The following is a 67,813-nucleotide window of genomic DNA, read 5'->3' on the forward strand; positions in this document are numbered from 1 at the left end:
TAATGTGATCTGATGACCTCTTCTGGCCTGCAGGTATACATGGCGGCAGAGCACTGTATACATAATAAATAGATTAATTAATTTTTAAAAAGCTGGGCGTGGTGGCACACGCCTTTAATCCCAGCACTCAGGAGGCAGAGGCAGGTGGATCACTGTGAGTTCAAGGCCAGCCTGATCTACAAAGTGAGTTCAGGACAGCCAAGGCTACACAGAGAAGCCCTGTCTTAAAAAAACAATAAATAAATAAATAAATAAATACATACATACATACTAGATAGGATCGTTTCAGATATGTTATCGATGTGGTAAGGCCTTCGTGTGCTAAGGGTCACAGACCCAGGCACATGCAGAGAAACTGTGGAACTAGGAGTAGGCACCTCCTTAGTGGGAGGTGAGAGGGCGTGAGTGTGATGGGGGCATCTCCAAGTAGACTCAAAGACTCATCAGAGAGAAATGTCGCAAATCAGAGAGGAGAGGTGTTCCCTTTACATGTGACAGGGCTGGCTAGAGTGAGAGGAAGCTTTCTGGAACACCAGTGTGGCTTTTGTAGTGAAAGTAGACAAAGCAGGGAGTGACACCTACCCAGTAGAAAGCGAGAGACAAGTGGACAGAGCGGGTAGAGGAGAGAACAACTGAAGAAATGCACTTGGGAGAGGCTTTTGGAAAAGGGAGGGCTCCCAATGGAGGGAGAGGAGCAGAAGGGCATAGACTGGAGAGGTCCACATGGTAGCCACCCCAAAACAGGTAGCAGGCTCCAGAGAGGGGACAATTACTGAGTTAGTGAGGAGAAATGGATGGTTAGATATGGCTGGAGGGGGAAAGTGGCTGAAGAGGTGGACTCTAGGATCAAATTTTGTGGGTGGCCAAAACCCAGCCGCAGCAAGCGATCCACACACACATACCTTAGGAGAGTCGGACCAGCCGCTTGGTTCTAAGCAGCTGAGCTCTCTTGAAGGAAACTTGCTTATGCTACTCCCATGGTTTTGGCACCAGATGAATGGTAAAAAGAAATAAAAAGGAAAGGGAAAACTGCTCCTAGGTATGGTGGAGGAGAAAGTTTACTATAGATAAAAAGGGAGGATCCAGAGCGAACTTCACAAAGTTTTTTGTCATATGTTGTTAGAAGAGCCCTGACGTTGAGGTCACAGTCCTCCCGGATAGCCAACCTGAGCTCAACGTTAGGTGCAGGACTCCCTCTCCCCAGCAGGGCCTCTGGCTCTCTGCCTGACTCCATCTGGAGAGTGTCTTTAGACATAGATGCCCCTAACCACACTTCATATACAGCCCTTGACACAGCTCCCTGCTAGCTCTCCCTCCCTGCGCCTATAGGATAATTAGGTACCTTGTTCCTGCTCATATGATAGGCGTGTGCTGCCAAATGTAAAACAAGTATTTTTAAAGTGCCTGGTTCCAACAAATTATGGACACCTATCCTGGAAGCCCCCCTTCCCCCGCAAGGGCCATATAGACTTTCTTCTCCCTGAGTAAAGTTGAACTATCTCCTAAAGTGGTTCCTGGAGTGGTTGATCTCCACCTTCCAGGCCCTGCCTCTCGTCTTCTGCCCCTCCTGCCACAGTGGTCATCAGCGCCTCAGGGAAGGGGAGAACCACAGTCTGTAAACGCAAGAGACAAAGGACTTCGCCACGCTCTGTTCAGACTCACTCCTTAGATGCTGACTCTAAGTGGCTTCACAGAGCTTCCAGCTGCTGCCTGTTCCTTACACAGGACTCTGGTGTAAACAAACAGCTAGTTACAGTTACCTTGTCCTTCTACAGCCCAGTCAACTGGGCAGGTGCATTTTACCTTGTGTGTTATATTGACCCCTGTTAACACTGGTGTAAAAGTTTTCCTCCTGTAACTTTGTCTCTTAGTGTTCCCTACAAAGTTGTACAGTTCCCACCTCCTGACTTTGCCAGCTGTTGTGTCAGACCTGTAGCTCCCTGCCACTTTCTCCGAGCTCCTTTTGCTTCTTCAGTCCTGGCAAATGGGACTGGTCACTGGTGCCCTGAGTCAACCCTGGGCCCGCTTTCTCTTACTGGCCCACTCTATCTCTCCCACCTCTGCTCCTCCCTTTCTCCAACCTTCTCAGAAAATCTCTCAGTTCTGTTCAGTAACCAAACTGTCTGCCTACAACCCTCTAATGACTGTTTTCTTCAGGAATGCCAGATGACAATCGAATGAACTACTGCAGTTAGTTACTGTCCCCTGCTCTGTGACCAGACTCCTCCTTAATGGACCCAGAGCTCTCGGACAAAGGACCTCCTCAGCAGAAAGCAGCTATAACGCTCCTGCCCTGCATTTTTTATATCCTCTCAGAGTCAGGAATGGTAGTTTCTGGCTGAAAGATGATGCTTCCCAGCTTCCCCTGTGGATCATGGAATTCCTGTGACAAGGGACCCACATCCCATCTTCTCATGTAGACATTTTGGCCATCTGCACACATGGCTGACGAAGATGCCCGCCCCTCAGTGCGGATAAACATGGTCCCACTTAAGGTTAGACCAAGCCTCTCCTTCTTTTCACCTTCCATTTCTCCGCAGCTACCTTTAGTAATCTAACAGTTTAGAGGCCAGAGCAACCTTAGGTCACCTGGTTCTGGAATTACAGGCCATTGTAGGCAGCCCAGCATGGGTGCTGGGAACCAAGCTCTGGTCCTCAAAAAGAACAGAAATCAATGTTATAATTGCTGAGCCACCTCTCCAGCCCAAGGATTGTGTTGTTGTTTGTTAGTTGATATTGTAAAGTGGTTTTTATGTGACATGCTGCTTAGATTTAGGGACTGGGGGAGCGTTCGCAGTTAAACTGAAGGTCACACACATTCTCACCCTGTGTAGACAGTTTGTAGTCTTTGACATCTTCTTCGAGCTGTCTCTAGAACAGGCACGATCTCTGCAGGCAATTTTGAGTTTACCAGCTGTGCTGAAATTGCTTCTCTCTCACTTCCTGTTAGGCAGTAGGAAATGCAAACTGGATTTCAGGGTAAGGAGCTTCTTTTTCTTTCTGTGTGCCCATGGCTGCCCCAAGCATCCCAAGCAGCTGTTTTTAATATCAAGCATTCTCATACAATGCAATCCATAAATATGTTAATTTAATATTTACATGCTAACAAATGACAGTAAGAAAAATTACAAGTCTTGGTTTTCTGTAAATAAAGCATTGTTTGCATGCCCAGAACTCACAGAAGCTAAGCAGGCACAGCAGCCACTAGGCCAGCACTCAAAAGTCAGAGACCAGACATCCCTGAGGCAAGCTGGTTAGCTACAATACCAGTAGGCCAGCTCTAGGCCAGCTCCACCTTCAACAAGAGCCCCTGCCTCTATGATGTGGAGAGTGATCAAAGATGAAGCCAGACATCTTCAGGCTTATACACACACACACTTGTATGCACTCACAGACACATACAGAAAAATAAAATAATTGGTTTTACAGTATGTAAATGTGACCTCAGTAGAGTTCTGTGAACCCTGCTTTGGTGATTCTAATTCGTCATTTCAACTTACCCTGAGCATCTGCTTGTTCATATGCTTAAAACACCTGGCTGGTTTACATTGGGAGGGCATGAAATCTGCACATCAGCTGGGAGGGGTTGACATGCCAAACCTGTGGTCACAGGCTCGTTCCAATTCTCTCCTTAGCACATAATTAAAACTGCTTTGCTCTAGGGGCTGGAAAGTTCACACAGGAGGATCTAAGCTTGAGGCACAGCACCCACTTGAAAAGTTGGCTTGCAGACACACACCTGTGGTCTCTATGTTGAGCTGCAGTGGCAGGTGGATCCCTGGTGCTGACACGCACACCTGTGGTCTCTATGTTGGGGCTGCAGTGATGGGTAGCTGCCTGATGCTGACTGATCAGCTAATCAAGGAAACACAAGTCCCAGCAAGACACCATGCCCCTTTTGGTTTTTCGAGATGGGGTTTCCCTGTGTAGCCCTGGCTGTCCTTGAGCCCCCCTTGTAGACCAGGCTGCCTTTGCCTCCTGAGTGCTGGAATTACAGGCACGCACCACCACACCTAGCTTAGGAACCCATCTTTTAAGCAGTAGTTTTTCTATGATATTCTGGGCCTTGCCTGGTCTGAGGCCATGAGGTCCTTCTATTTGACAATCACCATCCTCTTCGCCACATGAGGCTCCATGGGGTCACAGCCATCCCTGCTGCATTGGTCCTGGTGCTGGAATGTGCTAAGCTTTATCATTAAATCAACATTTCTTTCTTTTTTTTTTTTAAAGTGGGCAAATCCTGAAGAATGACATCTGAAGTTGACCTTTGACCTACACATACAACTTTTTCTGCTTCTAACTAGATGCTGCTGGTATCTAAAAGCACACTGATGTTGTGTGTTGACTTTATGTCTTGTAGCCCTCACATACTCACCCGAGTGTCTTCTATATAGATTCCCTGAGACCCGCTACGAAGACAATTGACATTGCCTGTTCATAGAGATGATTTTTTTGGTTTCCTTGTTTTATAGTTTGGACTAAGACCTCTTATGAGCATGGACTAACTGTGAGAATGAACAGTCCTGCAAACAGGCCGTCAAAACTTTACCCACACTCCTTACTACACTAAAGACACTCCTTTCTGGTGCTACTCTGTGGAGAATATTTGTCATGGACGGACATTGAGTTTCATCCATCCACGACTCTCCATTATTTTATGTGTTCAAAGTTGCTCAGTGCATTTTTTTTTTTTTACAATTGTATCTTTTAAGTCTTTGTGAGATAATTCCAAAAACCGTGTAATCTCAGAGCTACTCTTTGCTGTTCGTCACTTCCTGTGTGAATTGAAATTTTCCTGGTTCTTTTCATAATTCAGTATTTTTGATGAATCAATATTCCTGGTTTATTGGACATCTTTGGTTGAAATCCAGAGTGCTGGGCTATGTGTGGTGGCGCATGCTTATAACCCCAGCACTCAGGAGGACAAAGCAGGAAGATCAGGAGTTGAAGGTCACCTTTGGCTATAGAGCAAATTGGAGGATAGCCCAGATAGCCTGGGCTATGTGAGACCCTGTCTCAAAAGAAGGTAGAAAGGACAGACGGAATCTAAAGTGCTGGACTGAAGCTTGGGCTAACCCTGTATTTAAGGGACACGGTTTGTAAATCTACAGCCTTTATGACTGGAAATATTTTTTGCATGTATATGTGGTATGTGTGTATGTCTCTGTGTGTGTGTGTGTGCATGCTATGGCTATACCTGCAGAGTCCAGAGATTGATGTAGGGTATCTTCCCTAACCATTTCCACCTTATGTTTTGAAGTATGGTCTCTCACTTAAACCCAGAGTTTACCCAGACAAGATAGTGTAGCTGGCCAGCCTGTCAGCGTGTCCTCGGGATCCTGTGTCCGCCTCCTGTGATTACAGGCAGGCTACCACACCCACCTGTCATTTATGCAGGGCCTGGGGAATCTAAGCTCTCGTTCTCAGGCTTATGTTGCAGCTGCTTTATCTCCTCAGCCCCTAAAAATATTCAATATCCCTCTGTAATGTTTATTTTTATTATACACATTATTGAAAAACAGCGCAAATAGATTAAAGTATCACACACCAAAATTAACCAGACTCAAAGTCTATATAACCCAACAAACGTCTATAAAGTTAGAAAATGTTTTTGGGCCACGTGGTAGTGGCGGTAGCGGTGGCGGTGGTGGTAGCAGCATATTTCTGTGAGTTCAGGGCCAGCCTACTCTTTAGAGCGAGTTCCAGGACATCCAAAGCTACACACAGAGAAACCCTGTCTCAAAAAAAAAAAAAACAAAAACAAAACAAACAAACAAAAAAAAAAACCAAAGAGAAAAGAAAAGGAAAGAAGGAAAGAAGGAAGGAAGGACGTGCATTTAGAAGGGGCGTTGTGGAGCTCCACATTACACTTTATGCTTTCACTTTCCATATTGGATATATTTTATGCATCTACCCACATGGCCCTAGTGGATGACAACTGAGGTTTCACGAAGGGTGAAAAGGAGGCTGGGGCTTTAAGTCTGCATTGTAATGCCTGCCTCCTGCCACTCATAAGCCTGTCCCTTTCTTACAAACAGTTGATGAAAGTGGCTTGTGAAAGGCATTTGCATGCTCAGGCTTGGCTACTGTTGAGTAAGTGGTGGGGGTGGGGGTATGGTACCTATGGTTGCCACTTATATTCTACTCTACTTAAGGCCTATTATATGACAGAGTCTACTTAGCTGCTAGGAATCAAGTGATGGACAGGTGCATTATCCTGTATACTTAACTAGCAAATAAATATAAAAACAAAAAACAGTACCGTTGTATTTGGCTTGTTTTGTTTTTTACGACAAGATCTTACTTACTATGGACCTTGGACTTTCTGATCCTCCTGCCTCAACCTCTTGAGTGCTCTGATTACAAGCACATGCTTGCTCTCTCTCCTCTCCTCTCCTCTCCTCTTCTCTTCTCTTCTCTTCTCTCTCTCTCCCCCCCCCCCCCCCCCGTGTGTGTGTGTGTGTGTGTGTGTGTGTGTGTGTGTGTGTGTGTGTGTGTGTGTGTGTGTGTGTGTGTGTGTGTGTGTGTGTGTGTGTGTGTTGCTGGAGATTGAACCCAGGGCCTTGGGCAAGCACTCCTACACTGAGCTGCTTGCCTACTCAATATCTACCTGTATTGAGCACATATCATGTGCCAGGCACAGATGTTAGCATTCATAGGAAACGTCCTAACCCCGTGAAGAGGATACTTTCACATTTCACAGAAAGGAAGTTGAGGAAACAAAACAAAACAAAACAACAACAAAAAAGCTGGCCACACAGAGTACCACCTTTATTGGAAGGCCTTTTAAAATATTAGTCGTTTTATTTGTTCTACGAGTAGTGACATCATCTAGATGGTGCCAGGTCCTGCCAGACCCATCAGCAGAGGGGTTGGGGCTGGGCCTTTGCAAAGACAGCATTCCCCAAGAGCAGACCAAGGAGTCCTGAGGACCCTGGACTTGTCTCTGTCTTTGGCAGAGCTCCCACTTCTACCCCAGATGCCCATGGCTGGGGAAGAGTATGAGGGGCAAACACAGGCCCCATCTCCATTGCTCAAGAGTAGCCAATCCTATGCAGCCATCTGTGAAAGAGGGACGAGGCTCAGGAGTGTGGCAGGTGGCGGGTGGCATTACAAGGTAGACTCAGAGCCTCAGCCTTTCCTTTCCACTCTGTGAAAAATCCTGGTCATCATCCACTAGGGCTATCTGATATGTGCCCATTAGTGTCATCTGTCCAAAGTCACAACCTAGGCAGTAATCTTGGCCCAACTAGACCCTGTCTGGCATACCAGTGGTGGACTCACATCCACATAGCTTTCTGCCTTTTCTTTCTTTCTTTTCTTAAAGATTTATTTATTTATTATGTATACAGCGTTCTACCCGCATATACTCCTGCACGACAGAAGAGGGCATCAGAGGGTTGTGAGCGACCACGTTGTTGCTGGGGATTGAACTCAGGACCTTTGGAAGAGCAGCCAGTGCTCTTAGCCTCTGGAGCCATCTCCCCAGCCCCTGCCCTGGCTTTCTAGAGCCACCGGCCAAATTTCATATAGTCCCCATTCCCTTATATCCTGACCCAGTGCCCAAACCTTGCAGATCCCATGGCCTCCAAAATCCACCAAGCAGAGAAGGGGCTGCTGTTCTCCAATCTCATCCATCTTACTTGGCAGGCATCCACTCTGCCTGTGGTCACTCACAGAGATGGACTCTGCAAGACAGCTGCTGGCTAGACCAAGCAGCCATGAGAGGCCACACCCTAGCTTTCCAACATGAGCCACAACCCAGGGACATATTAACAGCAGGAGCTAGGCAGTGATGTAGCCAGCCTCACTAGGTGTCACAGCATTATTTGATCCTGTTGCAAACCCCGAGATTGTGAACTGTAAAACCCTGATGTGGTTGAGCCCTAACACACACCTTTAAGCCAAGAACTTTCTGTTTATTGTAAACAGGTGATTAAGGTGTGGTTCAGCCAGCCCTACCACACACCTTCAATCCAAGAGCTTTCTGTACACAGGATTTAATAAAGTTAACCCTAGGTCAAGAGGCGGAGGAAGAAACCAGCTGAAGGGATTAAAGAGTAACTGGGACTTTGAGATGAGGGGTATTTACATTGTGCATAAGAAGAGGCTTTTGAGCTTTGAGTTAGCAAGCTCTTTGGATTTTATTTATTTTATCTATCTATCTATCTATCTATCCATCCATCCATCCATCTAATGGCTTTTCCTCCTGGGCTGTCTAGCTAGGCTAGCAAGCTTTTGGTTTTGGGCTTTTTGGTTTTTCCTCTGGGACCTGAGCTGAGTGAAAAGGCCAGCTGGTGCTTTCTCTACCTCTCTGAGCTAGCAGGTTTTCACCTCAGTATCTGGCTCCTGAGTCTATTTTGGTAAAATTGAATGGTTGGTATTTCCTTTCTTTAAAACAATAACTAGGCACGTTGGAGGAAGTAAGAAAGGGTCAGAGCAAGCTGTCTGCACAGATGCTGGAGACCAGTTGGGGACTAAGTCCATAACCCCTTTCCCCACATTGCCAAGCATGTGTTGAGGTCAGAGGACAATTGTGTGAGGTCAGTTCTCTCCACCCACCTTTATGTGGGATCCACGGGCCTAACTTAGGTTCCCAAGTTTGCAAGACAAGCAGCTTTACCTGTTGAACCATCTGACCAGACTGTAGTTTTTCTACTTTACAGAAAGACTATCCCACACTTGCCTTGGCAACACATATACTGAAATTGGAACAATACTGAGATTAACATGGCCCCTGAACAAGGATGATATACAAATTTGTGAACTATTCCATATTACAAGAAAAGGGCTGGGCAGTGGTGGCCCATGCCTTTAATCCCAGCATTCCAGAGGCAGAGACAGAAGGATCTTTGCAAGTTCGAGGCCAGCCTGGTCTACAAATTACATCCAGAACAGCCAGGGCTGTTACACAGAGAAACTCAGTATTAAAAAATGAAAAGAAGAGGAGGAAGAGAGACGGGAGGGGGGTAAGGGGGGAGGAGGGAAAGAAAAGGAATATCCCAAAGCTAGCATCGTGGCACACCCCTGGGACCCCTGCAGGTGAAAGGCTGAAGCAGGAGGATGACTGCCACTCAAAGGCCAGAAGCCAGGTTGGACAGCAGTGGGATCTCATCTCAGACAGGACAGATGGAGGAAAGAGGAGAGACCGATGGGGAGGCCCCATCCAGACCCTACTACAGATGCCAACAGCTGAGGATGAGAGTGAGGTGGGATGATTAGGTAGGCCCAGATCAGAGCCAAGTGTGGCCTGGGAGAGACGGAAGACTAATGTCCAGCTGGGGATAACCATCAAGTGGTCCCCACTGTGGCCTCCCACTGTGAGCCTCTCCAGGTGGCCTCCCCACTGTAGCCTCCCCATTGTAGCCTCCCTACTGTGGCCTCCCCACTGTTAGCCTCCCGCTGTGGCCTCCCCACTGTTAGTCTCCCTGCTGTGGCCTCCCCACTGTAGCCTCCCCATTGTAGCCTCCCTACTGTGGCCTCTCCATTGTTAGCCTCCCTGCTGTGGCCTCCCCACTGTGAGCCTTCCTACTGTGGCCTCCCCACTGTTAGCCTCCCTGCTGTGGCCTCCCCACTGTGAGCCTCTCCACTGTGGCCTCCCCATTGTAGCCTCCCTACTGTGGCCTCCCCACTGTGGCCTCCCCGCTGTAGCCTCCCCGCTGTGGCCTCCTCACTGTGGCCTCCCACTGTGAGCCTCTCCACTGTGGCCTCCCCACTGTGTAGCCGCCCCACTGTGGCCTCCCCACTGTAGCCTCCCCATTGTAGCCTCCCCCAGCCACATCCATCCAAGTGAAGCCGCTAGCTTGCCCCGAGGTAGAAAGCTCTCATGGTCCCCCTTCTTTCCTTTTCTAGGTGATGACCCACAATCTACACCTTGGGTCACAAACTCTGCTCCTAAGAAGACACTGTAGAGGGAGCTCCTGGCAGGAAGTGGGCATAGCACATCCACTGCCTTAACCTGTCCAAGCCCAGGAGAGGACTGCACCTCTAAACTATCCAGCACTGAGACATTCAGAAATGCCCCAAGTGGCACCTGATCTTGTTCCCACATGGCAGGTTCAGAAAGGCTGTGTAATCCCCAAGTCAGAACAGCAGAGGGTGTGACCAGTCAGTGACCACAAGCCACACACATCCTATTTCCTGTGGGAAGTGGTCAAGGTACCTCATTCTGCACCAAACAGGAGGTGGGACCTGGCTCCAACCCCCTCCATGGACCAGTGAACCATAGTTCCTGCTAGCCTCAGGACCTTTTCATATGCTGGGCAAGTAAGTGCAAGGCTGGCCTTTTCTTTCTTTCTTTCTTTCTTTCTTTTTTTCTTTTATTTCTTGAGACAGGGTTTCCCTATTTAGCCTTGGCTGTCCTGGACTCACTTTTGTAGACCAGGCTGGCTTCAAACTTACAGAGATCCACCTGCCTCTGCCTCCCGAGGATTAAAGGCGTGCACCACCACACCCGGCTGCAAGGCTGGTCTTACTTGGCCTCCAGTTCCTGAGGTGCCGCTGAGGGAGCAGCTTCTTCAGTGGATGCACCTTGTAGTCTGACCCATTTGATGAATAGCAAGAAAATTCGACCCTGGAAACAGGTGACAGGGCTAGAGTCAGTCTCAGCAGAAGCCTTGGCAGCCCTGCCCTCCCCCACTGTAAGCCTCAACCCCCTGACTTCCTCCACCTCAGCCCCACTCTGTACTATGTATACTCCCTGGATCCCTAAAGGTGGCACACACTCATATCTGATTCCTCCATGTCCCTGCTGAGTAAGCACCATGCCCCTAATTCAGGCCAGATTGCTCACACTTCAGATGAACAGTGCCAGTCCCTGACTCTCTCTCAGGTCTGTGCAACCTGCAGGAGGCCTTCCTCCAAAGCTCCTTGCAGTTGGGTTCTAATAGTCCCTCCCCTCAGCCCGGTCTCTCTAGCCTTGGTTTGAACCATGCAGGTGTTGCATGGCTTTTCCTGGGGAATGTGAACAAGCACCACAGATAGGACATCAGTGACAGACCAAAGAGAAAAGTTCATGTTAGGGTGAGTGTTACTGACAAAAGCTTGGGTGTGGTGGTCTTACCTGTTGACTTGATGGGGTTGCAAACCACCATGCAAACAAACCTCTGAGCACATCTGTGAGGAAGTTCCTGGACTGGGGCTGAGGTGGGGAGATATGCCCTAAATGTGGACAGCGCCATGCTATGGGGTAAGTTCCCTGGTCGCAGGCAACTATGCTGAAACACCCCCACACGCACTTCCCACCCTCATCCCCAGCAATCACTTAGTGTTTATATAACCTGGAGAAGAGCAAGCTGAGCGTTGGTAAACCTCCTGGGACTTCCTGAAACTCTCCAGTGTTCACTAGAGGAAACAGCTGATAGCCTTTGGAGAGGCCCACACGCTGGACCAGGATAGGCTGAGGTAAGTCACAGTCTGAAGCACATGAAGCCATGAAGCAAGCCCGGCTTGTACTGAAGTCGCACCCTCCTGGTGTCTCCTGAGCTGGCCAGTCTGCCTTATCAATGCCTTACTTTTGCTGCTGTCCTGTCAACTGTCCCCCAACTCCTACCCCCCAGCCCCCTACCCCCACCCCTGCCTCACTTTCATTATAGTTACCCCTTGCCCTCCCGCCCTCTAAACCAGCACTCCTACTGGGCCGCTTCTTGCCGGTTTCCCATGCCTGGATGTTTGCACAGGGTAGGTCTCAGCAAATTCAAGCAAAGGGTCCCAGTCAAAGCTTCCTGGAGACCGCAGGGACACAAGAGCACTCCTTGGGTCCTACTAGCCTCAGCGTAGTCCAAGTTCTCCCTGAGCCCCCATGAAGGCAAGTCTAACCTAATCTTTGGTTACAGGAGAAGCATGCTACACGAAGCTGGCTCATGGGGGCTTGCCAGAAGACTGACTGACTGCCTGGGAAGGGAGGGCAGCGTATACTGGCCAGCCACGCAGCTCCAAGCTCTGGAGTCGCCCAAACACGGGTCTCTGCCAACAGTGCAGACCTCTGCCTGATGCTAGCTACTTTTTTCTTTCTTTCATTCATTCTTTTTTTTGTTTTGTTTTGGTTTTGGTTTTTCGAGACAAGGTTTCTCTGTGTAACCGCTCTGGCTGTCCTGGAACTTGCTCTGTAGTCCAGGCTGGCCTCGAACTCATGGAGATCCACCTGCCTCTGCCTCCCAAGCACTGTGATTAAAGTCGTGCGCCGCCGCCGCCGCCGCCCTACTTAATACTGCCTGTTCTCAGCTCTCCCCGCCCCCAAGCCTTCCTATGTAATTTATCTTCCATCACTCCTCACCAAGCAACAGAACGCAGTTTGCAGTTTGCGTTTGGTGAACAGTGCCAACCATGATTTGAAATAGACGCAGGCGATTGCTCCGCTTCCCCAGGGCGGGCTAGTCCTTGCAGGACCGCTTGGGGGCTCCAGGCGCTAACCAGTGCGCCCAGAAAACAGAGGGAGATTGCGAAGCAGGGACACGCACGGGGGCAGGTGCCCCCTGTGCTTTCTTATGTTAGGCCCACTCAACAAAGGGTCGGAGTGAGGTGCACGGAAAATGAAAGCCTGCGGGGACCGGCGCAAGTAGCAGACTGCAGCAAGTAAAGGGGACAAGAACACCGAACAGCCTGGCTACAAGAGGCCACTTCCGAGAGAACGGCACAGACTGAGGGCCACACGTCCCACATAAGATTCTTAACGTCCTCTATGCGAGGCCAGGTGCTTCCAGTTCAAACCAGGGGGCGGGGGAGGTGGCGGGGAGGGGTGTAGCGGGGGGAGGGTCAGGACAGCAGAGCTGGACTTCGCCTAGAGCCGGACCACTAATGTTTGATCAAGGACGTGATGGCCAAGGTGGAATCTGCAAAACCCAGTATTGCACAAGGTGGGGCCGATCTTTGCTCAGCTCGGGGCCAAGTCTAATAGGGACCTTTTCGTGCTTTTGAGGATCTAATAGAGACCAGGAGGGCTCAAAGATCTCAAGGGTGGGGCCGCCGCGATGGAGGAGGGACCTGGCCACGCGTGCTCCGCCCCACCGCGAGGCGTCTGTTGCTCACGCAGGAAAGTAAATAAGTACGCGCGTGCGCACGGCGCGCGCGCGCGGGTTGTAGAGTATCTGTGCTCTGTGCGTCCCGGCAAATGGGCTCCCGGGTCTAGCCGCCCCGGGCGCTGTCACCGGTGACTGCGCCGAGGCCCGCGAGGAGGGGTCGCCGCTGAGGTGAGGGCAGCCATAGTAGTGGTGGTGGCAGCAGCGGCCGGCCAAGGGTGGGGGAGGCGCGCGCCCTCTTGGGGCCGGGCGCATACAAAGCTCCTTTGTCTCACCTCGCAGCCGGCCCTGGCTGGTTGGAGCCGCTCGGAAGCCCGGTGTTGCGGGGCGGGGGGCGGGGGGAGCTGGAGGGGCGTAGGGGGGGGGGGTAGGGGACTCGAGGCCCACTCCGGTGTTCGGTGACCAGGCCCATATTCTGCTCAGATCTCCGCCGCGCCCGGGCCCTGAAGCATGGCAGCCATCCCTTCCAGCGGCTCGCTCGTAGCTACCCACGACTACTATCGGCGTAAGTAGCGCCTCACCGACCCCGTCCAGCGCTGGGCCAGGGCTCTCTGGCTGACCCCCCCCTCCCCTCCCCCAGGACGCCTGGGCTCCTCGTCCAGCAACAGCTCCTGCGGGAGTACCGAGTGCCCGGGGGACGCGGTGCCCCACTCCCCGGGTGAGTACAGAACCAGCCAGCAGAAGGCGCGGGGTGGGCGGTAGGGGAGGATCGTGGAGTGGGACCGGATGGGACCCTACCCGGTGGCAACTTTGTAACCTCCTTTTGCTCCTCTCAGGTCTCCCCAAGGCCGACCCCGGCCACTGGTGGGCTAGCTTCTTTTTTGGGAAGACCACACTCCCAATCATGGCCACAGTGTTGGAATCTGCTGAGCACCCGACAAAACCCCTCCAGGCCCCCAGAAGCCCGATCACTCGTGACCTGCCTCCTGAAACTATGCAGCAGCCAGTCAACCATCCTGGCCAGGCTAACACCAGGGCCTCATCCTGATCTGGTAGAATCACCAGCCAGCCCAAACTTAAGTGAAATTAGGCCAGAATCCCACCCACCCACCTCACCCGACTGTACCCTGTAAACTAGGAAGGCTGCAGCAAGAGCTGGAGAGAGCCCCTTCTTGGTTCATAGTGCTGAGCTTTACTAGCCCCACAACTGTGCCTTGCACCAAGCAGAAAATAAACTCCCAGCAGTTATCCTCCCCCTGGTGTACTTGAGACATTATTGAAGCCAGCCTTTCTTCCTGCTTGGTGCTGTTGTGTTCTTGGCCTTCCTGACAGCTCCTTTGAGGTAGACCCTGCCCAGTAATATCCCTGGAGCTGGTGAGACGCCCGCTGGAGTGGGTCTGGCCCAAGAAGCTGGGATGCCTCCACTTCTGGAGAACCCAGGTTACCAGTTGGTCATAAGTAGCTAGTCCAAGGGAGGCTGGGCCTCTGCCTGAGTTTGGAGCTCTCAGCTGAAGGGAACCCAGTGCCTTAGCAGGAACTTAGTGGATTACCTTGGGTCAGGCCCCCACAGCTTACATGGGTTCCCCACGGCTGGGGATACTAACACAGACTGAAAGAGGGTTCCAGACTTAAGATAAGCTAGCCTAGGAGCTGTGGAGAGCCAGCAGGGTAAGGGTGGGGCCTCAGGTGTGGCACAGCGGGCCCTTCTGGTGTAAACAGCTGCACTCCCTTGGGAACTGGGCCTGTGCCTCCCTTGCCTCCCTCCTGTCTGCCCTCAGGGTATCCAGGTGGCTTGTGGATTGCCACACTTACTCCCAAGCAAGTTGTAGGTGGAGGAGGCTCTTTCCACCTTTGATGGACTCAGAAGGGGAAATTTTCCACTCAGGCCAAAATGTCCGGACAAGGCCCACAGAGCTGCTCATAGTTGCTCCCCACGCTAAGCCCACCGGTTTCATGTGTAGAAACACCAAGACACTGGTTCTAAGATGAACACCTGTATCTGGGTATATCTGATGTAAACACCTGGTGTGAGACTGAACTGATGAACACTTTTCTTCTCTGAGAGTCAGGGTAAACATTGGTGAAAGAAAGCCAGTAATTTCTGTGGTGCATGTTTAAGTGTAGAATTACAACTGATGGCCTGTCTGGATACACCAGATCTTCAGGAATTTCCTACAAATCATGGATACCACCTCTAGATACAACCTAAGAAAGGTTTCATATTTTAGTGTTTGACAGGGCTTCTCATACTGCAACGTCCAATAAGCCTAGTTTGATCGCTCTCTTTCATAAAAAAGAGAAATCCTGAGGCCGCAAGGCCTCTCGTGGAAACGTAAAAGTTGGCTTAAAGTTAGAGAATTGAATCTAGAGTTTGGTTTCCAGAATTAGCAGACACTTGACCTTCGTTTGCCTGTTTCAGCAAAGTGGCCAGATAGCTAAAGGAAACCTGGGTTACGTGGCTGTAAGCAGACTTTGTCCTGCAGTGGTCAAAGACGGAGCTTCACATGATAGAAGCACAGCACGAACCCTAGGCCAGTTACCACCCCAGTAGCTTAGACTAAGAGGGCAAGATCTGGGGACTACTGTAAACGAACATCTTTCATAATGTCAGTCTAGTTTTATATCACTACATTATTAATAATGATTCCCTTTTGGGGGGGGTATTTTAAGAGAAGGTCTTGTGTTACCCAAGTTGGCCTTAAACTTGCTGTCTTGAGGATGCCCTTGAACTTTTGATCTTCTTCCTCCTACCTCCCAGACACTAGGATCTCAGGTATGTACCACCACACCTGTGTAGCCAGTGCTGGGGATAGAACCCAAGGCTTCATGTGTGTCATGTATGTGCTCTGCCGGACTGAGCGGCAGCCCCAGCCCCCAGGCTAATTTAAAAGAATGCTAAATAAATCCTTTCAGTCCTCCTGGCTACATGAGATCCCACTCCGTCAGGCATTTGAAAGAGCATCCATCCACAAGCCAGATGTGGTAGTGCACACCTATAGTCCCAGCACTAGGAGACAGAGGCAGGTGGATCTTCACATTTAAGGCCAGCCTGGCCTATAAAGCTAGTTCCAGGACAGCCAAGGCTACACAGAGAAAACCTGTCTTTAAAAAAAAAAAAAAAAAAAAAAAAAAAACACACACACACACACAAGCAACAACAACAAAAGCCCATCAGTTTTTTCTTTTTCATGATCTGGAACAAGTCCTATGTTGTACTCAGTGGTCAATCTTTCCTCTCCAAACGATAATGTATTATAACCTTAGCACAAACGGAGGTCTCCCTGTTGCTTCTAGTCGCTCTGATTGTATATATTGTCATTTTTACGCTCAGCGTCCCTAGGTCCGGTGGAAACTAGGAAGCAAGCTGCCAGCATGCCTCTGAAGAAAACCCCACAGGCTGCAGCAGCATGTCCAGCTTTCTTGTACAAACCCAAGCTCACCTGCCACCTCTATCTTGGGGGAAAGCAGGAGGCCACAATCAGATCAGCCTACGTTGAAGTTTCTTTAGGAATGACCCCAAAGCTGAATTAACTAAATTTCTCAAGCCTGAACAAACTTAGGGTTGTAAATTAGGCTCATGAAGCCTTCACAAGGTATCTGCACCCAATTGGCTCTTGTTGTCAAGTCAGGCAAATGTCATCCCCGCTCTCCTTCATCTGTATTCTTGGTTCAGCATTTTTAAATAACCCAATATAATTAAACTTGTTTAAACACTTGTAAGAAAAAAAAAATTTAGCTCTCTGGCTCTCAACCTGTGCACCGTGACCCCTTTGAGAAACCTCTGTCTCCAAAAATATTTACAATTCATAACAGTAGCAAAATTACAGCTACCAAATAGCAACAAAAGTATTTTTGTGGTTGGGGGTGACCACAGCATGAGGGACTGTGTGAAAGCGTCCTAGCATTAGGAAGGGTCTAGCTATGCTGTATTCAGTGTTGGCAGGTCTGGAATCATACCTGTTTCCGTTGTTCTAGAGCATCTGATCTTTAAGAACATTTGACACGCCGGGCGTGGTGGCGCACGCCTTTAATCCCAGCATTGGGGGGGGGGGGGCGGCAGAGGCAGGTGGATCACTGTGAGTTCGCCCGAGGCCAGCCTGGTCTACAAAGCAAGTCCAGGAGAGCCAAGGCTACACAGAGAGACCCTGTCTTGAAAAAACAAACGAACAAAAAGAACATTTGACCTTGTTTCTGTTTCTGAGAGGTTTTAGGGAGGTTTAATGAACATTCGTCTCTTAGACAGTCTAACCAGAACTTGAAGAGATTTGGCTTGGTTTTTATTTTGGTATTTGCTTGTTTTTGAGACAGAGAATGTAGCTCTGGCTGTCCTGGAACTTACTATGTAGACCAGGCTGGCCTCGAACTCACAGATACAGCTACCTCTGCCTCCTAAGCGCCGAGATTCAAGTTGTGTACTAGTACACCCAGGGCTGTGCCCTCTGCAGCAGGGAAGGACTGCGCTTGCGAGAGTGGCCGAAGGTGCACAGGACCCCTTGCTCTTCATTTTAGAACGTTCAGTCCTGGATCAGTTTGTGTCCACTTGGATTTTTATACAAATTGTGTTCTTTTTTAATTTCGTTTTGGTTTTTCTGGGACAGGGTCTCTCTATGTAGTCCTGGCTGCCCTGGAATTTGTTATGTATACCAGGCTGGCCTCGAACTCACAGATATCTGCCTGCCTCTGTCTCTCAAGTTCTAGGATTAAAGATCTATGCCACCAAGCCCAGCCCAAATTCTGTTCTTGGTGAAAATGAAAGGTTCAGTTGCCTGGAGAAGATTTCTTTTTTACCGAAGTCTTTATTTTTACCAGTTTTCATCTGCCCCGTTTCCAAATGTTTGCCTATGTTCTAGTGACTGTTACATCCCTGAGAACTATATGTTTAGGAGGCAGCTTGACTTTACAGGAAGCAGTATAGACAGTGTCACCTCTGGGACACAGAGGACATTTCCCCAAGAAAATGTTGGGACATGTTCAGCCGTTGTGAGAGGTTAGTCTGAGATAGCTGGTAGCTACATGCTGAGAGTGTTATGCCACTTGCAGGAAGGCAACCTCAGGTAGCTGCTTTTGGGGGGCACTCTCCCTCAGAGCTGGGGCTCTAAAATTCAAGCACATAAGGAGCTACCATGGGGAGCAGATAGTCTGGCGGGACTTCGGGGGCCAAGCGTAGTTCAAGAGCACTGAAGACACACAGGGAAAGCAGACTTGGACCAGAGCCATCTGAGAGGACTCCGGTTCAATCAGGAAAGGTCAAATGGAGGGTGGGGAAGAAAATGAGGTCACTTTTCTAGAGAGAATGTTCTCCTGCCTCAGGGGCTCAGGACAAAAACAGCTCTCTCTGAAACTAAGCACAAGATTCACAAGCCCTGACAGAATCTGACTCTAGAAAAGAGGACACTGCCTCATGCAGAGACACAGAAGAGCTGCCTCCGCTTGCATGGTTAAGAATATCCCAGCACCCCCCAAAAAAAATCCTAGCACAGTGGCACACATCTGTAATCCCAGCATTCGGGGAGGCAGAGGCAAGTGGATCTCTGAGTTTGAGGCCAGCCTGGTCTGCAAAATGAATTCCAGGACAGCCAGGACTACAAAAGAAATCCTGTCTTGGGGAGAAAAATCCTGGCTCTTACTGCCTCCACTAGCTTTCCTTTACCTGCAGACTCCAGGTGAGTACGTATCCCAAGCACCAGAAACTGCAGGGAGGAAATTTCATGTCCTATCTTGGGCTTCCTAGGTGCGACTCCCCTCCAGCAAAGCCGAGGTTAGGAAGAGAAAGTCATGCAAGCGTGTTCTGAGTTGTGTGTGGCATGAAACCCTGCAGAGTTAAGGGGCAAGGGCGGGGTGCATGTCTGTGGGCAGTTACGCAGAAGAATAGCCAAGGACAGATATGTTCTGAAGGTGACATGCTGGGCCTGTTGTCTAGACTCTTCTTGGCTTCTCTGTCACATGAAGTCTTCACAGGGAGGCAGAGGCAGGCGAATCACTGTGAGTTTGAGGCCAGCCTGGTCTACAAAGTGAGTCCAGGATAGCCAAGGATACACAGAGAGACCCTGTCTTGAAAAACAAAAAAACAAACAAACAAGCAAACAAAAAAAATAAAGAAAGGAAAAAAAAGAGTCATCTCCTGGACTTTGAGGACTGCTTCCTGGAGGAGGACAGACTGGAAAGGAATATGGTTGCCTCGTTATTCTTTCCTTGACAATATGCAGTACTTAAGGTATGTTTGGTATCTTCCTTAGCCCTTCACCTCAGTAAACTGAAGGGCGGTGTACGCCTTGAATAGAGGTCCAGGAAAATGGTGAGGCCCTCTTCAGTGGGTCTTGGCCATGTCCAAGTAGCTCAGACCATGTTCTCGTACCTGGTGATGCCTGAGAGTTTCTCACACAGGTCTTTGAAGCAGGGTCTCTGCTTGGGGTCCTGGCTCCAACAGCCAAGCATCAGCTTGTACATGTTGGGTGGGCACTCCACAGGGCAGGGCATGCGATAGCCGGCGTCCACCCTCAGGAAGGCCTCGTGATTGGACATACCTGTGGTCCACGGAAGAAGAGACATGAGAACTGGGAGGCTGCTGTCCGTCTGCACTCCAGTCCCCGGGAGCCACACCCAGCTGCCTTTGGTTCCTCCCTGGGTGCTGTCCTCTGCGAGAATGACGACTACGATGCTCTGGACATATTCTAGCACACTGTCTGTGGCTGCTGTCCCTGTGGACAGTGTCTCCAGGAGATGCTCCCACTACCTGGATGCTCGGGGACTGGAGCAGGGATGGGTCTGGCTGAAGCCCTGGGAAGCACCTCCTGTCATCTCTGTCAGCCATTCAAGACCTGCCCCCACTCCACCTCACTGCCTGTGCACATTTGGGGACATTTTTGGGGCCATACCTGGGTAGGGCGTCTGCCCCCTGCTGAAAACTTCATGAAGGAGAATCCCAAAAGACCAGATGTCAGATTTGATGGAGTAATGCCCTCGGGAGAGTGCCTCGGGTGCCGTCCACTTGTAGGGGATATTGTGGTCGTGGGAAAGATAGATGTCCTCCTGTGGTAAGATGGCTCATGGTAGGGCCTTGATACTAGAGGGAGCTGCCACTTGTACCCTTCCTGTGTAGCACTGACTAGCATGGACACTGAGGTCCTGGTGGGCAGGTCCAAACCCACTGCCTATTGCTGTCTGACCCACTGACACCACCCCACTGCTACCAGGGGTAGCTGTGACCAGGGCTGCCAGAGTCATGGCTAGGCCCTGGGTATTGTGCCAGTGAAGGTGCCAGTTCACTGGAATTCTGGATGGGAGGAGGACAAGGGCAGAGCTGCAATGCGTGGAGACAAGAAAAGCTCAAGGCACATGGCTGTCTGGCTAGGTACTCAGCTAGGCCAGTGTGGCACGAACAAAGCTGTCGCTGTGTCAATAAAGCCATTCCCTTGCCTGTTAACACCACCCCACGAGGAGTCCATCTTGCTTGTGGCTGGGTTAAGCACAAGGCTTCTGGCTCTCCCTCCAGGGGTCCTACCTTGACAAGCCTGGCTAGCCCGAAGTCCCCGACTTTGCAGAGATTATTCTCTGCAACAAGAACGTTCCGAGCAGCCAGGTCACGGTGGATGTAATTCTGAGATTCCAGGTAGCACATGCCCTCGGCTACCTGTGATGCAAAGTCCACTAGCTCCGAAATAGGCAGGGCTTTCTCATCAGAGTCTGTAGGGTGATCAGAGGCCAGAGTCAGCTGGCCAGAGCCCAGTCTTCATTTACTGCGGCTATAAGGGCTCCAGCAAAGGGTGGCTGGTCTGGCTTAGTTGCAAAGTAGAAAGGCCTAGGCCTTCTACAGTTATGTACCTGGAGACAAAGACCACCCAAACACACAAACACACTCACACACACACACACACACACTGTCCCACACCCCTTCTGGGAATCATAAAGCAATCTAAGGGGAAAGGTACTGCTGCAAGACAGCCTTGGTGTCATGTAGCCACTCTAGGTATTGCGCACCCAGCAAGGGCTACACCTACAAGGTTCGGCCATCTCAGCTCTGAAGATGACTTCCTGCAGAAGCTGCTTATGAGATCATACCGTGAGACATGTGGGCTACACAACTTTACTCTTCCAAATGCTGGTGATATGCTAATGCATAGATGCCCCCAGGCATGATTGCTTTACCTACACTACCTCACTCCCTCTCCCTCTTGTATAAAGAAAGTTGAGGGGCATCTTTGCACAGATCTCAATTGGCAGAGATGGTCTGGTTTTGTGTTGAAGAGAACACAGCGATGTCCTCCTGTGGGTGAGATGAGATGTGTCTACACGTGCGCGCGTGTGTGTGTGTGTGCGCGCGCACAAGTGTGTGTGCCATGTGTGACTGTATTTGTGTGTGTGTCTGTGTTTTACATGTGTTTGGGTATAGGTGTGTATAGGTGTGACAGGCCAGCAGGTCTCAAGAAGAAAGAGACACTGGTGGGCTGAGGCAGGTCCCTGAGTGAGGCTTCCACATAGCAGCCTACACTAGCAGGCTACATAGAGCCTGTGGTAAAGTGACGTCAGTTAGCTGTGCTTACAGACACTGTGAGCGTTCTTTTCTGTGCTTTTCCAAATTTTACGATCAGCAATTGGTAGAGCTGTTATACTTTAAGTCACCTATCTTTCTCCTTTGTGGAGGTCAGAGGACAGCCTTGGGTGTTAGTCTTAACCATTGACATGTTTCAGGAGGGTCTTTGTTGTTGCTACTGAGCCGAATAAGTCAGGCTCCTCTTACTGCCTCCCGTCTCACTGTGGGAGCCTAGGGATAGCAGAGGTATGGGTCTGTGCTTGGCTTCATGCTAGTTCTGGAGAGTCAAACTCAGGTCTCCCTGCTAGCATAGCAAGCAATGTACCCCAAGAGCCGACTCCTTAGCCATTTAAAAAAAAATGTGTGTGTGTGTGTGTGTGTGTGTGTGTGTGTGTGTGTGTATGAGGAGATGTAGTATGTGTGGTGTGTATGCATTTACTTGTCACTGTTAGTGTGTGCACATGTGTATGTGTGTATGTCTTTACTTGTCACTGTTAGTGTGTGCACATGTGTATGTGTGTATGTTTTTACTTGTCACTGTTAGTGTGTGCACATGTGTATGTGTGTATGTCTTTACTTGTCACTGTTAGTGTGTGTACATGTGTATGTGTGTATGTCTTTACTTGTCACTGTTAGTGTGTGCACATGTGTATGTGTGTATGTCTTTACTTGTCACTGTTAGTGTGTGCACATGTGTATGTGTGTATGTCTTTACTTGTCACTGTTAGTGTGTGCACATGTGTATGTGTGTATGTTTTTACTTGTCACTGTTAGTGTGTGTACATGTGTATGTGTGTATGTCTTTACTTGTCACTGTTAGTGTGTGCACATGTGTATGTGTGTATGTCTTTACTTGTCACTGTTAGTGTGTGCACATGTGTATGTGTGTATGTCTTTACTTGTCACTGTTAGTGTGTGCACATGTGTATGTGTGTATGTTTTTACTTGTCACTGTTAGTGTGTGCACATGTGTATGTGTGTATGTTTTTACTTGTCACTGTTAGTGTGTGCACATGTGTATGTGTGTATGTTTTTACTTGTCACTGTTAGTGTGTGCACATGTGTATGTGTGTATGTCTTTACTTGTCACTGTTAGTATGTGCACATGTGTATGTGTGTATGTCTTTACTTGTCACTGTTAGTGTGTGCACATGTGTATGTGTGTATGTCTTTACTTGTCACTGTTAGTGTGTGCACATGTGTATGTGTGTATGTCTTTACTTGTCACTGTTAGTGTGTGTACATGTGTATGTGTGTATGTCTTTACTTGTCACTGTTAGTGTGTGCACATGTGTATGTGTGTATGTTTTTACTTGTCACTGTTAGTGTGTGCACATGTGTATGTGTGTATGTCTTTACTTGTCACTGTTAGTGTGTGCACATGTGTATGTGTGTATGTCTTTACTTGTCACTGTTAGTGTGTGTACATGTGTATGTGTGTATGTTTTACTTGTCACTGTTAGTGTGTGCACATGTGTATGTGTGTATGTTTTTACTTGTCACTGTTAGTGTGTGCACATGTCTATGTGTGTATGTCTTTACTTGTCACTGTTAGTGTGTGTACATGTGTATGTGTGTATGTTTTTACTTGTCACTGTTAGTGTGTGCACATGTGTATGTGTGTATGTTTTTACTTGTCACTGTTAGTGTGTGCACATGTGTATGTGTGTATGTTTTTACTTGTCACTGTTAGTGTGTGCACATGTGTATGTGTGTATGTCTTTACTTGTCACTGTTAGTGTGTGCACATGTGTATGTATGTATGTCTTTACTTGTCACTGTTAGTGTGTGCACATGTGTATGTGTGTATGTCTTTACTTGTCACTGTTAGTGTGTGCACATGTGTATGTGTGTATGTCTTTACTTGTCACTGTTAGTGTGTGCACATGTGTATGTGTGTATGTTTTTACTTATCACTGTTAGTGTGTGTACATGTGTATGTGTGTATGTTTTTACTTGTCACTGTTAGTATGTGCACATGTGTATGTGTGTATGTCTTTACTTGTCACTGTTAGTGTGTGCACATGTATATGTATGTATGTCTTTCCTCGATTGTTCTCCATCTTTAGTTGGGGTTTTTTTGGGGGGTGGTGGAGTTTCAAGACAGGGTTTCTCTGTGTGGCCCTGGCTGTCTTGGAGCTTGCTCTGTAGACCAGGCTGGCCTCAGAGATCAGCCTGCCTCTGCCTCCTTGTGCTGGGATTAAATACATATGCCACTATGCCTGACTTCCATCTTTAGTTTTCAAAAGTATTTTATATGTCTGAGCATTTTGCCTTCATGTATGTCTGTGTACCATATGCATTCTGGTGCCTGCAGAGGCCAGAAGAGAGTGTTAGATCCCCTTGAACTGGAATTGTAGATGGTTGTGAGCCACCATGTGGGTTCTGGGAACTGAACCCTGGTCCTGGGCAAGAGCGTTAACCTTAGCCATACAACCATCTCTCTAGACCACCACTTAAAACAATCAAGTAAGCGAGGTGTGGTGGCACTCACCTTTAATCCCAGCACTCAGGCGGCAGAGGCAGGTGGATCACTGTGAGTTCGAGGCCATCCTGGTCTACAAAGCAAGTCCAGGACAGCCAAGACTACACAGAGGAACCCTGCCTCGAAAAACCAAACCAACCAAACAAACAAACAAACAAAACAATAAAAATAAAAACAATTTAAGTAAACCATCCCTCCCTCCTTCCCTCTCTCTCTCTCCCTCCCTCCCTCCCTCCCCTCCCCTTCTCTGGTTTTTCAACACATGGTTTCTCTGTATAATAAGCCCTGGCTGTCCTGGACTTCGTAGACCAGGCCAGTCTCAAACTCACAGAGATCCGCCTGCCTCTACCTCCCAAGTGCTGAGATTAAAGGCGTGCACTACCACACCAGGCTGTGAGTAACTTTTTAAACAAGAAAGCAACAAGTTCATCTGGGAGCTCCTGGCTGTTTTGTGTAGGCCAAGCAGGAATATGTGGGGATCCGCCTATCTGGTGGCTTGGCTCCTTTATGTGTGTCTCCTGCTGCCTCCAACGCTTTGACCACTGGGAGAGGAGGGCAGGGCTTACCACTTACCCCGCAGTAGCTGCAGCAGGCTCCCCTTCGGCATGAGCTCAGTGATGATGTAGACAGGGTCCCCTGCAGTTGCCACGGCATATAGCGACAGGATGTGTTTGTGCCGCAGCTTCTTCATGGCCTGGATCTCAGACTGGAAGGTGTGCTGGTGCAGGAGATTGTCTGAGAGACATCAGGCTCTCGGTGAATACAGCCCTTGACCTGTGCCCCACGCAGGAGGCCCAGTCTCCTGAAGCAGCTCAGGAAATATGGCCAGCCTAGGAAGACAAAAGCTAGCCTCCAGGCTACATTAAAGCCTCCACAACTAAGGAGGGGGGTCAAGGGCTCAAGCCTGATGTATCCTCCTGCCCTCCTCTGCCTCGCTTGGTCACAACTGCCAAAGTCAGCATTTCCCAGCTGGATGTTTCTCAAGGTCTTGGCTGACCTGATTCTTAAGGTATCAGGTATAGACCTGAGGGGGAAGCTGGGATTTTTGGTGAGACTCAAATTTCCAGTGACAATTGAGAGACATTACCTCCACCATGATGCCCAGTAAAGTGTCAGGATACCCTCAGGGGTGTGAGACTGGGAGAGCCCACTGGCGGAAATAGTGACCAAGTGGAGTTGGGCCTGGAGCTGCTCACCTCTAGAGATCACCTTCACAGCCACACGGACCTGGCCTTTCCAGAGCCCTTCGAAGACCTCCCCAAAGTAGCCGGCCCCCAGCTTCTTACAGAGTGTGAACTCCTCCCTCGGCCTCTCCCAGTCATCCCAGTGGGGCATGGGCTCAGTTTTGTGCTGAAGAGACAGAAATGGCAATGATGGTGGCAGGGTGGCAGTTGGGTCATCCAGCTCGCGTTCAGGAAGGATTTGCACTGAACCCCTCACGAGGATCCCTATTTATCTTTATATTTAGAACCACGTCCAGCATAGTAGGGTCTGAGTGTTCCTGCATGAAAACCCTGCTGCCTCCATCCACCAGGGTCAGGGATGCGCAAGCATCCTTAGCAGGGGCCACAGCCGAGCTCTGGTGAGCCAGTGTAACCAGAGAGATAGCCAAGGAGAGTGGCATCTGCCGAGTCCTCCTGCCTCACCCTCTACTCCACCTCTCTGACCCCAAGCAAGGGCATCACAGAGGAACCAGTGACCTACCTTCCAGCAGGGCAAGGTCAGCTGCAGGCCGTGGGACAGGCTCTGGGTCTTGTGGTAGTCCACAAGCTCAGACAGGCTGAAGAAGGACACTGCCTCATTCAGGTGCAGCCGGCCCCCGTTGCCCCTCCAAATCCTGTAATGCCGCACGGCCTGATCGTCCCGCACTGGGGTGCATGGCCGGCGGAAGGTGATATAAGTAGGCACCCTGCCGTATATGACTGGGGAGGGGGTGTGGGGGGAAGGGTGTGGGGGCACTTTGTCTGCACTTGCTCCCAGCCTGGACATTGTCTCACTCGGCTACCTGAAACTTCTGTCATGCCCCACGGCTATTCTGTTCCCTGCGCTCCTGGGTTATTGGGCCACAAGCACAGTAGAACGCCTGCAGAGCCTTGGCCTCCATGACACATAGGCCATGCCAGAAAATAAAGGAAAGCCACCCAACCTGAAGAGGAGTCCCTGGCCTTCTGCCTCAAAGGCTGAAAGTGAGAAGCTGAACTACAAGGAGGAGTCAGGGCTTCCACCGGAAGAGGAAGATGGCCTAGACTTCACAGTCAGAGTAAAGGCGGGTCACTGTGTGGTCAGGAAGGCCTCATAGGCAAGGGAGGTCAGGGGAGCAGTACCAGAGAGGACATAGTCTGCTCCTGGCTTCTGGCTGACTCTGACCAGGAAGGCTCCCGTCGAGTTGTCCTCAGCCTGCAGCCTGTGCTTGGCCTCTGAGCGGGAGATACAACCAAAGAACCACCTGCAGAGGAGAGGGTCACCTCAGCCCCAGCCTCATATCCCACCTGCATCTCAGCTATCTGGCCCTGCCAGCTCCGCTCTCACCGTCCAAACCCAGCTAAGTTGCCTCTCGTGCTCCCAACCCTGCAGAGGCCTCTCTGACCGTCATGGGCCCTGAAAGTCCTAAATGGCTGGCTCTAGACACCAGGAAAAATCCTAGTGGCTCAGAAGTGGGGCGGGCAAGCACTGCCTACCATCCTGCTTTGGAGGATGACCACCTGGGCCTTAGACCCCTCCCCCCAAATGTCTGCAATTCTGTCATGTGACTGTCTCTTAACAGCTCAGGTTGTGGAACCTGAGCTATAGACACCAGCTTGGTCCAGAAGTAGGTGGGAGAGGGGTCTCCACAGCAGCTCCTCAGTGCTGCAATCCTGGCTTGCACTTTCATACACATGTTCACACAGTCACATAGCCATTTGCACATGTGCAGTTATGTGCACAGACATGCACTGAGATGCAAACGCCCATGTCATCACATTCATACACAATGCGCATTCATTCACAATGCACTGACACACACGCTCATAATGCACACTGGTGTGCACATCAACTCATGCATTTATATTTGCACACTTACACAAGCATGCATACATTACTGATGAGCACACCATTATGGTCATGCACAGACACTGTGACACACATGCACACACCCTCCCATTCAAAAGGATCTATACATACTGGCTTCCAACACAAGGGATGGGCATGCCTACAGGTGGAAGCCCTTGGAAGTCCATGGCTGACCTCGGCCCATGGTATCTCCAACTCCCCTCAAGAGCCCTGGGAACATGGGCTCCACATGAGAGCCTAACACCCAGCTTAAGCCCCTGAGGCTCACCTCCTCAGGCCCTGCAAAGCTAAAGAATTTCCTGCTCATCCTTCTGGCCACTATGCCTCCCCTGCTTTGCTCCTCCTCTCATCTCTTCACCTCAGGTACTACATGATCTCTCTCTCTCTCTCTCTCTCTCTCTCTCTCTCTCTCTCTCTCTCTCTCTCTCTCTCTCTTCTCTCTCTCTCTCTCTTTCTGTGTGTGTGTGTGTGTATGTATGTGTGTGTCTATCTGTCTGTCTCTGTCTCTGTCTGTCTCTGTCTGTCTGTCTGTCTCTGCCTGTGTCTGTCTGTCTGTCTGTGTCTGTCTGTCTGTCTGTCTGCCCCTCTCTCTCTCTCTCTCTCTCTCTCCTCTCTCTCAGGACCTCACTATGCTATGTTGACCCAGCTGCCCTGGAATTTAGAGATCCACCTGCCTTTATCTCCTGAGTGTTAAAGGCATGTGCCAGCACCTGCTCTTCTCAGTCTTTTATGCACACCACCCATGCCTGCCATGCTCCTGCCAAGAGACTCTGTCTCTGCAGCTGTCCTAAGTTTCATGAACTACTCTTCGTTTCTTGTCTGTGTGTTCACAATCTTCTGCTGAGCACAATAGGTTCTCGTTGTGAAATGAAGAGTTGGGAGTCTCAGGAGCAAAACAGTAAGAAACTGCTGCTCCTGCTGGACCCTTCCCAGCCTCAGCCCAGAGCATCCTGCATAGCTTGAGTCCTTGGGTGGCTGTGGTCATATCCACACAAGGCATGACTACGGTTCTTCCAAGCCTCCAGGGGCTCAGGTGGGTGAGTGGCCAGGAACAGTGGACATGAAGACACCAACCACTGTGTTTGCACCATGTACCCTGCGACGGGTGCTATAGATAGGTGTGCTCCAGGAGCCTCTGTCTCCCTAAACTAGGTCACACGTCTGGTTTTGGCTGTTTGGAAAGTGAGCAAACTGCACACCCCAACAGCTCTCGAATTTCCACACTGATCTTGTCTCTTGAAGCCAGCATCCTAAAAAAACCACTGGGCCCTTCTGTCCCATCTGGGTCCTGGCAGGGTCTGTGAAGAGATCATAAGTTGGTCCAAAGGAGAGGTCCCATTCCCCCAGTGTCTCACAGAGGTGCAGCCCCATCGGCAACCCTGTGTACCAGGATGTTAAGGATCAGAATGTGACTGACTGAATGTCTAGCTAGGATCTTACACCCTTTTGCTTCCCCAGTCTGCCACAGTGCCCATCATTTCCCCCTGTGCCAGCTCCCCAGGGCCACTCACGGCTCAGACTCCACCGTTTCCTTCTCTGCCAGGTAATTGTAGGGCACGTAGCCCTCAGCCAAGGCCTTGCCTTCCGAATCCAGTAGGGTGGCCCACCACCACTGTTCTTCCTTCCTGGTAACATGAAGAAGGTCTCCTGCCTGAAAGCTCAGTTCCTCTTCTGTTCGTGCCTTGAAGTCCCAGAGGCCCACGTACTTAGGGCCCAGATGGGCCTTGTCCCAAGACACCATGACAGGTTCAGTGGCAGAGTCAGCTGTAGGCTGCTTGTAGACACTTGCGGCTGGGAGGGGTAGGAGGGGCTTTTCCCAGCAAGCTAGTCACACCTACTTCCTCCTGATGGGCCATAGAGAAGCCACACCCAGTACTGATTGGAGATGGACTGTCCTGGCTCCGCCCCAAGGGTCCTTCTGGCCCCTGTATGTTCTTTGTCCACAGGATAAAATCATACTGAGTGCTCACACTCATCTTCAGTGGAGGCCTGCCATCTAAACAACCCTTTGAGACAAGACCCAGCCACAGTTACACGGAATACATTAGGTGATGGGTTCACAGGCATCAGCGGAGCCTTAGCCTTAGCCCCCTGGAGTGTGTGTCTCAGAGCTAAAGAATAGCAAGGGGAGTAATGGAGAGAGACTTAAAGCATAGTAGGCAGGTTGCTAAAACAGACAAGGAACAGCGTAAGGAGTAAAGTGCTGCCTTTTCTACATAAAAAAAATACTCCTGCACCCTGGCTGGTGCCTCCTGGCAATGCAGAAGGCCTCCTCCTGCACACACATTCACAAACACTGAGAACTGTGAAGGGCTTGGCAGCTGTCAGGCAGCTCCCTGGGCACGTATCCACCCACCAGACACTGGCAGGACTAGATCTAGGGGTAGCATCAAGGAAATCAGGCAGGGCCTGAGTTGGAGGCATGAAAAAAAAAAAAAAAAAACCAAAAACAAGACAAAAAAACAACTGATGGGGTTGGGTGAGAGGGGCCTGCATGAGACCTGTGAGCTGAGAGGAGATATCCCACCCTGATCTTCTGCCACAAGTCTGGTTCCCTGAGGTCAGGACACTCAGATGCCCATCTGTCCTGGAGAAGCCACTCAGGACAGCATGCTAGACCACAGTAATATGGGGAGAAAGTAGGCGCCAAGGGATATGAAGGCATGAACATCCTTGTATGTTGTGCAGCCCCACCACCCTCTTTCCCGGGGTCCCCTCCTTCTCTGTGGCCCACAGGGTCCCTTCCTGCTCACCTTCCATGCTACCCCAATTCCTAGGGGCCCTGCTTGTGACTGCTCCAGTCTGTCCCTTCTCCTCCCATTGAACCTCAAAACCCCCAAAGGTTCCCTCTCTCCAGAGTAGCCCTGTCCTCTGTTCTCACTCTGGCTGGTCCTTTTATGCCCACTATGTGGAGCTCCTACCCAGGGACCTGGAGGAAAGCCACAGAGGGATGGGAAAGGAACCTGAGTGGGCTGGAAAATAGCACTATTACATATCTATTTATTTGAATGTTTCCTTTTTTAATTTTTTATTTTTTTAGGCAGAGGAGTGCCGTGGTCATGGTACTACTGCATATGGAGGATCAAATCCTGGCTCACATGCTAAACAAATGTTCTACCAGTGAGAGCTGCACCAGGCCTTGGATTTTCTTTCACCACTCATCTGCTTCCTACTAAGATTAAGAACAAGCCAGGCCGGGCATGGCGGTGCACGCCTTTAATCCCAGCACTTGGGAGGCAGAGGCTGATGGCTGTGAGTTCGACGCCAGCCTGGTCTACAAAGTAAATCTAGGACAGCCAAGGCTACATAGAGAAACACTGTCTCAAAAAAACAAAAACAAAAACAAACAGAACAGCAGCACGCATTACACCTCCCCAGCCTTGCTCAGCTTCCAGAAAGGTGTGGGGAAGGGTCAATATAAGAGAAGGGAAGGAATAAGAATGGTGCTGACAGAGGACAGCTCCAAGAACTCCACAGCTGCCTCCCCTGTCTGCTTCTGGGCCCTCAACTCTTCAGCCTCTGAGTCCAAGCCATGTCCTGGACAGCCACAAGCCCCTAGAGGCCTGCGGGTAGCTCTACCGATGATACACCAGGTAGCTCAAAAGTCCCTGGCCTTTCCCAGGAGAGCCAAACCTGCTCTTCTTTGGCAGACTAGACACCCAGGAATGTGCCAGGAACCAGCCAAACCTGCTTCTGTGGCTTGGCTACAACCCCAGCACCAGCCTTCTCCTCAGGCTGTGCCAACATATCTCTGGTGTCCTCCTAGTTTGACTCATGGTAGCCCTTCAACTCTCATTTTATGCCGTGCAAGTCCTCAAGCCCATACTGCTGCTCTGTGAGCTGGCAGAGCTGGGAGCCCACAAGCAGCCGATTGGCAGTTCCAGATTCTTCACTTCAACCTCCCCAAATAGAGTGAGAGATTCAGAGCTGCAGGCGGAGGCAGAGGCGGGGCCAGGCTTCGATCCCATGACCTCGCCTACCTGTAAAGACCAATGTCAGCAGTCTGTCAGCCTGGCCTCTCCACAGCTCCTAGGACCATCCTCTTCTGAACCTGCCTCCCCATGAGAAAAACCTATGACTAGCTAACCCCCCCCCCCCACCAAATCTTTGCTCTACCTAAAGGGTCACTTTACAGGCGAGGTCTGGTTCCCAGTTCCCTCTTCACCAAACTACAGATGTGGTCAGTGATCATAAGCAAATTGGCATTGGTGAGTGTAGAGCAAGCCTCAAATTCCATCCCCTCTAGGGACTGCCAGTCTCTCTGCCCCACAGTCTTCTGGGTACAGCTGCTAGGAGAGTGAAGTGGCCTTGGGTCCCTGAGAAAAGGCCACACCCCCCCAGACTGCTGTCCATAGTGCCCTGAAGTGTTGAATGACCCAGGACCCATCTTCTCAAGGTGCCACATTCAGAAAGTAGCCCATGGGGGCTTTGCCCCAGAGAGTGGCTATCTGGCTGTTAGTATCCTACATAAATCTTCCTCCTCCTGCCAACCAGAAAACTTTGCCTCCTACCCACGGCCCTTCCAAAGAAACAGTCTTGACACGCCATTCCTCTGCCTCTAGAAAAGGCCCGGGAGTGCCGACCACCAGCCAGCCAGTCTGCCTTTTCTGAGGCTGAAGATCCTTCTGGCTTCAGTCCCAGGCCGGGGAGCTAGAAAGGGCCGTTTACTTGCCTCTATACTCTCCACCATTAATGCCATGGTGTGTAGGGGGAGGCGGGGGCCCACGTTGTAAATGCAGTTCTGGATCTGGGTGTGGCTCAGCTCTCCCATCTTTAAGAGCCTCCAGCATCACTCCGTTCTGGGTACTGTCACGTGAGTCCATTGGAGCATGTTTATTGAACTGACTCTGTGTGCCTAAGGTTTGCCTGTAAATGTGGGACAGCGGGTGGGGGCAAGTGCTGCCGCTGTCCCCTTTGAGTACACAGCCTCTACTAGTGACATATGCTCGCTCGGGAGCCTTAATGCTGGCTATGCAACCAAATCAACAATAAGATCTGAGGGAAATTGGGTTTCTCATCCTTGATTCTAGGAGGGAGCTGAGGTGAGGGCCAGGAGGAAACTGCTGGCTCTGCTGGTACACCTTCATCCAGCGCTTCCTCACAGTGCCTCTTCTATACTTTACCAACACTTTGGAGACACCAGGAATTCAAAGTATGCCAGGGGGAGGCTATCAGCCTTCATTTCCACCTAAGTGAGTACTCATGATCAGGCCCAATCTGCATGCGTCCATCTGGTGTGCACATGTAAGCACCAGTCTACGTCTGTGAAGGAGTCCCAACGTTGGAGCTCTGTGCGGCATTTCCCAGTTGTGCTGCAACTCCTATGGGCATTGATGACAAGTGTTGCAGCTACCCTAGCTGCTTGTCTGTGGGTCTGGAGACCTGGTCACGTGAGGCCCAGATGGAGACGCCTATGTATGGCACTCAGCTTCTCTCTCAGTGTGGCAAAGGTGGGACGCTCCTCGGGGCTGCCCTTCCAGCACTCCACCATGAGCACGTAGACCTCTGCTGGGCAGACAGCTGGGCGTGGCAGGCGGTAGCCACGACTAATCTGCTGTAGTGTCTCGTGGTTGGTCATTCCTAGTAAGGGGTCAGCGAGAGGGGCCAGGCAGCAGCTGCCTTGATTGTGCCTAAGTATCACCAGAGACTCCCCCACAACCCCAGCCTCTGCATGACCAGTCTGTGCTGGTACTCCCAGCCCCCATCCTCGGACCTGTGGGGGTCAGTGACATCCCCTCCCTAAGGCTGGATCCTAGGCTACCTCCCTCAGACTAAACTTTCCCTGATGAGTCCTGACTTCCTCTCAGATGTCTCACCTTCATAGGGACACTGGCCATAAGTGAAAACTTCATACAGCAGGATGCCAAAGGACCAGACATCCGACTTTTGGGAGAAGACACGGTAATTAGCTGCCTCAGGTGCCGTCCACTTGACTGGGATCTTGGAGCCACTGCTTGGGGAGTAGACGTCGTCCTGAGGGTGAGGTGTAATGATGGGGGATTCAGGTAGTGTTTTCACCTCTGTAGGGGTTAGGAGCCCAGACCCCACTGACCTTGAGCAGCCTGGCAAGGCCAAAATCAGCTACCTTGCAGGTGAGGTCGTCACCCACCAGCACGTTCCTGGCAGCCAAGTCCCGGTGGACGACACGCCGCTCCTCCAGGTAGCTCATGCCCTCGGCTACCTGGCAGGCAAACCCCAGTAGATGAGGCAGATTCAAGGCCTTTCCCTCAGGGCCTGCAGAGAGAGGGGCTCAGAGGTCAGGGATGGGTGTAGGTCCTGAGGAGGACACAGGACAATGGCTGGCAAGGCAAGTGTATGTGCACACACATGCTTCCTTGGGCCTTGGTCCTCATCGCCCCCACCCCCCAAAGAGTGAGAGCAGCACCACGCACTCAGGCCCAGCAGGCAATGAGTAAAATGGAAATGGGAGGCCTGCAGTCGCCATGAGGCCTCAGCACAAACTGCTTCTTGACACCTGCCTGGACCCCCAACGGAGATAGTACCCAACCTGGCCTGGGTTCAAGGCACCAGATCAGAAGTTAGTGACACAAAGGGAACCTTTACAGCCTGTACTTCAGTCTCAGCCTCGAAAACATCAGGATCTGACTATATAGCCTTTAGCCAAATCTAAACCTGGCCCAGACCCTTGGCCCCCATCCCTCTACTGAACAGAGGCTCAGTTGGACCAGGGGGCTGCAACCTGGGCCACACACGTCCCTTCCAAAGGTCTGAGGATTTTTCTTTGTGGGCCCAGGGCTTGAGTGCTATCAGGAGGATTGGCAGATGTGGCTGCTACAGGATGGCGGGCGGGAGGGTATTTACTCACTGCCCAGGTAGGCCTGCAAGTTCCCCTTGCCCATGAGCTCAGTAACGATGTACACGGGTTCACCCAGGGAGCATATAGCATGTAGCCGGATCAGCCGCTCATGCCTCAAGCTCTTCAGTGCCTCGATCTCCTTAGTGAGGTCTGCCAGCTTCATGTCGGCTGTGGAAAGGATGCTGCTTGAGGACTGTGCTCGACCACCACTGCCCCAGGCTTTAGGGTGGGTCAGAGGACAGTGCTGCACACACTTGGCTGCAGGGCCTCACCTGACTTGATCACTTTCACTGCCACAGGTATAGAATCCAGCCACAGGCCTTCCCACACCTCCCCGAAGAAGCCTTCACCCAGCTTTCTCCGAAGGACAAACTCTGACCGTGGCCGCTCCCACTCGTCCTGAGCCAGGGGCATCTGCGGGAAGGGACACTCGATGTGTTGCCTGAGACTCCCCCAGCAGAGTGGGTAGGAAGGCTGAGCTGCTATTTGAGGCTCGAGAACCCCAGCATCAGGTCTCGGCCTCTCCCTCCCCAGCAATACCTCTACTCCAGGCCCAGGCTGGGACAAAGGGGAGACCAATGCTGACCTCAGGAGGCCAAGCCCAGAGCTATGAAGCTAATTGCTTTGGGGACTTAAGCGGCCCCTTTGCCAGAGCCGGACATCCGCTCACAAACACTCATTACAACCCTGGCTAGGCTGTCATTACAGAACCAGGGAAACCAGATTGCTGCTCTGGACCCAGTAATACCAGATACTGGGGAAACAGTATCTCCTCTCTCAGCTTCTGCCCTCAGGGCTTGGGGCAGCTGTGGGTGCCTTCCCCCACACTGGCCTTGACTCTTCCTGATATCCTGCAGAAGTGGACGCACACTCTACCCTCCCCGGGGGGGTCCCCAATCTTCTAACAGTCTCAGAGGAGTTAAAACTGGTGAAGGGGGTCAACTCCACGAGAATAAAGAAACCACTGGACATTCCCTGGCTATTCTTCCCTGCCCAAGTCTAGGCCAGAGGATTGCTAAGAGACTCTAAAACGGGGTTCCCAGTGGCTCCCCAGATTAGGGGGACGTCTCAGATCCACCTGAGGTATGCAGGGCTGCAACAGAGGGTTCTGGATCAGCTTCCAGTTGGTCTTGTAGTAAGCCAGCAAGGCATCCAGGCTGGGGAAAAGTCGGCCCTCCTGCAGGTAGAGGCTGCCGCTGGGTGCCGTGCAGATGCGGTAGTGGCAGACTTTAGCCTGGGCCCGCACTAGAAATAGAGATGGGTTGCACCTGCCTCAGACACTCACACCCCCAGCATCTCAAGTGGCTTTACTCAGATTGGCCATAGGGTCACTGAGATGGACAGTACTCTGTTCAAGAGGGGACACAGTCAGCTACAGGCCCCAGGACAGCCAGAGATCGCCCCTCCCCCCGACCCCCAGGGACAAAGAGTGTTAAATAGGTTCGTGTTGAGTGAAACGCTAAGGTAGTGAGTGGAGGGCGTGGGGAGAGAGAGAAAGAGGGAAGGAGCAGAAAGGGGGCTTAATAACTACCATGGCTATGTGAAGGATCAACTGTTCCAAGGTCAAGGAGGGCTGCTAGAGCTACCCTATCCAGGAAATGACCTCTTGAGGGGTTGTCCAAGTACCTACCTGACAGAGAATATCCCCCGATGCTGCTTTCGCTGGGCCGGATCAGGAAAGCCCCTGGTGCGTTGGCAGGAGACAAGAGCAGCTGCTGGGCCTGAGTCCTGCTTATCCCACTGAAGTACCAACTGCAAATCCAGGACACAATAGTCATCTTTCAGGCCTAGCCATGTGACCCTAGCAAGGTGCGAAGCCTCAATTGTCCTGCTGTCTCTTGGGGGGCGGGTGGTGGTGGTGGTGTGGTATGTGCTCTGCATCTGAAGTTGGGGTCCCAGGCTATCACCATCAGGTGAGTGGGATCTCCTTCACATAGGTATGAGTGTCCATTAACCTGGACCACTGGTTCTGGGTCTCTATAATAACTACCAGGCCTCACCAAAAGCTAAAAGCCCTGGCCAAAGACCAAAACCCCAAACTTGATATGGGTGAGTCCCTGTGGGGGTCCACAGGAAACCAAAGTCCCCAGTAGGCTGCCCCAGAAGCACCTATAGAGCTCTAGTGTGGCCAGGAATAAGCCATGGCTTCCGTCTGGCTGGGCATGCCTCATCTGAGAGGTTGGCTACCTGGGAGCTGGGGCCCCAGAAGAGGAAGACTAAGGCAGGGTGGGCAGGATTTTAGTGGAAGCAGACAGTAGAAGGGGGAGGGGGGAGGGGCGCTGCATATTCTAAGTACTTTATGTCCTCCCAAGGGCCATGCCTGGGTGGGCCAGCCCAAGTGCTACGTCATATCTGCTGTGGTTCCATTCACTTCTTTCTTTTTTTTCTTACTTTCTTCTTTTCTTTCTTTCTTTCTTTCTTTCTTTCTTTCTTTCTTTCTTTCTACAGGATCTCACTATGTAATCTTGGCTGGCTTGGGCCTCACTCTGTAGATGAGGCTGACCTCAAACTCAGAGATCCACCTGCTTCAGCCTCCAAGTGCTGAAATTGAAAGCATACACCACCATGTCTGGCCACTCCATTCTTAAGAGGCAGAAACAACCTCAGAAAGACAAAGTCACTTCCAAGACCCACCCTATTGTATGCATCTCTGTTCCTCAAGGCCCAGACAAGGCTCCAACACTGGCTCAACTTCCCATACAAGCTTTTCCACTTCCGAGAGCTTTCAGGAGCCGGTGGGTTAGGGACCACAGCAGTGCAACAAAAGGCCTGTGAGCTTCGTCCCTCAGTCCTTTCAGGTGGAGGCAAGGCAGTGAGGGACATGCACTGTGACCCAAGTTAAGCCACAAAAGAGCAGACAGGCCAGCCCCTCTCCCGGAGATAGACAGCAGAGTTGTTGGCATGGCCGAGGTGTGGGCCTGGGCTGGGACTGGAGAGATAAGCACAGCTGAAATGGAAAGATGTGAGCAAGTAAAAGGACAGAGACCGAGGCCTGAGAAGCTGGAGTTAGCATTGGCAGGCTAGATGGATATGAGGGACCGTCAAGGATACAGAGGGAGCCTGGGCTGGGCAGCAGGCTTGGGAAGGGCCACAAACTCACTTGAGAAGCAATAGGTCTAACCCTGTGAAGCCTTCTGCCTCTCTACCGAGAGCTAGGGCCCTTCTTCTAGGCTCTGTGAGCAAGGAATTGAGACCTTCTGACAAGTGAAGAGCCCCTGGGGTGAGGTCCCTTCTCAGAACAGCAAGACTGTGGGGAAGCAGAAGTGGGAGTAGCCCCAGCCTTTCCTTGAAGCCACGACAGGATACAAGCGACTGTGGGATACAGCTGGGCTTCTGTGACAGCCTAGACTGTGGAGGATATGCCTCAAGGGTCTCTCCCTAGATTATGGGGCCAGGTGTCTGGGACTAATGACACCGTAAGTGTGGTCAGCTCTTTGATCTCCGGGTCTAGGCAGTCATTAGCTCTCCCACTAGCAGCCCTGCTTCTAGAAGCCCAGCCCTGCCTGCCATGCCAGCAGCCTACAAGACCTGTACACACGTTCTGCCTCCCATACCTGGGTGACTGAGAGACCCTCCCTCCATCAAAAGAGCTACTTGGCCTAGTCTACCCGCTGCTGAGGGCCAGCAAGCAGGCATGGGGCAAGTACTCGGATCCCTTTCCTGTGGCTCCACTTCACCTACCACACAAAACCTCCTAGAAGGGCGGCTGTAACTGCTGAGGGGTCCTCAGGAGGCTAGAGACGAATCTGAGGGGTGCTAATGCCTGAGTTTGGTATGCAGAGGACTCAGGCCGGGACCAGTTGGGTTTAAGACCAGGAATAGTTTCATAGACAAGCTCTTCATCTTTCGACCTATTCTGGGCCAGCATGAACCCTGCTGCATGCCCCTCCTGGTATGCAAGAGTTTGGCACACAAACCAGCTCTCACTGCCGGTGACTGCCCGGCCTTGGGGACAAAGAGGAAGCTTTCCCCCGATATCTACTCACCAAAGCAAATCAGGGCAACATCTGTCGCTCACAGTTAGACCCATTTGAGATATGAATATGAATAGATAAAGAGGCACATAGGCACATTTGGCTCTGACCTGGTTTGCAGTGCCTAGAAGTGCTAGGGACCCCGAGCCACCTGGAGGCTCAGGTGTGCCCCCAGCCCCCACCCCAGCTTCCCAGACAGTGCAAGGCTGTATCGCCTGGCAAAGACATCTCAGACCTCAGGTCTTGGCCTGAAGCAGCAACCACTCACTCACTGCATGTCCTGCTGAGCACCTGGTCTATCCAGGAACTGGTTCCCTGGGCTTGCTCACTCCTGGGCTCCCCCTCAGCAGTGCAGCTCTTCCAGTTGCACTGCCATGCCCACACCTGTCTGTTCAGCACTCAATAAGCCCTCACTGACTGTAAGCAGGTTATTTCCTACTCTCAAAACCCTGACTTACTCCTCTGGGCATGGCAGCCTTTTAGCCTTACCTCCCAAGCCCAGACACTTACGGTTGGTCTGAGGGCGTCTCGGGGGTAGCCTTGGCGAGATAGGTGACTGGAACCAGTCCGGTGCTAGGCGGCCCAGACAGCCTTTGGGCAAAGATATAGTCCCCCTCCTCCTTGAGGGCGTAGAGTCTGTCCCCGCGGCTGACGCTGAGTTCCTCTGCGCACCGAGCAGTGAAGTCGTAGAGCGCTCGGAAGAGCCGGGCACGTGGGACCGGGAAGCTGCAAGGCTCAACGGCAGCCGGCTGCTCCGGCACTGGGTTGTCGTCGAGTGCCTGGATGCGAGGGATGTCTTCCTCCGACTCACCCGCTGGCCATATCTTATCCCAGAAAAAGGACAAGAAAGTGAGCCGCTTCCGGAGGAAGGGTTCCATTCCTAGTGAGCCTGGTTGTGGGCGAAGGCGCACGGAGCCAGCCTGGGGGTCAGCACTCTGAGCCCTCGGGGCTGCCGCCGAGGAGCCTGAGCACTGCAGCCATGCACCAGGAGCCCAGGGTGCGAGAAAGAAACCGGAAAGGCGGGTGGGACAGCCAGGCTACCCCGTGCTTCCTGCCCACGTCCCTACTTGGCACGGGATGGGAAGTGACAGGTGACACAGACCCTAACTCTAACCCTGGAGACTACTACAGAGTGCTCCTCAGTCAGGCACACGGCACGCATCAGCTTCCCTGATGGTAAATCAAAGTATGGGGCGTTGGGTGACCTCCGGCCCAGGACCACACAGGCTGCTCCTCCTATCCGTCTGCAGTCTGTGCGGTCTGGTGAGCTGGATCTCTACTGGGGTTAAAAGCCGCTGGGCTTGAGATTCCTGCCTCAGTGTGCTCCCTAGGTGAGAGTTGGGCGGAGCCTGAGGAAAGGGGCCGTCCTTTACCTCCCAACCGAAAGCTACAGATTGCGGGACCTGCTTTGCCGTGCTCGCTGGGCATGTGCAACCAGCAGCCCGCCTTGGGAAGAGTGGGGTATACAGAGGAAGCAACTCATCTCCAGTGGCCATATTTCTGTGGAACACTGGCTTTGAAATTTTTGGCTCTTTAGCATAAAAACCCCTGGTCAGGGCCATATGCAAGTAGATACACTCATCCTGTCCAGCTTGGCGGTGGCCTCTGGAGCAAACGCTCAGCACACAATAAGCTCTTGGTATCCTGATTCCTGCGTTGTAAAATGAGATGCTGGTAGTAATCTGAGAGGGATCCATGAAGGGCCAGGTATACAGGAGGTGAGGATGGGGTTTGCTCTCTGAGCCACATTATGGCCAGGAGATGCTTAATACCACTACAGGGAGCGGGAGGCGTACACAGCTAAGACCTCAGCTTGGAGATATGAGTAGGGCAAGATGCAAGGAAAGGGCAGCGGGTGAGCCTCAGATAGGCTCTCACGGGCCCTCACCTATCCCTGAATTCTCTATAAAACGAGGCAAGCTGCCTGCCACCTAACTTTTCACTGCCAGGGAAGGGGGACCAGGCTGGGGCCAGCTCAGTTCTTGGGCATGTTGCTGTTTTACGCTTGGAGTGGGGACTCACTTGCAGGCCCTTGGCTCCCTTGCTGCCTTCTTTCTTCCAACACAGCGGCTTAGCACCTGGGTGGTCCTCACTAAGTTTCCACATGTAATTGCCGCAGACCCCCTTTTTTCTGCTTATACTTCAAACATATCAGACAGTTGCGATACCTGTTCCTTCCCCCATCGACCCTAGAGAAGCGTAGGCGTCTCTGAAGCATCTGGAGCAACTGGTAAATTCTGGTGTACCAGAGATGCCTGTGAGCGAGCTTTCTGGCTTTGTCTTTCCAGCATCCCAGAGAGCTGAATGCCAGCCTCTGGCTTGAGCAGCCAGCAAGAGACAGGAGCCCCAAGGCACAAGCTCCACGTCACAGAGATACAGCCTCCTGGAAGTGGGCATCCAGAAGAGGTAATTACAAATACAAAATTAGGGAGTACCAGAAAGAGCCCTGATGCTCACACCCACCAGCCTTGCAGAGAATTTGTCTCCACCTGCCTTGCCAGGTACAAATGGAGATTTTGATATCTGAGTCCTCAGTGTTGAAGACGTATTTTCCTGGTAAGAACTTCAGATTCCTCTGTTCAGGCAGTGAAGCCACAGGGAGATCCGCCCCTGCATCAACCATGGGGAGGTTAGGCCCAGGGCACGGAGTGCAGACTCCTCCTGGACAGTCCCTTACTCCTAAAGCCATGGGCCCTGGTGTCAGGGATTTGCCAGACTCTGTGCAGCTGACGCCCAAAGAGAGGCTGAGGGTGGCTCACGCCTTTAATCCCAGCACTCGGGAGGCAGAGGCAGGCGGGTTGCTATGAGTTCGAGGCTAGCCTGGTCTACAAAGCAAGTCCAGGATAGCCAAGGCTTCACAGAGAAACTCTGTTTCGAAAAAGCAAAAAGAAGAAGAAGAAGAAGAAGAAGAAGAAGAAGAAGAAGAAGAAGAAAGAAAAGAAAAGAAAAGAAAAGAAAAGAAAAGAGAGGCTGAGAGTCAAGAGTGGAGGGCCTCGCTTTGTCCAGGTCCTGGTCCCCAGACCCCCTTTTTTTTTTTCAGCTCAAGGAAATGCTGAGACAGGAGACCTAGAACTGCTATCAGAAAAGCCTCAAGGCAGAGGAGTCTTCTTTTGTTTCTCCCCCACCCCCACCCGACCCATAGATGAGGAAACAGTTCAGTCCTTCCCCTAGATCAGAGCAGAGAGAGAATTTGGGGGATCCAGCTCTTTTTTAAAAACCCACCCATTTCCAAGGACCAGAACAGATAGAAACGTATATTCTGTGTCATTGCATGTTGCAGGTAGTTAATTTGCCTTTTGGTTTTGATTTTACAGAGGGTTACAATTAAGAGGCCGCTTTGAGTCTCCTGAGCCTACCTTTGAAACTGTGTTCAGGCTGTTAAAAGACTGAGGGCCTCCGAAGCTGGACTAAATGCATTTTGCATTTTGATATGGCCACAAGCCTATGGTGGCCAGGAAGTGGGGATCTAAATGAGAAACCCCTCCTCCCCCATAGCTCCCATATTTGATACTTGGCCCCTAGTTGGTTTGCCTTGTTTGAGGAGGTGTGTCACTTGGGGGCGGGCTTTCTCTGCCTCCTACTTGCGGATAAAAATGTGAGCACTCAGCTACTGCTGCCGTGCTCCCCCAATCCCCCCCCCACACACACAAACACATGATGGTCATGGACTCGCCCTCTGAAACTGCAAGTCCCAATAAACTCTTCTAAAGTTGCCTTGGTCATGGTGTCTTATCACAGTACTAAAAAGTAACTAAGACAAGGGGTGACTTGGAGATGGACTGTCCCTATGCGCTCGATGAGATGTCTCTCAGTTTTTCAAAAATTTACTTCTGGGGAAACAGAGGAGGTTAAGCGGGATTGTCGGATTACCATTCCTTACAAGTGCTATAAACCAGGTATGACAGAGCACGTCTTTAATCCCAGCATTTTTGGAGACAGAGACAGGTGGATCTCTGTGAATTTGAGCCCAGCTTAGTCTACAGAGTTTCAGGCTAGAGTGACAAACAAAGCACATCAAAGCCTGCATGTGAATCTGCACAACTCAAAATGAAAATTTTAATTACAAATTAGAGGGGCCGGAGAGATGGGCCAGATTTTATGAGCACTTGCTACTCTTGTAGAGCACCTCGGTTCAGTTGCCAGCATCGACATGGTGGTTTTAAAACCTCCCTAACTCAAGTTCTGGGGACTCCGATGCCCTCCTCTGATCTCTGTGGGCACCAGGCATGCACATGGTACACAGACATACATGCAGGTAAAATGCTCATATATACAAAATACATAACTCTAAAAAACAAATTAAAATTAGGAAATTAGGAGTGAAAAAAAAAGAGGGCTAGAAGGAGCTTTCACAGGCCCAGAACAAGGCGAACTCCCTAAAAAGGAGCAGGGTACCAAGCCTCACCCACCTCCGTCCTGAGGAAGAGCTGGGAGCTGGCATTCTCCACCATTCCCTCCCAGTGGCCAGTTTCCCTCCCGGACCTTCAGGCGGCATCCCTTCCTCCAAATCTAGTTCTTGTCCTGAGACACCCAAGAATTGGCCACCAGGATTAGCTTAGATGAGCAGAGAGCCAGCACCGTCCCTTGTCCCTCCACCTAAAGGCCTGCAGCCAATAGAGGTTGACAGAAAAACACGCCCCAGCAAGTCAGGTGGTGTCGTTAGGAGGGCTGGGAGCTCTAGCTTTAACTCAAACCCAACCTGGAAGGACAAACGCTGAGTGGGAATGAGTCAGTAGCTTTCAGGTGTAAACTCAAGCTGGCTCTTAAAGATCTGAGTAGTAAATCCAGGGGTCTAAAGCCCAGTCTGCAGTATGACTCACAACTTGGGGATTCCTTGGAGGAGCCCTAGGGCTATGGAGATCCCATTTATCCAGACTAGAGGGGACAGGACATGAGTTTCCGGAAGCCTAGGGAAGCCAGAACCCTTCACCTTGCTGACTGTTGCTCCTACACCACCACCTTTATTTTTCTTGAGATCCACAGGTCACCGCTTGGACTGGAATGTCAAACAGGCGCCCCCTTCCCTGCACTCTATTAGCATCTGTGGGCTTCTTGAGCCCCAGCAGCCAGCTGTCCCGCTGCCCTACTTAAAGACACCAGTCTCTTGCGTTGCAGGGAAACCCCCGCTGCAAGCCACCGCAGTGGCTCCTGGGAGGCGCGAAGCTGCGGAACACTTCCAATAGCGGGTGGGGCGGGCTGAGGTCGTGCTTGCCTTACGTCCGTGGGGCCCTGGACATAAATCGCTGCTGCCGCCTATCCGAGTTCAGCCCTCAAGAGTTCCCTACACCTGGGCCGGATGTGCACAGCGTCACAAGGGCCGGTGGTTCCTATGACAACTGGTGGGCCTGAGGCAAGGGGAGCGAAGACTTGACAGTGCACCCTGTGGCTCTGGCTGGGCTCCCCGGAGAAGGCGGGCAGCCAGGCACTTGCAGAGGGGGGCTGGGCTCACGGAAGTGATCCGGAAGAGGAGTGGTAGGTGGAGGAGTTTGGGAGCTGTGCCCAGGGGCTGGGATGGGTAGTCTCCACATGGGGGGGGGGCGGGGGCGGGAGCGGTGAGGGAGTAGTTATGGAGAGTTCCACTGAACTTTTTAGCTACAAGGCACTGAGTTGGCTCATGGTGTCCAGTTGGGTCCCTGGTCTCAGCTAGCACTCAGTCAGGAGTCAGGAGTCGGTGCCCTCTCAAATAGCGCTCTAGGCCTCCTGACACTTTGAATTGGTCTTTGGGAAGCCAGGTCAACTTGGATCAACCTTGCTATCCACCTGTGTGGCTCTGAACTGGTCATTCAGTCTCTTAGTCCTGTTTCTCATTCATCCAAGCCCAGTCTCCACAACCTGAGATCTCCACGTGAAGCCACTGGCCCAGTGCCAGGGACAGCTAGCAGGATGCTGGTCCCCTCTCCAGGGAGTTCTGGCTGCTGGGTTTTGTGGCACACCAGCCTCTCCACAGACAGCCAGATTTTGGGACCAGGTATGGGGACAAGGAGAGGAGGGCAGACTCTGGAGTCAACAAATCCGACTTTGGGATACAGTAGCATACACCCCTGGAGTCTCAAGGGCATGGTGAGGAGACAGAGGGCAGCCTTGGGGGAGAGTGAGACGCTTTGTCAAAATCAAAAGTGAACATGGAGGAAGACCAGTCAACCCAGCTTTATTTAGCCTCAGACTCCCCATCTGTGGGGCGGTGGGATGGGCTCTGCCCTGTTGTTGGGCACGCAGAGCCCCTCTGTGTGAGGATGATGTAGAGTCTTCGGTTAGCCTTGTCCCCAAGCACTGCAGTGGTGGTGTGGGGTGCCAGCTCTCTTGAGAGTATTGGGGTGCCCCCAAGGATCATCCTAAGCCTCTCCACAGCCCCATGGACACCATCCACTACCCATGTTAGGCTTATGATCTGTCTCAAAACTGGTTAACACTCCAGAGCTGCCTCCCAGGCAGGCTACTCTGACCCTATACCCTATACTCTCTCGAGCCTGTTAGCTCTTCACCACAAAGGACTACTGGCCCCTGGATACAAGTTTCCTGTCTATCATCTGCTCTTGTCTAGTACCCAGCCTACTATTCTTTCCCTCCAAGGGCCTCCAATCAGAAAGCTGTGGCCCTGGAAAGAGCAAAGGCAGTGATTAGACAGAAGCTGATGTGGGGCAGAGAGCCTAGGTTGGAGGCAGAGCCCGTCTGATTGTCACAACTGATACCTGGTTCTTTCCCCTCAGCTAGCAGACAATGAACTTCCAGGTGACAGGCCTGGCCCTGGACAAAATGAAGCTGGACAGTCCACATTCCTTCCTGGACTCAGAGGAGGTGGAGGAGGCAGAGGACCAGCAGCTGCTGGAGCCGGAGGCTTGGAGGACGTACATGGAGCGTCGCAATGTGCTGCGTGAGTTCCTGACCATAGACCTGAGCCCCCAGTTGCTCAAGCGCCACCACGCCCGCATGCAGCTGCTCAAGAAGTGCTCCTACTACATTGAGGTCCTCCCTAAGCACCTGGCCCTGGGCGACCAGAACCCACTGGTGCTGCCTAACACCATGTTCCAGCTCATTGACCCCTGGAAGTTTCAGCGGATGAAGAAGGTGGGCACAGCACAGACCAAGATCCAGCTCTTGCTGCTCGGGGATCTGCTGGAGCAGCTGGACCATGGTCGGGCAGCACTAGATGCCCTGCTGGAGGCTCCCGACCCACGGCCCTTCCTGGCTGGCTGGGGGCTTGTGGAGCAGCAGTTGGCAGACCTATCGGTTGTCATGGACAACTTCCTGGCCATGATGGTACCAGGGCATCTGCATGTCAAGCACCGCCTGGTATCTGACATTGGAGCCACCAAAATCCCACACATCCGGCTTATGCTGAGCATGAAGATGCCAGTTATGTTCGACCGGAAGGAGTCAGTGGCCCACCAAGACTGGGTCAGCCTCCGTTGGTTTGTTACCATCCAACCGGCGGCACCAGAACAGTATGAACTGCGCTTCAAGCTGCTGGAGCCGAGGACACAACAGGAGTGTACACAGTGCGGCATAGTCCCTGTGGCTGCCTGCACCTTTGATGTCCACAATCTGCTGCCCAACCGTACCTACAAGTTCACTATCAAGAGGGCAGAAAGTTATACCCTGGTGTATGAGCCCTGGCGGGACAGCCTCACCTTACATACCACGCCAGGACCCCCTGAAGGACCTGCCCCCAGTCGGCTGGGCAAGCCCAGCCTGCCCCTGACCACACCTTCTGAGAGATGATTTTCTAATATTTATCCACTAATAAAGAGGAGTTTACACACACCAAATTAAAGAGACAACCCTACTTGGGCCTTAAGGCAATAGCAGCAGCTCTGTTTTCCTGGTGGATCAACCCCAGAAGCCCCAGAACCTCTATGACACTTTGGGCCTGTCTGGACACCACTGAGGGCAGTACTATCCTTGGATTTAGCATCCCAGCTGCCTTGGAGGTACTACCCCCCCCATGTAAACTGAAGTTCATAGGCACCCCAAGTATGTGAGGATCCCAGAAAAGGATGGCTGGAAACCTCTCCAAGACATTCGATGGCGCCCAGCTCCTGAGAAGTGCCCACCCTTGCAGCACTGACTCCTTGCTACCTAGCAACGGTCTTCAGCCCATGCAGGGGACCCCATTCCTCACTGTTGTCCAGGGCACCTTGGCATTAAGGTCTTCCATTCAGGTCAACACACACACACACACACACACACATGCACGCACACACAATCACAAGGTAGAAGAGGTAGATGCAGGCTTGGTAACCTCTGGGTCCAGAGTGATAGCACCTTGTACCCTGGGCAAAGCAGCAAAACTGATAAAAAGGGAATGCAAGGAGCTAACAGAGCACACTCTAAAGCACAGCTTCCCAACATGCACCATGGGTGGTGGTCCCTCTGAGATTACTAAACCTGGCAGAAACAGGTGGTCAGAGACAGGAATCCTCTCCCATTGCCAGAGATTGGGCAAGGAGCAGTAAAGACCCCCCCCCCCACACACACACACACTCTGTTTTCCCTACTGGGGATGTGTCCTGCCTGTTGGAGCTCAGCTCGCAGAGCAAGCCAGGTATGTTCAGCTATAGATCTAACCAAGGGTCCTGCAAATCAGCACTGTCATTCTCTTGGCATCATATGGCCAAAGTGCCGATTGCTTATGGCTGTCTCACAGGATAGGGAGTCCAAGAGATCTGGAGCGGATCCACAAGAGGGCCTTCATGTTGGTCATGGCAACTCTACCAGAGAGGAGAGGCCTAGAATGGGGCTGGTTAAGAGAAGCCTGGCATGCTGATGAGGGGCTAACTAAGACCTTAAGACTATCCCCAACCATGGCCCAGGCTTGTGCCCTATCAGGCCCAGAGAGATGTAGCCTAGAAGTGGGCACACAGTGGAGCTATTACAGGCACTAGGTTCTAGGGAGCTGGTTCGAGTAGCCCATAGTGCCAATGCTACCCTGAGGCTCGCTGCCTCACCTCACCATACTTTGTGTCCTTCTTACTGGTGGGATCTGGATTTTCCTTCTCAAGCTCCAACACCAACTTAAAACCATTCTTCACTGCTTTCCACCAAGTCCAAGTCCCTTTCCTCTAGGAAGGCCTCCTTGAATCTAGGTGGGGGAGATGCCACTGTCCCTGTGTGCCCCTAAACACTGCTCACTTAAGGCTGCTGTTGAGATGTCCTTTGAGCCAGAGGCACCCCCAGCTTCTTGTTCATTTTCAACCAATAGCAATGCCTGCCACACCCATAGCACTGGAGCTCAACTTGCCCCAGGAACCCAGCCAAGGCACCAGAGCCCTGCCAATAGCACTTGCAGACCTAAGTGGATGTGAGGTGGTGCCCTCTGCTGTTCCTCCCTCACTCTAGAGACACATAGGCGGTTGGGACCTATTTTCTTTACAGTGTCTCCAGGAACTCCCACCATCTTCTCCTGGCCTTCTTCGTTCTTTGAGTCAGCTGTGCTGGGAGAGGCTTGTTTGGCTACAAGCCAAAGGCCAAATAAATGCACGTCACAAATTGACTTGGAGGGGGGTCATGGGGCCCAAGGTACTAAAGGACAACTTGGGACTAGATAAGTTGTCACTGAGGCCACAGCCGTGAGGACTTTGGACCTGTGTCAGTCAGCCTGGGGATTAAGAACAGTCAGGCAAGTTTAAGAGCAGTAGACTTAGCTCTTCAGTTCTGGCCCCTCTCCGCTAAATGATCTATGCGGCCAAGTTCTCAGATGCAAGATGGGGTACCACCACCTCCTCTCACCACTCCCCCAAGTTCTGAACTCATCTCCCAGGTTCTGTTTTCAACTCTTCCTCATTGGTTGCACGATGGCTAGTCCCGCCTTCCCACACCACAAAGCACCCGTGAGAACTTTCAGAGCAGTTTTTATAATAAAATTATCCAGTTACATAAGGCATAACATTCAGAGCAGTTTTTATAATAAAATTATCTAGTTGCTTAAGGCATAACCTGAGAAAAGATACAAAAATTGGAATGTAGAAACTGAATTTGTAGAAAATACCAGATATTATTCTCATAGGAGATTCTGATACCAGGACTTAGGAGCCCCCAGCATTCCTGGTGTGTGGTTCACTTGTAGCATCTCTCACCTCAGGAGAAGGGAGTGACACTGAAGAAAGAGCTAGCTTCAGCTTTGGGACTGCCAGGAGGTGGGAGTACAGGAGGGGAGACAACAGGAGATATTTCACCTGGTTGTCCTAAAGCCCTGGACATCTCTACGGAAGCTTGGTGAAGAAGCTGTGGTATCTAACTCCCAGCTGCCAACTCACACTGCTACTTCTTTGCATCCCAGAAGGCGGGGCTGTTGTGGTCGGTCATTTGGCTTTAGCTCTGTGCCCCCCTCCCCCTGCACTAGCAGGCAGCCCTGTAGGGCACAAGGTGGTAAACAGTAGAAGATAAAAGGTCCCAGAAAAAGATGCTGGCTTTAGGTTACCAAGACTAGAAAATGGAGCCAGGCGTGGTGGCGCACGCCTTTAATCCCAGCACTCGGGAGGCAGAAGCAGGTGGATCGCTGTGAGTTCAAGGCCAGCCTGATCTACAAATCCAGTCTAGTATAGCCAAGGCTACATAGAGAGACCCTGTCTCGAAAAAACAAACAAACAAACAAAAAACAAAAAAAAAGACTAGAAAATGGGGCAGTAGAATACACAGTGCCCAGTGCAACCATAGCTTGATCTCAGTGTCAAAGTGCAGTATCAGAGGAGTCTCCTTCCGGTTTAGGCCCCCAGTAACAGGCAAAGGTATATCCTGGGGTCCTCTGTGGCCACTAAGAGGTGTTCCAGTCATCAAATGCCGAGGAAAAAAACAACACAGTTGGGAGCTCTTCCCCCTCCACTCAAGTCCAAGCACAAACAGGAAGGTCATCATTATTAAGCCTGCTTCCGGCACAGGAAGAGGCCACCACCCATAAGACTTGTCACCACTTCGAGACTGCAGCCAATATCAGGGCCTTTCCCAAGAAGATAGCAGAAGTGGTTGATTGATTTCAGCTGTGAGCGTGAGCTGTGGCAATCCACTGCATGCCCAGGCCCTTGCCAGAGAAGGATGAGGGACATTCCCTCAGCTGATGGCACATCGAGGCCTGGGCAGATGGGAGCTCTTCAGGAAGATAGAGCCGATTTTCTCTGGACCCGCACCTTCTCGGCAGGTACAAGGCTGTGCTGGGCCTCACAGAAGTCTAGGAGACGGTGCCAGAGCGGGCAGCAGCGTAGCAGTACGTGGTCCCCTGCAGGGAGAGTCAAGGTGGCTCTTAGTTCTACCCTGAGCATGCTTGGCACTGCCTCACCCCAGCCTTCCCCAGAAACACAAAACCTCACCAATGAGGCACAGCCCCTCCTGGGCCCGGGTGATGGCAACGTTTACTTGGTGGGGGTCCACAACAAAGCCTAAAAACTTCTTGAGCCAGCTCTTGGTTGGTCGCTGGTCCAAATCACTTCTGGGGCAGGTTCGGACTGTGCTGACTATTACATAGCGCCACTCGCTCCCTGGGAGGCAGACAGGGAAACGGTAGATGAATTGGCAGCTCTATGCCCACTGCACTCCCTGCTGACCCCACACACAAACATGACCTCCTTAGAGCCAGCCTCACCCTGGCTTTTGGTGACAGAAGTCACAGTGACTCCGGTGACCCCTCTTTGCCTGAGACCCTTGATGATTTCAGCAGCTTGTGCATTGTAGGGTGTAAGGATGGCAATATCTTTGGGATCCACTGTCCGGTCCAGGGTCAACTGCTTGGTGATGCGGACCTAAGAGAGCAGATTGAGCTGAAACCCAGTCCCTCTTCTGTCCTGTCCACAGGGGCCTCACTTGACCCCAGCATTCCTGCCCACTGAGGCTTTTCTTGGCCTTCACCCTCCTCCCAGAAGTCTTCCCTGACCCACCGGACACCAAGGGCAGTGGCTCTGACACTCACCACCTCTGCTACCTCCTCCGGGTTGGCCCTGGAGTTCTCATTGCCGTCCTCGGTGGACACCAGCAGCTTCTGCTCATGGCCCTGCACATAGCCAAAGATGACAGGGCAGATCTCCTTGCCAGCGTGACCGAGGATGCTGGGTGGACGCCTCAGGTTGGGACAGGTCTTCAGCTTTCTCCCATAGAACTCCATAGAGGGGAAGGAACAGATGTCCTTGTGCATACGGTACTGTGTGTCCAGCATGAGGGCATCCCTGTGGTACCTCTCAAAGAGAGACCGGTCCATCCCCAGGTTTCGCAGCTGTTCATTCTTGACCACAGGCCGCAGCTGCTTGTGGTCGCCAAGCAGAACCACCTGGAGGTACAGATAGATATGACCTTGACGCCCTTGGAGCCGAAGCATCCCAACATCTTGGCCATCTTCAACCAATTAGCACCCCAGCATAAGCTGCCCCCAGGAACCCAGGCAGGGACACTAGACCCCATAAACCTCACCTTCTTCTTCTTTTCCTTTTTTTTTTTTTTTTTAATTTAAGATTAATTTATTTATTATGCATACAACATTTTGCATGCATGTACACCTGACCACCAGAAGAGGGCACCAGATCTCATTATAGATGGCTGTGAGCCACCATATGGTTGCTGGGAATTGAACTCAGGACCTCTGGAAGAGCAGACAGTGCTCTTAACCTCTGAGCACGTCGTCTCTCCAGCCCCAAACCTCACCTTCTTAGCCTTTGAGAAGTACACCAAGGGAATAAGGGTCTCTGGCTCAGTGGCCATGCCTGCCTCGTCGATAAGGATCTGTTGGACATTCAGTGTTTTCAGGCTCCCTGAGGCTGCACAGGAGCATGTGCACAAGATGACCGAGTGCCGGATGAGCTCATATCTGCGTGCCTTCCCCAAGACTCTCCTGTACCTGTGTGAGGTACTTCATGTCATCCAGGGAACCTGCCAATGGGCAGCCCTGCCTCCGAGACCACCACTTACACGATGAGCTCCTCCCTTGAGAGTATTTTCCCCTCCCGAAGCTCGGCATCAAATTTTCTGATCTCTGCTGCATGTGGGTTGGGGGGCTGGCGGATCCGGTGGTGAAGGGTGATGCTCCTGGAAGGCAGAACCTTGGTGAAACCTTGCCCAGTGGAGGTCCCTTTGCCTCAATCCCTGCACAGACAAACGGGTCATACCTGAGGCTCTGATTTGGCCTTCCTTCTTGAAAGGGCTTACCAAATAGACTCCTGTTGCTCACCCCTGGCAGAGGGAACTCAGTGGCCTCTGCCTGCTCCCCGTATACACGCAGGGGCCTCAACTCTGACTTCCAACTGAGGAGCAGTCCTAGGGTAGGTGGAGATGTGAGAGACTGTACCTCAATGCCCATCGCCTTCTGGCAATCCCACACCTCATCCCTACTCACCTCCCAGGACGTCCACCGACTTGTTGGAGGGGCCACAATATAAGACACACGGGCCCCCAATCTGCTCCCCTTCACTATGGCTGCTGCCACTTGGCATCTGCCCCTGGTTTGACCTGTGGAACCAGTATACAATGTGGAGGCCCACAATGGTCTTCCCTGTGCCTGTGGACAGAGGACAGTGTGAGTTCCTGTGGTCACACCTACCTGCCCAGAGCAGCCCCTGGCTCTTGCAAATGAGCCCACCTGGCGGGCCCTGGATGACGGTGAACTGCTTCTCCAGAGCACTCCTGACCGCTCTGTTCTGGCTAGGGTTCAGCTTATGACGTCCGCCGGGGATGTTGTAGTTCTGCCGCTCCAAGAACATGTTGGTGGGTGCTAGGGTGGGGGTGGGGCATAGCCAAGAACATGTTGGTGGGTGCTGGGGGGGGTGGGGCATAGCCAAGAACATGTTGGTGGGTGCTGGGGGGGTGGGGCATAGCCAAGAACATGTTGGTGGGTGCTGGGGGGGTGGGGCATAGCCAAGAACATGTTGGTGGTGCTGGGGGGGTGGGGCATAGCCAAGAACATGTTGGTGGGTGCTGGGGGGGGTGGGGCATAGCCAAGAACATGTTGGTGGGTGCTGGGGGGGGTGGGGCATAGCCAAGAACATGTTGGTGGGTGCTGGGGGGGGTGGGGCATAGCCAAGAACATGTTGGTGGGTGCTGGGGGGGGTGGGGCATAGCCAAGAACATGTTGGTGGGTGCTGGGGGGTGGGGCATAGCCAAGAACATGTTGGTGGGTGCTGGGGGGGTGGGGCATAGCCAAGAACATGTTGGTGGGTGCTGGGGGGGGTGGGGCATAGCCAAGAACATGTTGGTGGGTGCTGGGGGGGGTGGGGCATAGCCAAGAACATGTTGGTGGGTGCTGGGGGGGGGTGGGGCATAGCAGAAGCTAAGGATCAAGGATCATTTAAGCACCATGAATCGGGGAGAGGTGGGGAAGCTAAGAGGCAGACTTACCCCTGCAGAAAGAACGCGGGTGAAACCGTCGTTGGCAGGGCTCAGGGATGGGCCTTTGATGGGGCTCAGGGATGGGCCGGCCCAAGGCAATGCTGATGACCAGTGGGGAAGCCTTTTCTAGCCTTCGTATGGCTTCTTCCTTGCGGCTGGGGGTGAGGAGGGACACCGGAAAGTGAATGGGATTTTCTTAGGGAGAGGGCCATGTCCTCCCAGGAAAGAGGAACCCAGGGACTTTCTCTCTGGGCTCAGGTGATAGATGCCACTCACAGGTCAGGAAGCTGCTTAGATAGCACTTCCACGGTGAACCGAGCACTAGGTCTCAGCACCTCTTCTGGAACCTTCTCCATGGCCATGTGGTGGATGAAGAAGTGTACCTGCTTGGGACCCTCCTCTCGATCATCCGTGTTCTCCTGGTCATAGTCAACAGCCAGTCCATTATCCCAGTCACCAGACAGCCCATGAGCCACCCAGGTGTAAGTATCAGGGTCCATGCTCAGGAAGGGGCCAAGGCGGCTAGGTCTAGGGAGTGAGCTAGCTAGGGGCAGAGGGAGGCCCTCCAGCCGAATGCAGAAGTAACAATAGCCAAAGTGGATGTTGATGCAGTTCTTCTGGAGAAAAGCGGCTTCCAGATGGAAAGAGCCCTGCAGTTGCCCGCGTGACGTGTCCCAAGAAATGTGCACGTTCTGCAGCATGATGGAGTCATTGTCTGTCACAGCGCTGGTGAGGGACTCCAGGGCACAGAGCGGCTCCCACACACCTGAGTACTCGCTTACTTGGCAGTACTGGTCCTGGAGAGCCTGGTGCACATGGCCTGAAAAGCAGTCGCCTGGCCGTTCCATGTGCTCCAGGCAGAGGCTGAAGCCAGGTGCCACAGTCCACAGCTGCACGGTTGGTGTCAGGAAGCCCCGCTGCAGGCTGGCACCAAGCTGCAGCTGCAGAGCATCTCCACAGCCCAGCTCACAGGTCACCTCTGTAAAGTGTCCACAGCGGCTCTTGCGTACCCATACTGGCTCCCTTCGGCCAGGAAGCTTCTTGTCTTGTTCCTGGATGAGGGCAGCTGCCTCAGGCCAGCGCTGCTCCCTCACCAGCGACAGCAGCCTCATCCACAGGGCTGCATCTATAGTCTGGGTGTATGGATCAAAATTCGTGCCCAGCGGTGGTAAAGGTGGTTTGGACACCTGCACTGAATAGATGCGGCGGCGCCATACAAGCCGCAGGCCTGTCTGGCTCGCTAGCTCCTGGGGGTGCTCAGCCAACTGCAGGGAGTGGTAGTGGATGGGGCAGGGGTCAGGCAGAGTCTCTCGGTTTACCGGGAAAAGCACCTTGAAGCAGCGGGCACCCATCTCAGCATCTACCACAAAGCCCAGCTGGCTCCGAGACTGGGCCCTCACCTGAATGGCCAGGTGCAGGCTGTAGGCCCGTCGTTGGTAGCTCTGGGCGCAAGCATGCTGGCGACTAAAGTCCTGGCAGAGACCATCAATGTCCCTGGTAGAATAGGTACAGCCCCTGTGGCCCAGAGCCAGCAGGATTAGCCGCTGCAGCACCACATCTAGATACCTACGGATGGGCGAGCTGGCCCACGTGTACCAATCCACCTGCAGTGAGTAGTGGCCAGCAGGTTGCTGGTCACCCCGGCTGGAGCGGCCAAAAACAGAGCGGCCTAGAGCCTTTCGGAAGTCCAGGCAAGCGGGAGCCAGCGAAGGGTGCATGTCCTCGGCAGCAATAAGGTCCACCATCTGGCTGTAGTCCTGAGTATCAGCTGCAAGCTGCACCTGTTTCCAGAGGGAAGTCAGGAGACACAGCTGCTTGCTGGGGGTGTAGTGGGTGGTCAAGTGGTGGCACAGGTGCAGTGACAGGGGCACCAGCTCTCTGTGCTTCTTGAAAACACTGTCAAGCTGGTGCCTACTGGGTGTGGGTTGCCATCTTAGTGGCGTGAGTGTCTGTGTGTGCTTACTGTCCACAAGAAATTCTGCCACACGGCTGTTAAACTGGATCATGTACTCTTGGACCATGATATGGGCTGTGCGGAAGCCCAGCACGCTGTCCTCGTCTGGAGGCTCATAGTAGCAGGTGTCTGGCAGGCGCTGACGACGCAGCATCCAGGAGAAGTAGCAGGCAGCCACGACACATGCCTCCACAGAGTCCAGGTGGGCTGGCAGCTCCAGGCCAGCCCCAGGGTGCCCCTTAATCAGTTCCTCGGCTTCCTCATAGGACAGCTGGCGGTCAGAGCGGATTATGGAGGGTGCGAATCGTAAACTCTTGATCTGCCCACTGCTTTTCTCCATGGTGAGGAAGAGAGAAATGGTGAGGCGATCTTGACCTGGCAGAAGGCTGAGGGCATCCTGGCACAAGCTGGCTGGCAGCATAAGTACTGGCTCCCTATTCGGGGCATAAAACACAGTGCCCTGCTGGCGGGCTTCTACGTCCAGTGCACCATCCTTGGGCACCACGCTGGCCACGTCAGCGATATGCACAGCCACCTCACACACCAGGCCTAGGTCCCGGACGCTAAGAGCATCATCAAGGTTGCAGGCACCTTGGGGGTCCACAGTGAAGGTCAAGATGTAGCGATAGTCCTCTCGGTGAACAGGGACCGTGTTTAGCTCTGAGTGGTATCTCTGCAAAGCCTTGGAAACAGAGGCTGGGTCTGGCCTGTGGGCCCTCAGGCCATGCTCTAGGTCAAGGATATGAAGGCCCTGCTCCCAGGTGACAGCCTTGGGCAGCACCTCCAGGACAATGCCCAGTGGGTAGTAGAAGCGTTCCCGCCAAAGAACAATACGGACCCAGAAAAGCCGAGTGCTCCGGTCCTCGGGCACGAGACTCTCAAGCCTCACAAGCTGTACCTGGCCTTGAACGAGGCGGTGGATGGGAACTTGCTGTGACTCCATCCCTGCCACAAAAATCTTGGTCACAGAGCCATTGATGGGAATCATGATGCGGGGGTCCCACTCGTCCATCCGACACACAAAGGCCAGTTCACTCCTCCTCCTCTTTAGCACACCCATCACACGACCCTGCAGGCTTCCTGGAATGCCCCTGTCATCAGCTGCTGGGCCCAGGACCTGTACTAGCACCTCATCCCCTGTGAAGGCCATCCCACAGTTCAGACGACCTCTGACCTGGATTGGGCTAGAGGCCGCATCATCCAGTGGAGTGGCCAATGCTCTCTCAAAAGTCTCGGGCAGGAAGCTGCAACGGCGGTATTGCTTGGGGTCTGAGCGCAGGAACTTCCGCAGCACAGCCGAGGGTAGGTTTGTGTACTGTCGGGCCTGCTGTGGTGATGCAGGCCAAACCATGGTGTCCAGAAGTCCATCCTCCCTGACAGTGACAGTCACTTGCCGGCTCTCGTCGAGAAGTTCCTTCAGGATGGCGTCGTCGGCATTGAGTGCCCAGTCAGAGGGCCAGAAGTCTGATTCGGAATCCTCCGGTTCCTCGGACGCCCCACCTTCCAGGGCGGGCACTTTTGCCGCTGCATGTCCAGTGGCTGAGTCTCCTCTTGCTGTGTCCCCTGCTGCCACTGCCTGCATCTGTACTGTGGCTGCTGCCCTTGCTCCAGTCTCTGTCTTCACTGTGACCGTGGTCCCTTCAGCTATGGGACTTTGCCGGTCCTGTGCCATAACTTTGTGCTCTGCACCTGGGTCCCCAGTCCTGAGTGTCAAAGAGGCCCAGTGCTGTCTCTGTGCCACACCCTGCTCGATCTGCCCCAGTGACAGGTCCTCAGGGAAGATGCTGTGATGCTCTATGCACTCACGGATGAAGCTTTTCCAGAGCTTTCTGCAGGCTCCAGAGGAACAGAGAGCCACAGCATCTCCCACAGCCACCAGCTGGGACTGGGCACGGGTCATGACTGTGTTCAGCACACGGGGGTCAGTGAAGAATTCTGATTTTGGTGCCCCGGGGCTAAGCAGACTATTGCAGTTGTGAACCGAGCTCAACACCACCACCCGGAACTCACGCCCTGAGGGAGACATGGGTCAGATGGCCAGGTAGGACCAGCAGACTGGCTGCCTCAGTCCCACCCTACATACTGGTGCCTGAGGAATGGGCTGGAAGCTGCCTTCCTGTCAGGCCAGCCTCGGGTCTGTCACCTACCTGGCAGGATCTCAAAGCTGCCCACAGACACCTCACCGAGGTTCTTCCTTCTTAGCTCTTGCCTCAACGCACTGACCTGTGGACAAGTCCAGGGTTCTAGGGGCCTGTCACCCAGTAAGGAGCAGGCCCTTCCGCCAATCCCTATGCACCCGCACCCTAGCATGGTCATATGGATCTGCCTGGAAAAGGAACAAAGCTGCCTTCTCAGGTAAAGAAAGTAAAGCTGTGGGAAATCAGAGGAGACAGCTCACCTGGGCACCATGAGAGACAGCACAGATGTGTCTCTGTTCCCGGGGTCCCCAGCAGTGAGGCCAGGTGTTGTAAATCTCCTGCACCTTCTCCACTACCTGGGTGACCTCAGCTGAGTTAAGCCAGGATGTCATGGACATGTCCTGCTCAGGGCTGCCTGCCACATGGCAGAACATGAGAGGGTAGTTTTGGGGGTGACCTGGGACTTTGCCGCTGGCCTGGATGGGGTTTCCCTTGGCTACATAGAAATGGTGGGAAACGAAGTTGATGATGGCTGCAGTTGAGCGGTAGTTCTCATGGAAGATGACGCGGCTCTGCTGAGCGATCTTGTGTACCTCCCGCTGGTAGTACAGGAAGAGGCGGTAGAGCAGCGTGTGCTCGGCTGCCTTGGTCCTGGGCACACTGAAGAGCCTCGGGGTGACCTGCATGTGGTCCCCCGCCAGCACTACACGGGTTAATGACAAGGCGTAGGCCAGTGGGATGAGGGCCTCGCATTCCAGCATTTGGGCTGCCTCATCAATGAAAATGTGGGAGAAGAAGCCAGCTGGCACCTGCAGCTCACGAGCCTGGGAAGTGGTGGTGACCACCAAACGGTGATGTACCAGCTCTGCTCCTGTGGGCGGGCGAAAGGCCTGGCGGTCCTCGGAGAGGCAGCAGTACTGCAGCGTGGTTGAATCAGTCTGTCTCGGAGGGCGATCTGTGTACATCACCCTGAGTGGAGCTGCCTCTGGGTGGCCACAGTTGACATAGCTGTGGAAGTACTCCCGGATATAGATGTCTGCAGCACTGTAGGAAGGGTGAGGCTTTAGGACTCAGGCTGTTGGCTGAAACGTGTGTCCAGCTTTGCCTGGATTCCAGGAACACTCATAAGGCAGACACAGAGGTCTTGCCCAGGGACTCAAATTTCCTCAAAGGGGACAAAAAAAAAAAAAAAAAAAAAAAAAGACGCAGGGAAGGTCAGAAGAACATAAGTGGGCAAGACCAGGACCGCCTGCGTGGTGGGCATAGCTTAGAGAAGGATGGTCTCTGAGTTCAGGCCAAGAGGAGAGAGAGCTGTGGCCTGAGACCACCCATGGGGGATGGGGGCTGTCACTGATCCTGAATACAGCTCCTGGGTGCTGCAAGCTGCCTGACCCTTAGGAGCAGAGCCTGAGAGCTCAGAGGCCAAGGAAGTGCTGCCTAGGATCTTCCAGGCGAGCGGTAGCCTTGCCACTTGGATCTCCAGGTCAGCCTAGAAATTGGCTCAGGCTCACAGCCATGGTCCTGGGCTCTGGGCCAAAGGAGAACTAACTCTGTGCCTGTAGCAATCTGTAGTAAAATAAAATTAAAAAAAAAAAAAAAAAAAAAAAAAAAAAAAAAAACCACACACATTAGTCAAAGAGAAACTTCTTTGTTGAATAGCCTATTTCCAGTTTAAAAAAAAAAAAAACCAGGCAGTTGTGGCACACGCCTTTACTCCTAGTCCTTAGGAAGCAGAGGCAGGTGGATCTCTGTGCATTTGAGGCCAGCCTGGTCTACAGAGAGATTTCAGGACAGCCAGGGCTACGCATAGAGAAACCCGATCTTGAAAAACAAACAAAAAAACAAATAAACAAAATTTTCAGAGAAAAATAATAATAAAGAGCCCTTCCCAGGAAACATGGGGTTAGGCCAAAACACATCACCACTACAACCCCATCCTCGGTCCAGGGGTTTGTGGAAAGGCACCATATCTCCTGACCCATACAATACATCTACTTATCCAGGGCACCTCAGGTACATTTGAAAAATGCAAGCTGCCACCAGCAGCATCTTCCTAAGAATCCGAGAGCTGGATGCCCTGGGAGGCAGGGTGGTAGTGAGCAACCTGGAAGCAGCTCTGGGCTCACCTGTTGGTGTGTGTGCAGATAAGCACCTTTGTGTGGGGCTGCTGGACAACCTCAAGGGCGGCCATGGCCAGCGTGTAGGTCTTGCCAGTGCCAAAGGGCCCATAGATGAGCAGTGGTGGAATGGGCTTTGTGCCCTCATCTCTTCTGCCTGCAATGAGCCCCACAGCCAACTTCTGTTTGTGGTTGCCACGAAATGAGGGTGGGGTGGGCCACGGGTGGGGCAGGGAGCAGGTGGGTAGGTCAGGCACCACCAGCCGCTCCTCAGGCAGTGCATCCACTGCCTGATGCCAGAACCGGAAGGTCAGGGGGTCAATCTGGAACTGCACCTCCAAGACGGGCCTGTCTTGTGGCTGCAGCCCCAAAGCCACACAGCATCGTGCCGGTAACAGCAGCCACAGTGCATGCTCTGAGCTGGCCAGCGTCTCCAGCCGCACTTGGTATACTGTATTGTCGGGCGCAGGCGCAGGAGCCACAAGGGCTGTGCTGACTGCTCGGCTCAGCAGGAAGCCCTGGTCAGTGTCTGGCAACAGAGAGGAGGGGAAGGGAACCTCGGCATAGAGGGCTCCTGGTGGTGCGAAGAGCATGCCAAGGGCTGGTGTCTGCAGGGCCGTCTTCAGGGAGACCTGGCCCTTCGTGGCCAGCCTGGTAGAAAGTTATAGGTCAGCTTTCTATGCCATAGTCAAAGGCCCATCTCTGAGTCCAGACTTTGGCCACTCCCGCTAGCCCATGGCCCCCACTTACTTGGCTACTAGCTGCTGCTGAGCTGCTTCTTCCTCATAGAGAAATCTGTGCATTCTCTGCCGGTAGTTCCACCGAGAGATGGGGCCCCAGACCTGACCACTGACTTGCAGAGCCAGGGATGGTGACTTGTACTTGGCCATCAGGGCTTCCTGCTCGGGTGTCCAGTCTACCTCGCGTACCACATGGCGGTTGCCTGTGTGCCAGCATTCCAGCTCCTGGGGGTGGCTGGGTGCTGGCTTCCCACTGAGCCCTAGGCTGCGTGCCTGGCCTAGCTGCAGTTTCAGTTTCTGGAGCAGCACTGGCCTGCGACCAAAGTCAAAGACCACCCACTGCTCAAAGCTGCCAAAGGAGGCAGCTTGCACATGGACCCCTACCTGGAATTGGGCTGGGGAGCTGGGCACACAGAAGTGCTTCCCCTGTGCATACAGCTGGTCTGGTGGGAGATTGTGGGCCACCAGTGAGAAGGCTGCTCCAGGCTCTTGCTTGAGTAAGGCCACGTGTAGCAAGGGGTCCTGGAGAAGGAGACAGGCCATGGAGTGTGAAACAGGCCCACGGTGACTCCATCAACCCTGACCCTTCCCACCGTCCTGAGAAAGGCAGCTTCTTGCCACTTTCTGAGTGTGGGACCCTCAGATTGATACGTCTGCTCTGGTTTTCACCCCTGCTCACGGACCTTGCCTAAAGCCCAGCAGACGGGGGAAGAAAAATAAAGATGAGCAGTTTGGATTTTCAGGGGCTTGTAATTATATGTCACGTTCACTGGACAGGTGGCAGACACTGGCACATTTGGGTTGTGTGTGTGGTTTTTTAAAAAAATATTTATTTATTTTTATGTATATGAGTGCTGTGTCTGCATGGACAGCTGCATGCCAGAAAAGGGCACCAGATCCCATTATAGATGGTATTGAGCCACCAGGTGGTTGCTGGGAATTGAACTCAGGACCTCTGGAAGAGCAGATAGTGCTCTTAACCTCTGAACCACCTCTCTGGCCCCACACCATGAGAGCATCATTGTCACCTATCATTGCAGAGGAACCTGAGACAGGGAGACCATGAGGTTTGTCCTAGGTCACATGGATACAGAAGTGGAGCCACTGGCCAACACCAGCTCCAAATCACATGCTTTCTATATGCTTAACACCCTGGGAAACCCTCCACCCAAGGCTTGGGTACCCAAAAGATCCGAGACCTCAGGACTATTGAACCTTCACCTCAGAGTGGATGGTGAACATCCAGTTGTGCTGGGTCTTCTTCTCCTGGGCCCGATGCACCAGCGGCTGGTGGCAAGTGACAGATACTCCATCGATAGCCTCAGCCATCTGCATAGAGAAGCCCAGCTTTCAGCACGGCAGCCCTGGCCGACCCACCCTCACCCACTCACAGTCCCCCACTTACCACCAACACCTCTCTGCTGCTGCGCTGGTACTCGGCTAGCAGCCGTGCCTGGTAAGATACCAGCCCATCCTGCCAGGCCGCCTGTTCTCGTAGCTCCATGCCCTGTGCCCGGTGAACCCACTCCTGCAACTCCTGTTCTGAGTGTGCCTTGATGCAAATGTCTCCATACTCACAGAGCTCAGGCCTGGAGAGATAAAGAGGTCAGCAGGACCCCCATGGAGGTACGGCCTCAGGACCTAACCGTCTCAGCCCAACTCTGGCCTGTATGGGGAGCAGGAATGGATTCTACGCCAGGCAGGTATAGGATTTTGGTTTGCTCTATACCCTGAATACCCAGGACAGGGCTGGAACAAGGAACCTTCTCCAGAGGCCATTGCAACACTAGCCTGACATACAGAGGGCACAACAAATGCTAAGGCAGCTCTCAGGCCTGGTGGGCCTCACAATCCCTGGTGCTGACCTGGGGTGGAGGTTCTCTTCCTACCCTGGGCTTCCACACAGCTCTCCTTACCTAGGGCAGAGCTCAAACTTGGAGAGCCCCATTGGTGGGGCACGGTGCTTCCAGGGCACAGCTTGGTCAAAAGCCACCATCTGTGCATGCTCCAGGGAGGAGCAGTGGTTCTCAAACGCCTCTTGAGAACTACAGGTGACCAGGCAGGCATAGCAGTACAGCTGGACCACAGGAGGCTGATCACGGCTGGCTTTGCATGCGTCCTCTCCAAGGAAAGGAGGACATATGAGCAGATCTGCTCTCTGAAGCCCATCCAACTGCTCAGCCTTCCACACAGCCATCTCCACAGCACTATGTGCGTACTCACAGCGTGAGGCCCCATGGCGGCACGGTGTCCCACGGCCCACAAACATGCAATAGTTTAAAGGGCGGTTTCTTCTTGGCTGTGGCCGCACCTCCACAAACTGTCGCTTTCGGCCCTCATCTATAACGTGGATGAGGACTGTGGAGCAGATTTGGTGCTTAGGGCAACGACCCCTAGGATCTACGGGACGGAGGCACGGGGGACGGCCCTTGAAGCAGAAGGCACAAAGCAGTTGGAAGTGGCCACCAAACTCTGCTCTGATGGTGTCAGCTGGGGTTGGCGGCTGATCTGGGACTCTGGTGCCCTGCACAGCGGCTTTCAGTGTCAGCCGAGAAACGTTGTACTTGCGTTCAAATGTCCAGACCAGTGCTTCCTCAGAGCTTCTGGCAAAGGTGCATCTGTTCTTGTGGTGCCTACAGCCGGACCCTGGGCTATAGTAGTAGCAGACTTCATAGCGCATAGGCCTTGGGAAGCTGGGCCGGCGGCCTACCTTGCGCCAGATCTTGCCCTTGGCGGCTTCCTTGTAGCGGACCAGCAAGATTTCTCTGGGGCAGTTGTGCTCCACTTCAAGCAGAAGGTAGGTGCTCTCATTGAGGCACTGAGTACAGCGAGAGCAGCCCAGGTGAAGGTCTACCTGGGCATAGAGTCCAGCCAAGGGTGGACCTTGGATGGCTGATGTGCTGGCAGACCCCAAGGATGCCATCCCTGATGAAGCCCAAGTTCTTCAGGGTTGTGGGCAAGGCTTCTGGGCGGCTGGTCTACTGAAACTGTTAGCCCCCGGAGAAATGCTAGAGCAAGAGAGGCAAGTCAGCCCAGGGTCAGGAAGGGCCTACATAGCCTGTGCCAGGTGCAGGACAGAGACCTCTGCCCAGCTTTGGCTTGTTCCACCTGAACTCCAACTCAACCTTTCATCCCGAAAGATCTCTAAGTCCTGCCCAGGAGGAACCCAAGTGGCAGCCAATAGAAAGAAGGGAGTTGGAAAGCCACAGAATTCTCCATCTTTTGGGGCTCCTTTACCCCTCATTTCATGTCTCCTGGCGATCTAAAGAGAGTACCCCCTTTCTTAAGAGCTGCTAGTTGGCTCCGGGGACTACTGTAGTCCACTTGGACTTGGCAACAGGAGCCTCAGGAGGGGAGGGCACAGCCTTGCTGGAGCCCTACTCTACCCAAGTTGGACAATCCTCATCAGAACTCCCACAGTGATGCCGGGAGAAGAGGTAATGCCCAGAGCTAGTACCACCCAGCAGGGATGGGAGAGTCCCTGCAAACACCTAGGTCAGATCTAAGGGGGCTCTTCTCTCTCTCTCTCTCTCTCTCTCTCTCTCTCTCCCTCCCTCCTCTCCTCTCTCCTCCTCCCTCGCCCTCTCTCTCTCTCTCTCTCCTCTCTCTCTCTCTCTCTCTCTCTCTCTCTCTCTCTCTCTCTCTCTCCCTTTCTCTCCGTTTCTCTCTCTCTCTCTCTTGAGGAGAGAGAGGCTTTTTACACACTCCAGGCACACACTCCAGGCGCAAACTCTACTACTGACCTATACCCTAGCACTCTAAAGAGAACTTCAAGGGAAAAGTTGAGGTAAAAGGAAGGAATGCGCAACAGGTAAAGCCTGTAGTCCCCATCGCACTCCTGTGGAGAGCTGGAACCCCATCCCTGGCAGCTAGAGGAGCCGGAGGAGGGGATCATGGGGTTGTCCGCTGCTAGAGTCTGCCCATTTGCAGGCACGGGGGTGGTCCTCACACCTCTGTAGGTGGCCCCTCCAGCTCCCAGCCACCACCCTATGCTTACCCAGTGCACCAGCATCGACTTAGAGCAGCGATCACTTTCGATTCTGCCCCTGGGGCGACTCAGACCTCTGACGACAGAGCACGGAAATTACCTCACCGCCCCCCCTGCCCCCCCCCCGCCCCGCCCTCAAGTGATAGCCTCCCTCCCAGACCTGGCGGAGTTCTCTGGCCAGATTTCCCCCGACTCTCCATCCCCCATAGTCCCCTTGAGGTCAACACTGCAGGATTTGACCTGATCCTTTCCCTGTCCCTCCCCCTACTCACACTTGGATGTCTGTAGCCTCTTAGGTGGAGGACGGTGAGATGAGGCTCTGGGGAGATGGCTTTAGGGCCAAAAAATGCCCCCATTGGGAGTGGGAGGGCCCTAACCCTGACAAATTTACTCTGGTGCTATAGCCAAGGGCTATGGTCCTTGGGAGCAGGGCAACTAGACAAAGAACTGAGAACTCTCTGCTGGGGCAGGACCTGTTCCTAAAAGGCACTAGGCTTCTTCCTAGAAGCTCTAATAATTACAGTCAGCCCCTTAAGATACACAGAGATGTTGGGAGTGTGCCAGAACCCAGAGAGTTAGAAAACTTCTGGCCCCAAGCCAAAAAACAGGAAGCGCTGGGGGCATCCCGCATTCTCATCTGTGTTGCCTGACCTCCGGAGCTCGATGGGGAAGTGCTGTCACAGGTCTCAGGGCGCTTCGGTCTCTCTGAAGGCTGAGTAGCCCACTGAGCTAGGATTCTGCCGCCCAGATCCTGGCTGCACAGGCTACAAAGGACAGGCATGTGAACTCAGCAGAAATGACCAAATAACAGAAAAGACTCCACTTCCTCCTGGTAGTATGGGTCATTCGCAATAGGGATGGAAGGCGTGAATACTGGATAATAGCTCCTCCTCCGTGAGGGGTGGGGCTTGTGGGGGGTGGGGAGCTGAGGCTGCTGGTCAACCTCAGCTAGCAGGAACTCAACTCTTACTATTCCCAGCTGGAAAGTCATGAAGAGCACAGATGTGTTGGAAATGAGTTTGGGGCCAGGCGTGTTGGTACATCTTTTTAAATAGACAGAGGCCAGCCTGGCCAGCCTGGTCTACAAAGTGAGTTCCAGGACAGCTAGGACTACACAGAGAAACCCTGTCTCAAGAAGAAAAGACACAGAGAGAGAGAGAGAGAGAGAGAGAGAGAGAGAGAGAGAGAGAGAGAGAGAGAGAGAGAGGGAGGGAGGGAGGGAAACCCTGTCTCAAGAAGAAAAGACACACACAGAGAGAGAGAGAGAGAGAGAGAGAGAGAGAGAGGGAGGGAGGGGTGGGCAGTGGTTTAGGGTCACAAAGGAAGAGACCACCACTCCAACAGAAGATGTCTAGACAGGTAAAACTTTACTCTTGATCAAGAAGGTGTGTTCAGAAGAGGAAACACACAGATATTTGGTTTTTATTCTAATTCAGACACTGACTGTGTCTTTTTTCCTTTGGCTGATTTGAAAAGAATTGGTGCACAGAAAACGATGGGCCATGGGGAACTGTTGCTGCTCCAGGTCATCAAATCCCTGGGATGCAGCTGGAGGCCTTTGTGTAAACAAACTATGTGGGGGAATTAAAACATTTACAAGACAGTCTTACCCATGGTAGGGAGGGTAAATTTTTTAAAAACTCCTTGCATAGTATTTGGTAGAAAAGGTTCATATTTAATATTTCTTACAGATGGGTTAGGGTCTATAAATTGATCAGAACTTGCCTGCAGCAGTGTAATATGTGGCACAAAGCAGTACCCACACTCTGGAAAAGATGGCTTGCTCTCAGCTCACTTGTTATCAGCTAGTTAGCACTCTGAAGCAGAAACGACAGAATGGGACTGGTCTCTACCAACACCTGATAGCAGATGGTTCAAAGATTTAAACAAACAAAATCACAACCACCTCAGGTAGAATATGTTCACAGTTACCAACCTTAGCCTGGAGTGAGATAAGAGTCAGCACTCACCCCTACCCTAGCAAACATGTTGGAGCTGGCTCCTCCCAGCATAGGTCCAGAGACTCAGGAAATGGTGGGAAAGGCCACAGAGGTCACCATGGAATTCTTTTCCTTTTCAGAGAACCAGTTGTTAAACATCTACCAGCACGCTATCACTAAATTCATCACACAAAACTAAAACAATTTTGTATAGGAAAAAAACCCTCACCATCAATAAAACAAAAAGAAGACAAACAAAAAGAAAAATTGTAAATGTTATCACAGGTAAAAGTCTAATTCCTTTAACTATAACTATTATAAGTTCCGAAATATTCACGATCTATGAGAAAAACAGGAAGAATATAAGAACCAATATTTTTTTATTCAAACAAAACAGGAAATACAAGTTGCTCCAAATGTAGAGAAAATATTCACCTTTTGTATAAGGAAAACACAAACCAGAGCCTCCTAATCGAGTCTCCATTCTGGATCAGCAAGACCACACTAAGCCCAGTCCAACTGGTCCCAGAAAGACAACTAAGTAGCTGCATCTAGAGTGACAGGAGCACCACACCAAGAAAGAAACAGAAGCAAACAGTGGTCGCTGGCTTACTCGTGGAAGCCTTCCTTCCAATCACACTGATCCAGGTCCCCAGACCCAACACTACAGTGGACACATCATCTCAATGGTGTGACGCCTCTCTCATGAACCGAATACTGGGAAGCCATAGAAAAGGGGACATTTGAACTGGGCGTGGTGGTGCACGCCTTTAATCCCAACACTCGGGAGGCGGAGGCAGGTGAATTGCTGTGAGTTCAAGGCCAGTCTGGTCTACAAAGTGAGTCCAGGACAGCCAAGGCTACACAGAGAAACCCAGACTCGAAAAAAGAAAACAAAAACAATAACATTTCTCCCCTCAAATCTCTCCCTTTATTATCACAATTAATACTTATTTGGAAAGCCAGTAATAGAAGCTGTTCAGGCAGCACCGTTACATTATTATTTTTTTTTTTTCAGGCACACAAGGATGGGAACTTCTACAATTTCAAGTTAAAATGAACTTGAAAGAGATAGACTCCAGTTCATTAAAACTAGGATCAATGTATCATTATTAAGACATTATAAGGTGGTTTTATTCTTCTTGCTACTTAAAAAATAGTCAACATCACATGGGGAAGACCAAGTCCACACTTTGCCCCAAGTCAACTGCAACCAACGTGAGTCTTCTTGGTTAAGGTGTTTGAGCCCATGGTGACAGAATAGGTCCCTGGGTACACTTCTATGTACAGGTCCTTAGAGATGTTCTCAGGAGGCCAGGATGCCTCTTGAGAACGCTCTGATGTTTGGTAGATGCTTCCTGGACCAAGAGATGTCTCTCCTCTGCAATTTCTTTGTTCCTGTTCGTAGCCTGAGTCTGAGTACGCGTGTAAGTTTAGAGGCTTCCTTCTGTGATAACGGTAGACATGGGTCGCCCCTCCTTCCTCTGGCGTAGATGAGTAGTATTTCCCACACTGACTTGAAGTATAGTCCATGAATTCAGCCATTGTTCTGAAGGAAGCAGTAAGGGTTGGGCGCTTCTCTTCTCTCTCCTCTAGGAGGCGCTGGGGATCCGGGCCACACCATCGTTCCTGGTAAGGATCCTGGGGGTAAAGGACCCCCACGCTGCCTCTGGATCGCTCTGGAGATTGCTAGTCCACTGCCCTCCTCTTGGCACGCTCCAGCACTTCCCGCCCCAGCCGAGCCGAACGCTGCAGAGAGCGCCGGTCCACCCCGTTCAGCGCCGCCGCCGCCAGACAGTACTCCAAGTCTTAAGTTCCGCCTCCTGGGCCCAGGGTACCACCGCTCACCAGCACCCCCACCCCCGCTTCTCCCCATTTTAATACAGAAGAAAAAGTGCTCAGCAATGCATTCCTTTTTTTTTTTTTAAAGACTTATTACTTATTTATTATCATGTATACAGTGCTCTGCCTGCATGTACACCTGCAGGCCAGAAGAAGGCATCAGATCACATTATATAGATGGTATTTGAGCCACCTTGTGGTTGCTGGGAATTGAACTCAGGACCTCTGGAGGAGCAGTCCGTGCCCTTAACCTGTGAGCCATCTCTCCAGCCCTTTTTTTTTTTTTTTTTTTTTTTTTCTGTTTGTTTGTTTTTTGTTTTTTGTTTTTGAAACAGAGTTTCTCTGTGTAGCCTTGACTGTACTGGACTCACTTTGTAGACCAGGCTGGCCTCAAACTCACAATGATCCGCCTGCCTCTGCCTCCCGAGTGCTGGGATTAAAGGCGTGCATCACCACCGCCTGGTCAATGCATTCTTACTATAAATACACACACACACACACACACACACACACACACACACACACTTCACAGAAGTAAATTATAGCTGGTGTTTGAGTTTGGAGAAAGGTCTTCAGAAAGCCACCAGTGACGGCTTGGATGCCACTTAAACATGGTAGTCAGAGTGTGCGCCACTAGAGGAAGATAGACAGATGTCACAAGCCCGTGATGAGGTATGGGGAGGACACAACCGCCTGTTTCATGCCAAAGACTGAGCTCATCCCCACCACAAGGACCCTACATAGACTCCTGAGAGATATTCACGTCAGAGAAGCCCCCAGGTGCCAGGCCAGATTAAAGAGGCCAAAAGGCCCAAGAATGGGTGTGATTGAAATCTAGAATTGGGCTACAGAAAAAATGCACATACAAAATTACTAGATCATTAATCTAACAAGTTATAAATGCATATATATATACGCACATATATATGCTAATACTATGCCTTACTTTCCTATTGCTGTAATCAAACACTATGACCAAAGCA

At 52.1% G+C, this 67,813-nt stretch overlaps 5 protein-coding genes and 2 pseudogenes across 7 annotated transcripts; 3 read left to right on the top strand and 4 right to left on the bottom strand.

The window, feature by feature from the left end:
• The first annotated feature begins 8,682 nt into the window (after positions 1-8,682).
• On the top strand, positions 8,683-8,782 carry LOC127188765 (uncharacterized; annotated as a pseudogene).
• Positions 8,783-12,748: 3,966 nt separating this feature from the next.
• On the top strand, positions 12,749-14,071 carry Ppdpf (pancreatic progenitor cell differentiation and proliferation factor). Its single transcript, XM_051144003.1, has 4 exons — positions 12,749-13,187; positions 13,440-13,521; positions 13,597-13,674; positions 13,793-14,071. Exons 2-4 carry the CDS (start codon positions 13,467-13,469, stop codon positions 14,002-14,004), a joined length of 345 nt encoding a protein of 114 aa, XP_050999960.1. The 5' UTR covers positions 12,749-13,187; positions 13,440-13,466; the 3' UTR covers positions 14,005-14,071.
• Positions 14,072-19,143: 5,072 nt separating this feature from the next.
• Ptk6 (protein tyrosine kinase 6) lies at positions 19,144-28,940 on the bottom strand. The gene is made up of 8 exons (XM_051144004.1): positions 28,534-28,940; positions 26,296-26,417; positions 25,676-25,839; positions 25,168-25,321; positions 24,545-24,706; positions 20,458-20,639; positions 19,832-19,985; positions 19,144-19,480 (listed from the first exon to the last, which is right to left on the bottom strand). Exons 1-8 carry the CDS (start codon positions 28,761-28,763, stop codon positions 19,293-19,295), a joined length of 1,356 nt encoding a protein of 451 aa, XP_050999961.1. The 5' UTR covers positions 28,764-28,940; the 3' UTR covers positions 19,144-19,292.
• A 2,802-nt stretch (positions 28,941-31,742) lies between these two features.
• Positions 31,743-39,120, bottom strand: Srms (src-related kinase lacking C-terminal regulatory tyrosine and N-terminal myristylation sites). Of its 2 annotated transcripts, none has more exons than XM_051144006.1 (8): positions 38,324-39,120; positions 35,470-35,591; positions 34,918-35,084; positions 34,112-34,253; positions 33,849-34,007; positions 33,108-33,256; positions 32,839-32,995; positions 31,743-32,602 (listed from the first exon to the last, which is right to left on the bottom strand). In XM_051144006.1, exons 1-8 carry the CDS (start codon positions 38,689-38,691, stop codon positions 32,409-32,411), a joined length of 1,458 nt encoding a protein of 485 aa, XP_050999963.1. In that variant the 5' UTR covers positions 38,692-39,120; the 3' UTR covers positions 31,743-32,408. The 2 variants fall into 2 exon arrangements, with proteins under 2 accessions (XP_050999963.1, XP_050999962.1); XM_051144005.1 differs by having other exon boundaries at positions 33,075-33,256.
• Positions 39,121-43,002: 3,882 nt separating this feature from the next.
• On the top strand, positions 43,003-45,584 carry Fndc11 (fibronectin type III domain containing 11). Of its 2 annotated transcripts, none has more exons than XM_051144979.1 (2): positions 43,003-43,285; positions 44,521-45,584. In XM_051144979.1, exon 2 carries the CDS (start codon positions 44,531-44,533, stop codon positions 45,530-45,532), a length of 1,002 nt encoding a protein of 333 aa, XP_051000936.1. In that variant the 5' UTR covers positions 43,003-43,285; positions 44,521-44,530; the 3' UTR covers positions 45,533-45,584. The 2 variants fall into 2 exon arrangements, with proteins under 2 accessions (XP_051000936.1, XP_051000937.1); XM_051144980.1 differs by lacking the exon at positions 43,003-43,285 and adding an exon at positions 43,631-43,781.
• A 2,842-nt stretch (positions 45,585-48,426) lies between these two features.
• Positions 48,427-63,765, bottom strand: Helz2 (helicase with zinc finger 2). The gene is made up of 20 exons (XM_051144007.1): positions 63,321-63,765; positions 63,058-63,124; positions 60,977-62,068; positions 60,466-60,649; positions 60,282-60,389; positions 59,071-59,582; positions 58,330-58,971; positions 56,464-57,247; positions 56,213-56,288; positions 52,388-56,078; positions 52,166-52,266; positions 51,366-51,491; positions 51,123-51,284; positions 50,896-51,043; positions 50,699-50,815; positions 50,435-50,627; positions 49,710-50,063; positions 49,386-49,542; positions 49,114-49,281; positions 48,427-49,022 (listed from the first exon to the last, which is right to left on the bottom strand). The coding sequence occupies exons 3-20, from the start codon at positions 61,981-61,983 to the stop codon at positions 48,898-48,900; spliced, it is 8,655 nt and encodes a 2,884-aa protein (XP_050999964.1). The 5' UTR covers positions 61,984-62,068; positions 63,058-63,124; positions 63,321-63,765; the 3' UTR covers positions 48,427-48,897.
• Positions 63,766-66,154: 2,389 nt separating this feature from the next.
• Positions 66,155-66,793, bottom strand: LOC127188547 (A-kinase-interacting protein 1-like; annotated as a pseudogene).
• Between the last annotated feature and the right edge of the window lie 1,020 nt (positions 66,794-67,813).

Source organism: Acomys russatus, chromosome 4, assembly GCF_903995435.1.
Source record: "Acomys russatus chromosome 4, mAcoRus1.1, whole genome shotgun sequence".
NCBI classification, from domain to species: Eukaryota; Metazoa; Chordata; class Mammalia; order Rodentia; family Muridae; genus Acomys; species Acomys russatus.

What these genes read in the sequence shown, in the direction of transcription:
- Ppdpf (XM_051144003.1), top strand. Translation starts at nt 13,467, where the DNA reads ATGGCAGCCATCCCTTCCAGCGGCTCGCTCGTAGCTACCCACGACTAC. An exon ending in TACCCACGACTACTATCGGC is followed by an intron (nt 13,522 to 13,596) that starts GTAAGTAGCGCC and finishes CCCCTCCCCCAG; the next exon opens with GACGCCTGGGCTCCTCGTCC. An exon ending in CGCGGTGCCCCACTCCCCGG is followed by an intron (nt 13,675 to 13,792) that starts GTGAGTACAGAA and finishes TGCTCCTCTCAG; the next exon opens with GTCTCCCCAAGGCCGACCCC.
- Ptk6 (XM_051144004.1), bottom strand. Translation starts at nt 28,763, where the DNA reads ATGGTGTCTTGGGACAAGGCCCATCTGGGCCCTAAGTACGTGGGCCTC. An exon ending in TGACCTTGCCCTGCTGGAAG is followed by an intron (nt 25,322 to 25,675) that starts GTAGGTCACTGG and finishes CTGTCTCTTCAG; the next exon opens with CACAAAACTGAGCCCATGCC. An exon ending in CCTGCTGCAGCTACTGCGGG is followed by an intron (nt 20,640 to 24,544) that starts GTAAGTGGTAAG and finishes ATCACCCTACAG; the next exon opens with ACTCTGATGAGAAAGCCCTG.
- Srms (XM_051144005.1), bottom strand. Translation starts at nt 38,691, where the DNA reads ATGGAACCCTTCCTCCGGAAGCGGCTCACTTTCTTGTCCTTTTTCTGG. An exon ending in CGGGGGATATTCTCTGTCAG is followed by an intron (nt 35,085 to 35,469) that starts GTAGGTACTTGG and finishes CTCTATTTCTAG; the next exon opens with TGCGGGCCCAGGCTAAAGTC. An exon ending in TGCAGCCCTGCATACCTCAG is followed by an intron (nt 34,254 to 34,917) that starts GTGGATCTGAGA and finishes CCCTTCCCGCAG; the next exon opens with ATGCCCCTGGCTCAGGACGA.
- Fndc11 (XM_051144979.1), top strand. Translation starts at nt 44,531, where the DNA reads ATGAACTTCCAGGTGACAGGCCTGGCCCTGGACAAAATGAAGCTGGAC.
- Helz2 (XM_051144007.1), bottom strand. Translation starts at nt 61,983, where the DNA reads ATGGCATCCTTGGGGTCTGCCAGCACATCAGCCATCCAAGGTCCACCC. An exon ending in GCAGCAGAGAGGTGTTGGTG is followed by an intron (nt 60,390 to 60,465) that starts GTAAGTGGGGGA and finishes TTCTCTATGCAG; the next exon opens with ATGGCTGAGGCTATCGATGG. An exon ending in CGTCATCCAGGGCCCGCCAG is followed by an intron (nt 51,285 to 51,365) that starts GTGGGCTCATTT and finishes CTCTGTCCACAG; the next exon opens with GCACAGGGAAGACCATTGTG.